Source organism: Monodelphis domestica, chromosome 2 (genome assembly GCF_027887165.1).
Source record: "Monodelphis domestica isolate mMonDom1 chromosome 2, mMonDom1.pri, whole genome shotgun sequence".
Taxonomy (NCBI): domain Eukaryota; kingdom Metazoa; phylum Chordata; class Mammalia; order Didelphimorphia; family Didelphidae; genus Monodelphis; species Monodelphis domestica.
Window position 1 is genome coordinate 488,038,412 of NC_077228.1, and position 72,089 is coordinate 488,110,500.

Genomic DNA, 72,089 nt, shown 5'->3' on the forward strand with positions numbered 1-72,089 from the left:
AGATATTCTTTTGTCGACCTTTGGGCATAGTTCCAAATTGCCCTCCAGACTGGTTGGATCAATTCACAACTCCACCAACAATGACTTAGTGTCCCTACTTTGCCACATCCCCTCCAGCATTCATTACTTTGCATAGCTGTCATGTTAGCCAATCTGCTAGGTGTGAGGTGATACCTCAGAGTTGTTTTGATTTGCATCTCTCTGATTATAAGAGATTTAGAACACTTTTTCATGTGCTTATTAATAGTTTTGATTTCTTTATCTGAAAACTGCCTATCCATGTCCCTTGCCCATTTATCAATTGGGGGATGGCTTGATTTTTTGTACACTTGATTTAGCTCTTTATAAATTTGAGTAATTAAACCTTTGTCAGAGGTTTTTATGAAGATTTTTTCCCAATTTGTTGTTTTCCTTGAGATTACAGATTCTTATAGAGAATATTGCATAATTACAATGTACAATTATACTGTGTTCCTCCCTAGTAACAAGAACATTGGACAATATATACAAGGACAATAACCAAAAAAACCTACATATATATAGAAATACATGAATATAATATATAACATAAAGTATTCTATATTATATAATAACCACAAAATAGTGTATAAATGGAGATTGTGCCTCCACATTTCAGGGAGGCACAGGAGAAATTAAAGGGAATTTTGGGAAATATGAAGGGATTTCTGGGGGATCAAGTTCATAGGTTCAAAATCCCCATTTATACAGTAGTCTATATAAAGTATCTGTTATGATTATTTTTCTTATATATATCAGATATAACACAGCTATATGATAGATACCTTATATATTATATATGTTATAGATATAGTACATATGATATGCTTATATATTCAATATTAGTTATAGATTTATATGTCTATTATATATAATATATCAAATGCCTATTTTATATGTATAATAGATATCTGACCCTTCCATAGGTATATATTATCTCAATTTTATGGATGAGAAAACTGAGATTCACAAGCTTAAACGGCAACTTCTCAGATACTTCCAAAGCAGCAGGATCCATACTCAAGCTTAAGTGTCCTGATTCTAAGTCCAAGGTTCTTGTTACTAGGGAGATAACTTGGTAAAGGAGAGTAAATTCTAGAATTGAAATTGGAAGGCCTGAGCTTGTGCCCCAGCTCTGATACAGAATCGGGAGCATACACTTAAAGATTGAGAGCTGGAAGAGACCACAGAGGTCATTTGCTCCAACACCTTCATTTTACAGATGAGGAAACTGAGATTCAGAGAGATCAAGAGTTGGGATGCCAACCTGGGTCCTCTGATTCCTCATCCAGCACTTTTTCTACCTCTCCATGCAAATTAATTAAGTTTTCTCAACTACAAAATGGAGATGCTAATATCTACTTCATAGAGTGGTTATGAGGCTATCTCCTTGTAAATCGCCAAGTGTTACAGAAAAACGTCATACATTAATACCCCATGGCGGCTCTCATACAACGAATCGATTAATTACAAATCCCTTAATGTTGGAAAGGCCAATGTTGGATCTATGCTCACTGGGTTTCTCTGGTTTCTCATTTACTTCCAAGTGCAATTCAGTTTCTTAATTTTCTTGATTCCATTGGTAAAGTTGTATATCAGTACTTTTGTCTTGAAAACTTTGCATCAGCAGCTTGTGACCTAAAGAGAGGGCCTCAGTCAGCAGGGTTGAGCAAAGTTAGATTGGAATCATAAATTGGAAGCCCTCCATTGTGGAGGATGCAAAATAATCCTTAACATTAAGCATGTTAGTAAGTCTTAGCTACTATATCCTTCCGTTTGCCTTCTTGAGAACCATTGATCTCTCCCACTAACACTCCAAGACCATGTCAGACATAAACAAAATAATAAAAGAAGAATCCAAGGTGGATGGGGAAAACGTTTGTTAAGTATTTACTATTTCTTAGGCACTGTGCTAAGCATTTTACTAATTTTATCTCATTTGATCTTCCCCCAAATCCTAAGGGTTAGATGCTATTGGGGTCCCCATTTTACAGTTGAGGAAAGTGAAGCAAACAGAGGTTAAGGGATTTTTCTAGAATCACACAGCTAGTAAATTTGAATCTAGGACTTCCAAGCCCTAGACCTGGGGTTCTATCCACTGCACCACCTAGCTGCCTATGTAAGAGAAGGGCAGAGAATAAATTCTAGAAAATCTAAGAAGGAAGAAGAGATTTTTTTTTTAGCAGAAAATAATGTTGGAGATTTGAGTCAGCCTGGCCATGAAGAAAGATGTCCATGGCTCAAGTACAAAACAGACTGTAGTCACTCTAAGGGAAAAGAAGAAGAAAAGAGATGAATAGAGTCAGTTCTGTGGCTGAGCCGTGAAGTAGGCACTAAACAAATGACTCTCCCATTAGTCTCCCAGGTGAGTATCACCTCTAGTATTATAGTTATAGCTCCTTGGAGCAGGGGCTATCTTTTACCTTCTTTTCATCTCCAACACTTAGTAAAGTCCCTGGCACATAGTAGGCACTTAATAAATGTGTATTGACTAACTGAATTTTTTTTTTGTAGTTGCATATATTTATCTGGCAAAGCTAATTATACCCATGATGCCTATTGCTCTGGAGGAATAGGTGGAACTATGTAAATGAGGTGAAATAATGCCTGATGATCTCTCTAGGAACTTAGTGGAGTGGGTCAGCTAGGTTGCTCAGTGGATAGAGAGCCAGGCCTGGAGATGGGAGGTCTTGGGTTCAAATCTAGCCTCACACACTTCCTAGTTGTGTGACTCTGGGTAAGTCACTTAACCCCAATTACCTAACCCTTACTGCTCTTCTGCCTTGGAATCCATACTTAATATCCATTCTAAAATAAGTTAAGGTTAACAAAAAAAAAAAAACAACAGTACAGGACTATTGGGAAGCAGAAGAGAACATTCAATCTGAGTTAAGTTTAAGGGAATGTATACATTGAATAGCCTAAAACTAAACCACCACCTCTTGCAAGCAATCATGACCAGGTTTTCCCAGAGATGTTAGACTAAGCCTGGATTGTTTACTGGCAACACAATGTGTAAGTTGTATATATAAGAAAGATGAGGGAGAAGAAGCAGTGGATAGAGAGCCAGATCTGGAGGTGGGAGCACCTGGGTTTAAATTTGACCTTAAATACTTTTTAGCTAAATGACCCTGGGCAAGTCACTTAACCCTGATTGCCAATCCCTTCCTACTCTTCTGTCTTAGAACTGATACTAAAGCAGAAGGTTGGATGTAATGGACTTTGCTACTAGCAGCAAAGAAACAAGTCAGGACACTCCTGAAGAACTTATGTGAAAGAATGCTAAACACATTGAGAGAAAGAACTATGGGAGTAGAAATGCAAAAGCAAAATGCATGACATCACTTATCACATGTATATATGGATTTGGGTTTTAGGCTTTAAAAAATCTCTCTATAGCAAAAATGAATAATATGGAAATAGGTATCAAGTGACAACATTGGTACAACCCAGTGGAATTGCTTGTGGGCTCTGGGAAGGGGGAGGGAAGAGGAGAGGGAAAGAAAATGAATCATGGAAACATGGAAAAATATTTTAAAATTAAAATAAATAAATAAAAATAAGACAGAGGGTTGGGGTGTGGGGTCGAGAAAGGGGGGGGGGGGGGAAAGGGAGAGGGAAAGGGAGAAGGAGACGGAGAGATCTTTGTTCTCTTGGATACATAACTTCAGTCCAAAAGCCAACTGGTATAGGACTGCTCCCTCTCCCTTGGGCATTGAATTGAACTCCACCAATAAGAAAAGGATCCCCTGGCAATGAGTTTTGGATATTGGGGTTCCAACAGGAGCACAGAGAAGTTCACCCCTAGTCCTCCAGAGTTGCTAAAGATGTCCTGATGGCTTCTTGAAGCTGCCAGGCAATTCCCACAGCTGAGATGCTAGCTTTTAGGGCTGGTTGACATGAATTTGCTTGACCTAAGTCATTAGGGAGGAGGGCTGGGGACATTCACAGTGTGAAGAGACAGTTTCCTGATCCCTCCTCACATGGTTAACCGTGGAGGTGAAGTTGAAAACAGGCAGTTTTCAGGACACTGAACATTTTCAAGTGATGTTCTCAGTAGGTGAGGCGAGTTATTTTGGAAATATGAGAACCAGTTAACAAGAGAAGAGAGAGGGAAAGGAGACAAAGCCTTTTCCAAGAAATTCATCTCTCTCCATCCATTCCTAGATTCTGTACATGCGGGCACCCACTGTGCAGAGATCAGTTGTGTAATGATTCACCAAAAGTTATCCAAGAAACCAATGGTTTTCAATGACCAGTTCTCTCCTCTAATTAGTGTTCTCTGGGAGAATGCTGGCCACCAGGAACACAAGGGTTTCCATTTTCCTTTGGGGAATGCAAAGATGTCCCTTTGCCTTCATTATGCCCATACATGGACTATGTCTTCATAAAGGTGATTCCAGAACGGGGAGCACACCCTTAATCAGCCCTCTATTCCAAGGGACATTTTGTTGTTGGCCATAAGACCACTAGTGTGTGTGTGTGTGTGTGTGTGTGTGTGTGTGTGTGTGTGCGCGCATGTCTATTGGATGCATTCCAAAGGGAAAATTTGGTGCTCATATAATAAGAATCATAACTTAACTTGCAATTTGTATGGCACAACAAAGCATCTTCCTCACAATAATTCAGCGAGGTAAGGTATGCAAGTATTATTATATCCCTTTTGTAGATGAAGAAATTGAGACTCCAAAAAGTGAAGTGAGTCATCCATGGCCATATAACTAGCAAGGGGAAGCCTATGACTTCTGGGGTTTCCATCATGACTGGAGCTGGGTTTCCTTATCTGTCCTTATCCTTATCCACATGACAAACAGCTGTTCCTGTTTGTAACACAAAACACACAACCCAGATTCATTAAGTGGAATGAGAAGCTGGGTAGAATGTTCCTTCTCAAGCGGAACCCAGGGCTGGCCTGTGGTTTCAGCTTCTTCTTCCATTGCATACTGGGTTACTGTCTTGCCCTATCACTTACCCATCTGCGTTTTACTATTATGGCAGACTCCACACAGATCATCTTGCCACAAGAGCTGCTTCTCCCAGATGCTACTACGTGACATTTGGCTAATTTGTCTAGATGCTGCTATAGTAAATTTGTATTCAGGTTTTTTTTTTTTAATTTTCCAAGGAGGAGAGTTTCTTAATTTTTTTCCCTTTCTGCATATCAGTTATTATACTGTTCTAAATTTTGTATGCCCCTTAATATAGGCCCAATGCCTAAAATGGCTTTTTCCAGATTAAGGAAAAATGTATATCTATGTGTGCATATGTGCGCACGTGCGTGTGTACTGAAAAAGAGAGAGCATTTCGCAAAATTAAGTCTCCACTCAAATACCAGTTCCTCCAGGAAATTTTCACAGATTCTCCCCAGCTTGGTAATGACTATTCCCAGAAGGATACACTATATAAAGAACTAAATTTGGAGTCAGAGAAATTGAGTTCAAATCCTGTCTCTGCTACTTACCTAAGTGAAATTGAGCAAGTCACTTAGTCTCTCTAGGCATCAACTTCCTCATCTATAATAAATAAATATAATAAATAATAAATAAATAAATGGACTACATGATCTCAGAGGTACCTTGCACCTCTAAATATACATGATTCTCTTTGGGGGAAAGATATGTTTTTTTAAACCTTTACCTTCTGTCTTAGAATCCATACCAAGTATTGATTCCAAGACAGAAGAGTGGTAAGGGGCAGGCAATTGAGGTTACATGGTTTGCCAAGGGTCACACAGCTAGGAAGTGTCTGAGGCCAGATTCAAATCAAAGACCTCCTGTCTCTAAGCTTTCTATCCACCGAACCACCTAGCTACCCTGAAAAGATGTTATTTCATCTAGGTCTTAAATGATGAGTAGGATGTCAACAGGTAAAGATGGATATCCTAGAAAGGCAAAAAGTATGGATGTAGAGGATATCTATGAGAAATGGTGATAGTTTGGTTGGAGAATAAGGTGGAAGAAGAAGGAAGGAAGGAAGGAAGGAAGGAAGGAAGGAAGGAAGGAAGGAAGGAAGGAAGGAAGGAAGGAAGGAAGGAAGGAAGGAAGGAAGGAAAGAAAAGAAAGAAAGCACTGAATGAATCATCCCACTTTTAAAATTTGTATTCCTATGGCTTAGGACGGTGATGGTGAATCTTTTGGAAACCGAGTGTCCAAAATGCAACCCTTATGCTACATGTGAGCCTTCCCCCCCACTCCAGACAGAGAAGGAGGAAGAGCTCCCATTAGACTCCTGGACAGAGAGGCAGGTAATAAGAGAAATGCCCTCAGGTGAGTGTGGAGAGGGGGAGGGGAGCAGCCCCTTCTGGCACATGTGCCATAGGTTCACCAACATGGGCTTAGGATGATGCTTGGCACACAGTAAGCATTTAATTAGTGCTCTTCTTTTTTTCTTCCTTCCTTCCTTCCTTCCTTCCTTCCTTCCTTCCTTCCTTCCTTCCTTCCTTCCTTCCTTCCTTCCTTCCTTCCTTCCTATGTTCCATTGGAAGGACCATTCTACTATCAGGACAACTCTAAGAATGTTGGTCCAAGAAGGGAGTTATGATCTGAAGGGTTGCAGAATGGTGAATAGATCCATAGAGCAATCAATTGATCAGCCTCTTCCAAAAGCAATGATAATCTTTACTTGATTTTGTGCCCTGAGCCAGGGTAGCCCTACAGGGCAAATGGATGGGCTGTGAAGCATATCTCATTTGCTGCTGACTAGAAGGGAGTAGGCAAATCTGCATTCATGTAAGAAAGTTCAAGCCCAGATTAAGAATTCCCAAGGTGGGTGAGTGGTTAGATTAACTTCCCCAGCAACTGGAGACATGGATTACAGAAAAGCAAATTGTATGAAATAAGACTGGGATAAGTACTTTCAAGCTAGGTATGTTTCCAATTTAATAACACAAAATAGCTTGACAATACCTCTGTGTGTGTTGAATGTACCTTAATAAGATTCCTAACAAATCCATTTATGTGGAACAGCTTATTCCCTGATGGTGTCAGATAAGTGAGGTGTTCCTGTCATCCTTTGATGTCCTTCCCAGCCCATGCCCACTCAGCACTGAATACAAAGCTGGACACACAGTAAGAACTCAATACATTTTTGCTGAATTGAATGAAGCTGAATCAAATTAGTCTATGTTCAATTAACAGGAAACAAAAGTATTTTTTCTTCTTCTTTAAACAGGTCTGAGTGGTTTTGTTATAGAAAGGCTCTGGGGAGGAAGGGGTCAGGGGTCCCAGAGCCTTGAAGATTTCCCTATTCCACATTTTGCTGATTGTTGGACTGGAAACCTTGGCTAGAGAATATGCTGATTTCCCTAGCATGTGTGGCAGGCCCCAGAGGAACAGCCAGGAATAGCAATGTTTCCAGATCAAATGAGATCAGACTGTAGAATCAGAGAATGTCAAAGCAGGAAGGGATTGCTGAGGTTATCCACTTCAATGCCTTAATTTTACAGGTGAAGAAATTGAGAACCACAGAAGGGAAGTGACTGGCCCAAACTAATAAAAGCTGCCCATATTTCTATAGCTCTTTCCTCTTACCCTCTGACATGGAAAGTAGAGTGGGCTTCTCCATTTTACAGAGGGAGAAACTGAAGCCCAGGGAAGGAAAGTAATTGGCTGAGATCATACAGCTGAGTAAGAGACAGGCATGCTTCAAACTCAGGTTTTGTGGTTGAAAATCTGGTGCTCCTTCTTCCACATACCTGTACCTCATTAGTGGTAGAGCTGGGAATAGACAGGATCCATTGCCCCTGGGCATCAGTCAATAAGTCTATCAGTCAGTCAACAGGGATTTAAATGTTAACTACATGCTAGGCAGGGTTTGGGATCATAAAGGAAGGGCAAAAATGTCTTGGGTCCTGCTCTCAAGAAGTTTACCTTCTTTTTTTATTGAAAAAATTTTATTTAAGTAATTTAGAATATTCTTCCATGTTTACATGATTTGTATTCTTTCCCAGGGTGTATGGGGTGCTCAGGGAGGGGTAGCATCTCTGGTATGGAGGGCTTGTCGTGCCCTCTTAGGGCAGTTCTCCAGCCTCTGACCCTCACCTGACACCCAGCTCTCACTTGTGGCTCCCAGTAGCTGCTAGCATGCGGCAGCGGCCACACCCCGGGCAATGGCCTCGACAGGCCGGCTACATCTTGTGAGGGTAGCCATCGGGTCGTCGACCCCTGGTGAACCAGGGCTTTGCTCACCCAGCATGTGAAGACTGTTTTGGCGGAACAGGGAAGAAACCAATAAGAAAGTTCAACGGCTGAGATGGCGACACAGCAAAGCACTGTGGAGTGCTTAGGGCGTGTTGGAGCACAAAAGACAACACGGCCATCCAATGCAGCTGAGGAAGTCTCCAGGTGTAATGATTTTTCATGCCATTGGACCCAGGCTTCCAATGCCAAGAGAGTGGGACTGTCTCTGTGCAATGATTTTTCCACTTAAATCTCCTTCATGCACAAGTATCTTTGTGCACACTCATCTATACACCATAGATGAAAACACACAAAGACAATCGTCATCCTCAGTTAACGAGAGACTACCACTATATACTATTCTTTCCCACCTCTCCTCCCTTCCCCCCACCCCCCATAGCCAAGAGCAATTCCACTGGGTTTTACATGTGTCATTGATCAAGACCTATTTCCATATTATTGATATTTGCACCAGGGTGATCCTTTACAGTCTATATCCCCAATCATATCCCCATCGACCCATGTGATCAAGCAGTTGGTTTTCTTCTGGGTTTTCTACTCCCACAGTTCTTCTTCTGAATGTGGATAGTGTTCTTTCTCATAAGTCCCTCAGAATTGTCCTGGATCATTGCATTGCCACTAATGGAGAAGTCCATTACGTTTGATTGTACCACAGTGTATCAGTCTCTGTATACAATGTTCTCCTGGTTCTGCTCCTCTCGCTCTGCATCACTTCCTGGAGGTTTTTCCAGTTCACATAGAATTCCTCCAGTTCATTATTCCTTTGAGCACAATAGTATTATTCCATCACCAACATATACCACAATTTGTTCAGCCATTACCCAATTAAAGGGCATCCCCTCATTTCCCAGTTTTTTTGCCATCACAAAGAGCTTGGCTATAAAACTTACATTGTAATAGGGAAGAGAATATTAAAAAAAAAAAAAAAGGTACTGGGGCAGCTAGGTGGCTCAGTAGATTGAATCCAGGCCCAGAGACAGTGGTCCTGGGTTCAAATTTGATCTCAGATACTTCCTAACTATGTGACCCTGGCCAAGTCACTTAACCATCATTGCCTAGCTCTTACTACTTTTCTACTCTTTTACCTTGGAACCAATACAGAGTAATGATTCTAAAATGGAAGGTAAAAGTTTTTAAAAATTGTATTATGAGTCATATTGCATTTATAAGATTGAAGGTCTGCTTCTATGAACTTTGCCACCATATGGCCATCTCACCCTGGAACATCTTTCCACCCTGTAGTGCCTTTCTCTCACTGGTGGCTTCTTCCTGGAACCTCCATTTTGAGGCAAAGCCTCAAGCTCGTTCCACCCTGCTGACTCTACTTCTAACTCTCTGGAGTCAGTCATGGTGCCACCATGCATTTATATTCCCTCTTGCCTCTTTTCAATTCCACCCAATTAGACTGGAAGATCCTTGAGGGCAGGAGCTGTATTTTTTTTTTTTTTTGCTTGTATCTATATCCCTAGCACTTAGCACGGTGTCTGACACATTGTTGGTCAGTTGTTTCCTTCATAATTGTCTCTTTGTGACCCCCTTGGGGTTTTCTTGGCAAAGATCCTGGAATGATTGGCCATCCCCTTCTCTGACTCATTTGAAAGATAAGGAAATGGAGGCTCTTAAGACCACATAGTTAATTCAACATTCGTTAACTGCCTAGAGGTAAATGGAAGAATCAGAGGGAAGAAGGGAAGGATGGAAAAGGATGGAAAGAGGGATTTGAGATGACATTGTAAGAAAGACATTGATAGCATCCAGAGCTGGACAACCAAGATGATTGGGTCTCAAGTGCAGGCAAATGAGGACCAGAACTGGGAATGGTTACCAAGAGGAAGCCATCAGTCCTATTAAACCTTATAAACTTTGAAACTGTAAAGAGCATGTCAACTACCTGGATGCAACTTTGTATAAGAAAAAAAAAAAGGATGGGATCTGACATCAGAGAACCAAGATGGAAACCCTGATCTTTGGGTCTTTTATGTGACTTTTCTGGGTCTCAGGTTTTCTTTTAAATGAGAGAGTTAACTGGATAACCTCTGATGACTTTTCTATTAAGAAAATGCCAGTGACTTCTATAGTGTTGAAATATCACCCAAAGGTTCCACCAGGGCAAGAAAAGCATGATGGGAAGAGAATATTCAATGACAGAATTAATTAATGAACAACTACAGAAATGAAAAAGCTCGACTGTGTGCCAAGTGCCATGGATACAAATACAAAAACAAATGGTTTCTGACCTCACATGGCTTATTTTCTAATAGAACAAAACCACATATATAAACATATATACATATATATGTACACATGGGACTGGTGGTCAAGGACTTGACCAAGAAAGTTACTAGGATACTGTGAAAGAGGCTGGCACTAGAGGACCGATGGAACACCTACTTCCCAAGGAGAATGGAATTTTCTACTTTAATTGCATGCATTAAAAAAACAAACAAAATCCCCCCCAAAACTCTTATCTTCTATCATGGAATTTATACTAAGTATGGATTCCAAGGCAGAAGAAGTGTAAGGGTTAGGTAATTGGGACTAAGTGACTTACCCAGGAGCATACAGCTAGGAAGTGTCTGAGTCCAGATTGGAACCTAAAGCATCTCCAGGCCTGGCTCTCTATCCATTGAGAAACTTAGCTGGCCCCCAAACTTTTATTTTTTAAAGGGGCAGCTAGGTGCCATAGTGAATAGAGTACCAGACCTGCAGTCAGGAAGACTTGAGTTTAAATCCAGTTTCAGACCTTACTAGCTGTGTGTCCCTAGGCAAGCCACTTAACTCTGTTTGCCTCAGTTTCCTCAACTGTCAAATGTCTTAGAAAAGGAAATGGTGAACCATTGCAATATCTTTGCCGAGAAAACCCCAAATGGTGCCATAGAGAGTCAGACATGACTGAAATGACTGAAAGACAACAGAAAGCTGACTTTGAGTCTCTGAGGACAATAAATCCTTCTGAATCGTGAATTATAACTGCACACATATGCAGCATCAAGGTAGAAATAGAATGTACCTAGAGTTCAGAGGTAGAAATGATCACATGGGGTTGGAAAATCAAGGAAGGCTTTAGGGGGAAGAGAGCAAGTATTTTTCTTAGTAAATGTGCCCAAGAAATTGTCACCTTAATATTTTCCATACCCCCCTCCAACTCCCAAATTGGTTTGGTTTTGTTTTTAAACTCTCACTTTGTGTCCCAGTTAGTAACAACTCTAGGCAGAAAGGCTCAAGAGCTAGGCAAATGGTATTAAGTGACTTGAGCAAGGTCACACAGCTAGGAAATCCCTGAGATCAGATTTGAACCAAGGTCCTTCCAACTCCAGGGTAGGCACTTTTATCTACTGTGCCACCTACCTGCCTCTAAATCTATAATTCTAAACATTCTAAAATAAAATTGTGTCAAAGGCACAATCCTCAGCTTCTATTCCTTTGTACCCAGCCTATGATATATTCTACTTCCATCCACATTCAGTCACTAGGGTAAGTACTGGATGTACAAATAGACTAATATAAAAATGGTTTTGCTCATATGTAAATTGATGGATAGGACCTGACTGAGTGGATAAAAATCTTGATTTGACACTTAAAAAATAATCATGTTAATTAAAAAGACTTTTTAATGAGCTCCAAAATGGTCAATTCAAACCCAATTAAGTTCATTTTAAAACCCTGCTTTGCATTAACAGATGGTGAGTTAAAAAGCAATGAAATTAATTTTTTAAGTTTTCATTGTGAAAATTGAAGTGCGGTTGTTTACCTTAATTGTAAAGGAACTTTTTCAAATCAGAAATTTTTTTAAATTCACTTATTCTCAATTAAGCAGTAATAATGAACAATTATCCATCAGCAGCTGCTCTGTACACTTTTCTTAACCAACGATTGCCCGCCACATTCCTTACTCCAGGATGAGCAGGTCCTGGGAACAGACAAGACAAATCATTTGTGCCACCTTGGCAAGGTTAGAAAGTATTGATCCGCCCCACCTCCACCCTTCTGGAGTTGTCCACCATAAGCCTTGGACCTTCACTAGCATGAGACTTGTCTTAACCCAAAATAAAAAGATGCTTTTCATGGAGAATGGAATTTTTTGTCTTAGTATGTGTTATTTCCTTTCTTTTTAAAAGAGTTTTGTTTTCCCATTCTGATCCTGACAAATGCCAAATAAGAATTGTATCTGAAACCTAGAAAATCTATCATGTACAATTTACTTTTCATCTTAAATATATTTTTAATCCCGTGTTTAGCTTTGTGAAGGGTTAAATTTGGGGGGACAAAGCTGTCCTGTGACATTTCTTGGCTTCTGTTCTGGTCATTAAAAACTGCTTTGATGATCTTTTTTCTTCTTCATTTTTGGCTAATCTATACCTACACCCCTTCTCCCTCCTATGCAGCCATTAGCTGGAAAAAAAGGACAAGGGTCTAGCATCAGGATCACTTAAAAGTCCTCTGCTTATTAATCTCCTACTTTCAAGCACCTGAATCAGGTTCTTAAGAGCCTTTTATGCCTGGACCTCTTAGATGTGAAAAAGCCTTTGTCCTGAACTCTTGCCTAGAAACAATAATTGAGTCACTTTTTGCTAGGTAACTCAGTGGATAGAATACTGGTCTTAGAGTCAAGAAGAACTGAGTTTGAATCTGGCCTCAGACATTTACTAGTTGTGCATCCCAGGCCAAGCCACTTAACTTCTGTCTGCCTCAATTTCTTCATCTATAAAATAGGGATGACACTAGCATCTCCTTTGCTAAAAACTGTCATGAGGATAATATTTGTAAAGCACTTTGCAAACCTTAAATATTATTGTACAGAGAATAGAAGACAGCTAGGTAGTTCAGTGGATAAAGAGCCAGGCCCAGAAATGGAAGGTCCTGAGTTCAAATGTGACCTCAGATACTTCCCAGCTGTGCAATATTGGTCAAGACTTGGGGGCAGCTGGGTAGCTCAGTAGATTGAGAGCCAGGACTAGAGACGGGAGGTCCTAGGTTCAAATCTGGCCTCAGCCACTTCCCAGCTGTGTGACCCTGGGCAAGTCACTTGACCCTCATTGCCTAAAAAAAAAAATATTGGTCAAGACTTTTAACCTCCATTGCCTAGTCCTTACCACTCTTCTGTCTTGGAACCAATACACAATATTAATTCCAAGGCAGAAGGTAAGGGTTTTAAAAAAATTTCCCATACTGAAAATTTTATTTAGAAATTAAATTTCACTAATTCAGCAAACACATTAACTCTCTATTGTAAAGAAAAGGAACAACATAGTCTCTACCCTAAAATAGTCTGCATTCTAATGAGAAAGAAGAAATGTTATTTAAATTAAAATTCCATGTATATAATTCTGAACATAAGCCATCCTTTATAAAATAAACTCTCTCCCCTAATATATATAATGTAATATAATAGAATATAGAATATAATATAATAAAGTATATAATATAATATAGTATTATATATAATAATATAATAAAGAAATTAACACTTTTGCTTAAAGTCTATGTTAAATCTATGTAAATCAGGTATATATAGGAATCAATAGAAAGTAAATCATAGAAAATATTGCCTTATTTTTATCTTTTCATGTTACCCATTTTCCTTATAGATATATATTTTTTGTTTATCTTATTTCCATTTTTCAGTTCACTCTTTGGAAGTAACATCATGGTGTATTCTTCAAGTATTAAATCTGAAGCTGTGTAGGATGTTCCCTTGTTTCTACTAATATTGCTGTTCACTAACATGTGTGGTTATAAGTTTTTTAAAAATTAGCCTGTTTATAATTTCTTAAAAAGTAAGGATTTTATCCACATCCAGAGGAAGAACTGTGGGAAAAGAAACTCAGAAGAAAAACAACTGCTTGATCACATTGGTTGATGGGGCTATGACTGGGAAAGTAGACTCTTAATGATCACCCTAGTGCAAATATTAATAATATGGAAATGGGTCTTTATCAATGACACATGTTAAACCCAGTGGAATTGTGCATCAGATATGAGAAGGGAGTGGGGCAGGGGCGGGGGGGGGGGGGGGAAGAACACGAGTCTTGTAACCATGGAAAAATATTCTAAATCATCTAATTAAATAAATTTTTTAAAAAGTAAGGGTTTACAAGCAAGAGCTAGAAAAAAATCACAAAATGTAAAATCAATAATTTTGATTACATCAAATTAAAAAGGTTTTGGACAAACAAAACTAATCCATCCAAAATTAGAAGAGAAGCAACAATTTGGGAAACAATTTTCATTACAAAAACCTCTGACAAAGGTCTAATTACTCAAATTTATAAAGAGCTAAACCAATTGTACAAAAAATCAAACCATTCTCCAATTGATAAATGGGCAAGGGACATGAATAGGCAATTTCTGTTAAAGAAATCAAAACTATTAAAAAGCACATGAAAAAGTGTTCTAAATATCTTATAATCAGGGAAATGCAAATCAAAACAACCCTGAGGTATCACCTCACACCTAGCAGATTGGCTAACATGACAGCAAAGGGAAGTAATGAATGCTGGAGGGGATGTGGCAAAGTTGGGACATTAATTCATTGCTGGTGGAGTTGTGAATTGATCCAACCATTCTGGAGAGTAATTTGGAACTATGCCCAAAGGGTGCTAAAAGACTGTCTGCCCTTTGATCCAGCCATAGCCCTGCTGGGTTTGTACCACAAAAAGATAATAAGGAAAAAGACTTGTACAAGAATATTCATAGCTGCACTCTTTGTGGTGGCAAAAAATTTGAAAATGAGGGGATGCCCTTCAATTGGGGAATGGCTGAACAAATTGTGGTACAAGTTGATGATGGAATACTATTGTGCTATGAGAAATGATAAGCAAGATGATTTCAGAAAAAGCTAAAAAGATCTGGAGTAACTGATGCAAAGTGAAATAAGCAGAACCACAAGAACATTGTAGATAGTAATAGCAATATGGTATGAAGATCAACTGTGAAAACTTGACTACTCTCAAGCAATGCAATGACCTGGGACAATCCTAAAAGGTTTGTGATGGGGAATACTATCCATCTCCAGAGAAAGAACTATAGGCTTCAGGTGGATATGGATCAAAGCATACTACTTTTCACATAACTTTTTAAATTTTGTTTTCATCCTTTTTAATTATTGTTTTATTTTGGAGTTTTGGTTTTGCATGAGTATGCTCTTACAACAGAGACCAATATGGAAATGTGTTTTGCATGATAATAAAAATAAAATAAAATCCCCCCTCAAAAGAAATAATAATTGAGCCCACAGATGCTGATAAGATTCCCCAAGTGAGTTATTATAAATACAGAATAAAAGGCTGCCTAGAATGGAACCTTAGAATATACCCATGGTCAGTGGGCATGATCTGAATGAAATCCAACAAAGGAGACTGAGAAGGGTTGCTCAGACAGCTATGAACAGAACAAAGACAAAATAGTATCATAAAAACTGAGAAAGGAAAGAATTTTAAGAAGAAAGTGATCAGGATGGGGATTTTGGAGTGACAAAGGCTATAGAGAAGTAAAAAAAGAATTATATTGAGAAAATACCATTGGATTTGAAATTAAGAGATTGATGGCAACTTTAGAGATGACAGTTCCAGTTGAATAATAAAGTCAGATGTCATATTGCAGAGGGTTTAAAATTGAGTGAGAAGAAATGAAGTGGCGGTATCTAGTGTAAACAAGGGCTTTAACCTGGCAGGGGAGAAGAGATATAGGATAATAATTACCAAGTATGGATCAAGTAAGGAAGGACTATTTTTTTTTTTGAGAATGGGAGATATAGGGGCAGCTAGGTAGTCCAGTGGATAGAGAGTCAGGCCTGGAGACAGGAGGTCCTGGGTTCAAATTTGACCTCAGATACTTCCTAGGTGTGTGACCCTGGACAAATAATTTAAACCCAAATTCCTAGCCCTTACTACTTTTTGGCTTTACAACTGATACCCAGTTTGGATTCTAAGGTAAGTGATTAGGGGAAAAAAAAGAATGGGAGATACATGGACATGTTTGTAGTGTGAGATTTAAAATGGTTTAGGTCTTAAACTGTAGTGATTAAAATGGTAGAAGATATAAATTGTGATAGATATAAGAGAGGGTGAGTAAATTTGACTGCAGAAAATATGTTTCACTACAGTGTCTTGGGTTTTTAAATCAAATATAAGGTGGTCGCCAGGGAAATATTCCCAATTATTCAAATACCCAAGTCAACTGGGTTTTATAGAGATTTTTAATTAATAATACAATGAGTAATCAAAGAAAGAGAGAGAGAGTAAGAAAGGAATAAGTATAAAGGGCCTCAAGCCAATATGGCCTAGACCTGAGTCTTAAGAGAGAAATCAGTCAGTTTTTTTTAACACTCACCAGGCCAGCTCCATCTCAGCTGACTTCACCAGAGAGCCTTCCAGCCAGATACTGTTCCAAAGGGCCTTTCTCCAGAGCCTCTCTCAAGAGATTCTTCCCAAGCGATCCTCATCAGAGATCCTCCAAAAGGATTTCTCCAAAAGGATATCTCTCTCCTTAAGAGATTCTGCCTTTTCTTATATAGGGATTTTTCTCCCATGTCACCTCCCCTAAGTCCCTACATCTATCAATCACTGTAGATGTTTTCCAAAAGACAGCCCATTTTGAATTCACAGCTGAGTAGATTAATCTCTTTAGTAAGTCAGAAAAAAATGCTGCTGTGTCGACTAATTTCATTAAGAGAAAACCTCTGAGTAAGTTTTCACTTTTTAGGTCTACTTAGTTTACAAGTTGCCCCACCTTTATAGGCACTTAACATCCCATTGTATCAATTCCAAAAACAGGCCTGGCTCAAAGAACTCCTTGCCCCACCATAAGCATGGATCCAAGTACTTTCTTTGTTTAGCAATGAGTTTTCTCCCCTAAAGCAGTCTTAAGTACGGGTAGAGTAGAGGTCCTCCCATTTCTGATCCTGGTGAGTTCTCACATCAAAATGGGGAATGTTTCTCAGTAGGGAATTTGTTCCAATTAAGAATTCCCTGATGGGGAAATTTTTAACATTCACAAGTCTGAGAGATTTCAAGATTTACAGTAGATACCACAGAAGGATCCAATAGATAAAGAAACATTGAAGATTAGAGAGAGAGTGGGGATGACAGTGGAGGTAATCTGCTGGAAAAGTCAAGAAAAAATCAGATCAGAGTAGTATGCAGAGATATTTGCCTTGTCAAGTAGAAGGCTCACCACTTAATGTGAGTCAGGCATATAGGCAGGGAAAGAATATGAGTGATGACAGATAAGAAGAAGGGAAAAGGAGAAAGTCTGGGTGAATATCTCAAGTTTTTCAGTGAGTTGAGGTCTTTAGCTGGAAAGGTAGAGAAAGTGCCTGCCACAGAAGGCTTTGGAAGACCTAGAGACACTTGAGAAGGTTTGGAATAGCCTCTGTGAAAGTCATGTTGTGAATTGATTAGGGAAGAATTAAAGTATTGCCTTGCTGCAGTGAGAGTCTAATTGTGATTATGTACAATAAATTTGTATTTGACTCTGTCAGCATGGGTTCATGATTCACTCCAACTCTCTTAAGCCACATATAAATAAGAAAATAGAAGGCAGTTGGTGCTTTCACAAAGTGTGATTCAAATAGGACAAAGAGGTAAGGGATTCAAAAATAGAGGATGGTGTATAGTTTAACCAGTTTGCCAGTGGTCATAACAGGGAAGTAAGGAGATTATAACTAGTATAAAGGGTGATGGCCTGGGAAAGACTAAAGTGGTGAGAGATTGGGTCAATGGGAGGGTGAAGAATAGTGTTGAGTCATAAAGCATAGGAAAAGTGAGAATGATGAAAATTTATGATCAAGTAAAGGAATTTTGGAGTACATGAACACAGAGTAGAATCATTTGTGGGTGCTGGCAAGAAAGGCATGACCAATCCTATGGATAGCTGAGATAGAATGAGGAGGAGGACATGGGAATTTAATAGATTGAGGAATTGGAAAGTTGAGGGATTTGAGGGAACATGGATATATTGAAATCTCTTAGTATGAGGGCAGGACTTGAGGTGAATAGAAAAATAAATATGAGCTAAAATGTTGAATTCAAAGGAAAGATTATGACTTGGCAATCAATGAGTAGTAGCTATCAGGATTTGAATTGGGTGATAAATTTGGATGGTGTGAATCTCAAAGGGATACTGGAGATAGAGGAAGAGACTAGAAGAGGCAATGGGAAAAAGAAATCTTCCAGTGCTCCCCACCATGATCCATGAACAGAAAGTATAATCAATAGTAGAAAGGGTATCCAGGGATGCAATGCTATCCAGAGAGATCCAAAAGTTAGTGAGAATTAAAAGACAAGGAATAAAAAAAATGAAACATGTTTTAAGATGAAAGCAAGTTTGTTCCTTATGAAGCAAGTCTTCCAGAGAACTAACTCTCCCTCCCTCCCTTCCCACCCCCTTTTCTCTTTCTCTATTTGTCTTTCTGTTGTATCTTTCTTTCTCTCTCTCTCTCTCTCTCTCTCTCTCTCTCTCTCTCTCTCTCTCTCTCTTTCTCTCTCTCTCTCTCTCTTTCTCTCTCTCTCTCTCTCTCTCTCTCTCTCTCTCTCTCTCTCTCTCTCTCTCTCTCTTTCTCTCTCTCTTTCTCTCTCTCTCTCTCTCTCTCTCTCTCTCTCTCTCTCTCACACACACACACACACACACACACACACACACATACACACACACACAGACCTATTCAGCTCACTATACAGGTTCTCTCATAGGACTGATTTGTGTTTGGAGATCAAAAAGAAAATTCAAACTACTCCTGTGAGAATCTGGACAATGAGTTGAATAGGTGTGTGCTTGTGTGTGTGTGTGAACTAGTCCTCTGAGCATCTGGCCTTGGAGCTATGTGTTTGGCTGGGGATGGAAGAGTAAGAGGACAGATTAAGGAAGAGGAAACATGACCCTTAATATGCCAACAAACATGAATCTCCAGTTTCCTATCATAAATCTTCTGTGGCTCTAGTGGCGAGACTCTGAAGTTGGTATATAACCAGATACCAAGTAGAGGGTAAGATGAGCAGGACAGTGTGAGAGGGAAGAGGGAACATGCTTTACTTGCACCAAAATATTACCTGGAAATTCTCTTATTTGATTAACTAAAGGTTTAAATAGAAAAAGTTGGGGCCTTATCTTGAGAATGCACCCAAGTCAGTTAGCTAGAGAGGGAGCTTCTAACATCTTCCATCAGTGTATTCTGAGTGTATTAGTTAGATTAGAAAGAAAATGTGCATTTATCCAAGCATCTGCTACTTTGATTCTCATAGTACCTTTATGAGGTAGGTGCTATTATGATTTCCAATTTACAGGGAAACTGAGGCAGACAGAGATCAAGTGCCTTGACCAGGATCACTCCCATTGCTAGCAAGTATCTGAGCCAATGAGCCAATAAATTCAGGTCCTTCTGATTCCAGGATCAATACTCTATCCACTGCTTTGCCCAACTGCCTCTTGATTATGTGATTAACTCCTTAGGTTCTATAGAAGAGGGATATAGAGGCAAGTTACAATGGAATATAAGGTAGCCCCAGGTATTTGGACCTCTGAAGAGGACTGGTAAATCAGAGCTTTTCTTGGAAAAGCTGTGGAAGAAAATTCAGCTCACCAAATCCTATGGATTCCTAGAGGTCTGTTTTCCAGGTCTACTCAAAATGTAGCATATTGGGAGGGAAAGATGCAAATTTTAGATTTGCTCCACCCTGCTTAGTCTTTAGAATTTTAGCAACCAGGAATGTAGGCACCTCCACTTAAGGATTAAGTGTGGGGGAGGAAGGTCTATGACTTGCGTTTGCTAGCAAGTGACAAATCAGAAACAACTGACTGACCCCCTGGGCAGTGCAAATCCAAGTTTAAGCCACCATTGGTACATGTGAGACACAGGAAGTGATGTAAATAATTGCCTTTATATTTCCTGTCACTTCCTGTGACAGGGACTTTGGTGGTAGAACTTGGCTTGGAGGGCTGGAGCATGGGACCTAAGATTGCTTCCCTGAGATGACCATGTGGTGAGTGTTAAGGCTGACTCCTTTTTTCCTTGGCTCTAGCCTCCAAGGAGGCCCCTCATCTTGGAGGAGGCCTCGTGGCTGAAAGCCAAGCTAGATTTAATCTTCTGGGAAGGCCCCTTGGCTGAGGCCTCTGAACTCCCCCTGGCTCAGACCAGGCCAGAGCAGATCTTCCCTTATCTCTCTCTCTCTCTCTCTCTCTCTCTCTCTCTGTCTCTGTCTCTGTCTCTCTATCTATCTGTCTCTCTCGTTCTGTCTCTCTGTCTCTCTCTGTCTCTCTGTCTTTCTGTCTCTCTGTCTTTCTGTCTCTGTCTCTCTGTCTCTCTGTCTCTCTCTGTCTTTCTGTCTCTCTGTCTCTCTCTCTCTGTCTCTCTGTCTTTCTGTCTTTCTGTCTCTCTGTCTCTCCTAATTTATTCCTTCTATTATAAATAAACCACCATAAAATTCCATCCTGACTTGCGTATTTCATTAGGATTTAGAATTTAAATCCCTGGTGACCACTAAAAATTATATTCAGCCTCAACCCTAAAATTTACCCTTAACAAAGAACACTGTATGAAATCCCAAGGTCCTGCTACCAATTAGCTGTGTGATCCTAGGCAAGTCACATAACTTTATTGGATTTCAGTATTATCCTGTGTAAAATGAAGAACGTAGAGTAATGAGACATTTATAAAGTGTTAACTTTGTGCAAAGCCCCATGCTAAGTCCAGGAGATACAAATAGAAAAGGAAGCCAGCCCCCACTCTCCAGGAGCTCACATTCTAAAGGGAAAGATAACATATGTGGAAGGTTTCAGCCACAAGTCAAATGGAAAGGTTCAATGGTCCTGGGGCACAGAGACAAAGCAGATGTAATGCCTCTTCTTTTTTTAAACCCTTACCTTCTGTCTTAGAATCAATATTGTGTATTAGTTCCAAGGCAGAAGAGTAGTAAGGGCTAGGCAAAGGGTTTAAGTGACTTGTCCAGGATCACACAGCTGGGAAGTGTCTGAGACCTGATTGAACCCCAGGACTTCTTGTCTCTATGCCTGGCTCTGAATCCACTGAGCCACCTGGCTGCCCGCTAATGCCTCTTCTTTAATGTTATTCACACTGGTCAAATCATATCAGTTTCTGATGTTGAACCATCTGACAGTGCCAAGGATGTAGGTGGCAAGAACTTTCCTTTCTGGGTCTTCAGTATCTGTGGTTGTATCACCCACAGGAGCAGTTGCCAGGCTGCAGCTCTACAGGGGTTGCTTCTGAGGATGGCCGCTGAGGGCACTGAGCGGGAAGCATTGCTGTTCCCAAGGGCTTTGGGTTCAGAGTTGTGGCTGCCTCCATCAGAGTCTGATGGGAGATGGTGGTCAAAGCGATTTAACATGCCTGATACATGCTGCCTCTTGCCAGTGTCCCCTGATGCTTCATCTAGGCTGACTTGCCTTCCCTGTATGTGGCATTTGGTTGGCAGTTGATTGGGAAAGCAGAATGATAAATGAATTAACAAATGAATGACTTTCTCCACTACTTCACTGAAGCCTTCTCAATCTGGAAATTCACTCCATCCCTAAATCTTTTGATTACCAATTGCTAGTTGCATGACCTTGGGCAAGTCACTTAACTCCAGTTGCCTAGCCCTTACCACTCTTCTGCCTGGGGACTCATTCTTAGTATCCATTCTAAGAGTGCGGTGGTGTTTTTTTGTTTTGTTTTGTTTAATTGCTAGTCAAGGCTCTTCTTTCAAAATGTAGCTAGTAAGCTTCTAACATCTTAGTGTGAATTCACTTAGCATGTGGCTCTCAAGACAAGAAAGATGACAGCACTTTAACTAGAGTCCCTCCTGAGCCATTATCAAATTTTCCCCAGTTTCTGAATTATTTGTGCACCTGTCTCATCTCTTCTATTAAACTGTAACTTCTCCTAAGGTAACAGCTGCCTTTTTATTTTTAACTTTTGCATCCCCTTAAGCCAGCACATTGCTTTATACATAGGACATACTCAAGAAATGAGGGGAGGAGGTGTATTAGACTAATTCTTTAATCTCAGTTTCCTCATCTGTAAAATGGGAATGATAACATTTAGAATCCATCACAGGATTGTTGTGAAGTCAGATGAACTAGTTAGTAGAGGCTTAAAAAGCTATGAATCTATCAGTTGTTCTGTTATTATTGAAAGAATCCTGAAGTTAGGTATCCTGGTCAGAAGTCATAGCTAAGCCTCTTTGGGTATCATTTAGACAGATTTTGTATATACTTTGTCTATCCTGGGGGCCTGGTTTCTTCCTTGTAAAAATAAAGGAATGGTTCTAAGGTCAAAGAGTCATTTATTTGTTTTTCTTTTCCAATTTATTTTGTATTCCCAGGGTGTTTTGGGACATAGCAAGTGCTTGTGGACTGACAGTGGGTAGAATTCCTTCTAACGCTGGATCTTATGAATTGAATTAAAAAAAAATAAAACTCTTATCTTTGGTCTAAGAAGCAATACTGTACTGGTTCCAAAGCAGAAGAGCAATAAGGGATAGGCAATGGGGGTTGTGACTTGCCCAGGGTCACACTGCCAGGAAGTATCTGAGGCTGAATTTGAACCCAGGACCTCTCATTCTAGGTCTTGCTCACAATTCACCAAGCTACTTAGCTGTCTTCTCCCCCCCCCCCCCCCCCCCTTGATTTTTATTGAAGACAAGCTTTTCAGGACAAGTCAGCCCTCTTCACAATGTTGCCTGTAGCTCCACCACCCTGTAACTTCGTGTTTGTTCAAAGCAAGCCCATCGGCTGGCCCAAGGGAGGAAAGTCACCCCCTGCAGCTGCTGGAGCCCCTGGCGACCCGGCAGGGCCTTTGGCTAATTGGTTATTTCTTGCTTGCTGGCCTGCAGCCCGCTGGCACTGACCAGGATCCTGCGGGGAAGGTTTTCTTGCCTGGTTTCCTAGCTATAGCTCTGGCCGGCCTGAGCAGGAGCAGCTGCAGCCACGAGCCACCAAGGAAAACTGCCTTGTTCCCTATGGCCCTGGGCCCTGCCCTGCGCCCGGCGTCCCGGCAGCCTTGGCTCCTCCATCGTCAGCCCTGTCCAGATGGCCCAGGATCAGAGCCCGCCTCGTGCACTGCGGAGAGCGAAAGAAAGGGCAGACAAGAGGCGACACTAAGAGAGGGCCAGGGCAGAAACCCGCGATTGAAATCCTAAACCCACCCCAGAGCCAAGTGGGCCGGGAGGCTGGCCGCACCCCGGGCTGCCGCTGCTCCTGCTGCCAAGAGTGCCGGGGCGGGGACGGGGTGGAGATGAAACTCCAGCCCCCGGCTCCCTGACGTGGGGGCTCAGAGGAAGAAGAGACGGAGGGAGGCCAAGGGGGAAGGGGAGCCTCAAACTGGGCAGTATTGTAATCGCCGAGGAGGAAACAAGGGCAGCTGATCCCTGTGGATCCATAGGACCCACGTGCGCACAGACCAGCCATTGTCTCCCCTGGGCAGACAACAGGCGGTATTCTTCCCCCACCCCAGGAAGAAAGTCCTTCAGGGGCCCTCCCCGGGAGTACATCTTAGAAGAATAAATCAGTTATGGATCAGAGGACATGCCATTCCCTCCGCTACCCCTCGCTTCACTCCCACTTCCCGCTGCCCCACCCCGGGCCAGCCTCCAGCTCCCCTAGCTGACCTTGTGCAATTAACAAGGGCCGCCCATTCCCCTGGGAGACACGGAAGCCTTGGGTGATTCTCTGTGCCAAAAACAGGGATATTGGTTCAATTTCCGGGGGCCCATCCATACCTGTCTGCCCACTCACTCTCCGCTAGTGTTGTGTGATGAATGCTTCCTACCCAGGTGCCCCCCACCCAATCCTAGGCTGAGTTTAAATAAACTCTGGCTCCAAAATAGACTCACTTGATGACTGGGATGCCACCCCACCCCCACTCCCACCTCTTGGTTTCCGTGGCTTCCTTTGGTTCTCAAGCCCAGTGCTCAGACCTCCCCATCCCCACTTTTCCTCTGAGATTATCTTCCATTGACACATCTTGTGTGTCCTTGGCAAGGACCATGCATTTGCCTTTCCCAGTATTCCCAGCATTTCACAATGTAATAGCATGTCTTTAATAAATGTTTATCAACTGACTGACAACTTCACAAGATGTAACTTGTCTATAGAATCCTAGATGTTGAACTTGAAGAGACTTTAGGGTGTTATTAGGTAGCTCAGTGAATAGAGAAGGCCTGAAGATAGGAGGTCCTGGATTCAAATTTGATCTCAGATACTTTCTAGTTATATGACCCTGGACAAGTCATTTAACCCCAAATGCCTAGTCCTTATTGTTCATCTGCTTTGAAATCAATACACAGTATTAATTCTAAAATGGAGGATTTTTTTTCAAAAAAGAGATCTCATAATAAGGAAAAAGACTTGTACAAAAATATTTATAGCCATGCTCTTTGTGGCTATAATTGGCAAAAAAATGGGAAATGAGGGGTTACCCTTCAATTGGGGAATGATTGAACAAATTGTTGTATCTATTGGTGATGGAATACTATTGTGTTCAAAGGAATAATGAACTGGAGGAATTCCATGTGAACTGGGATGACCTCTAGGAAGTGATACAGAGTGAAAGGAGCAGAACCAGGAGCACAATACACACAGAGATGGATACACTGTGGCACAATTGAATATAATAGACTCCTCTACTAGCACCAATGCAATGATCTAGGACAATTCTGAGGGACTTATGAGAAAGAATGTTATCCACATCCAAAGAAAGAACTGTGGTAGTAAAAATGCAGAAGAAAAAGAACTATTTGATCATATGGGTTGATGGGGATATGATTGAAGATGTAGACTAAATTCCTAGTGCAATTATCAATAGTATGGAAATGGGTCTTGATCAATGACACATAAAACCCAGTGGAATTTCATGTTGGCTATGGGAGGGGGGAGGGAAAGAACATGAATCATGTAACCATGAAAAAATATTCTAAATCAATTAATTAAATATTTTTTTTTCAAATCACTAAAAAAAAAAAGAGAAAGAGAGAGAGAGATCTCAGGTCATCTAATCCAAAAGCCTTATTTTACAAATGAAGAAGTGAGTAGGCTGAGAGAGGTTGTTACTTTCTCAAAAGAAATAGTACTTGTAAAATACTTAGCACAGTGCTTCATACATGTTTATTCCCTTCTCCTTCTCCTTTATAAGGTCACATAGGCAGTAAATGACAGGGACAGGATTTAAACCTAGTTCCTTGGAATCCAAATCCCTCTTTTTTTCTACAGTGCTACCTATTTCACAAGGGTGTTAAGAGAATAGTGCTTTGTAAACTTTAAAACTATCTGGAAATATAAGGGCAGCTAGGGAACTCAGCAGATAAACAGCAAAGCCTGGTGTTAGGAGGACCTAGGTTCAAATCTTGCCTCATACACTTCCTAGCTGTGTGACCCTGGGCAAGTCACTTAATCCCAATAGCCTAGCCCTTACAACTCTTCTGCCTTGGAACTGTAGGATTTAAATTAATGTATAACACTCCAAGTATTATATTTTATAAAGTTTATTAAAAATCACTAGAAGTAAAAGAATTAAAAAGTAATTATCTAACAAAATAAGACCACATGACTAAATTCTCCTGCCTGTTCAAAAAAAAAAAAATCCTGGCAGCCACTCCCTTTACAGGAAGAGAGCTCAAGAGGCGAGGCTACTCCAAATTTAAATCCTTCCTACCTCAACACATAAGGTGAGAAGGAACAGGGGATGCTGGGAATCTTAGTTTTTAGGGTAACGGAATCTAATTAAACAGATACTTAGAATTGCTTCTAAGACAGAAGGTAAAGGTTTGAATAAAAAAAACTATATGTAAATAAATATTTATTTTTGTAATATATAATAAATAGGAGTAGTTAAATAATTCGGTGAATAGAGGTCAAGGTCTAGAATTGGGAAGTCTGGGGTCCAAATCTGGCCTCAGACACTGCCTACCTATGTGACCCTGGTCAAGTCACTTAACCCAGATTGCCTAGCCCTTGTCATTCTTCTGTCTTAGCATGGATACTAAGCAGGAAGGTAAGGTTTAAAAACTAAGCATGATGTAGAAATGTGACCTAGTATGTGCTTTAGCAGGAAAGATGGAGAGTAATATTTGCATTTTTCAGATTAGGAAGGTAATTCCTAGAGGTAAGAGAGTTACCCAAAGTAATTAGTGGTAGATTCCAGAGGAGGCAGAAGAGAGAAAAAGGAACCTGAAAAAGAAAGATGATACTAAGTCAAAGCATTCTTGTCTGTGGTTGCTCCCAAAGCTGAGATACTTCTAGGAACACTAAAATGGTACATATTAAGTACTTCAAAATGCATGCTAATTGACTGATATAGTTTCAGAAAAGAATACAAGCATTAAGAACCAAAATGGTGGATTGGAGACAACTTAACTGAAATCTCATCATTCTCCTCCGAAAAACTTTAAAGTAACATCTCAGATCAAATTTTAGAGTGCCAGAACTAACAAAAGGTCAAGATGAGACATTTTTCCAGTCAGAAAAAAACTTAGGAGGTTTACAGGAGAAGTTTGTGAGACCGGGGTAGAAGCTTTCTGGAGGCCACACACTCAGTGGTAGCAACAGTAGCCACAGCAGCAGCTTCAGGAGTTCTCAGCCCAGAGATGGTGAGAGAGTTAGACACTGGTCATTTTACAGGGAGAGAGCTCAGGGAAGATGCCTCACCTAACCCATGCTACAGAGTTTCTCCCAGTCACTTCACCGGCAAGCTGCAAATGCCAAACCACCAAGATGCCAAGCACGCTGTCACCAGCTGAGAGAGAGAGAGAGAGAGAGAGAGAGAGAGAGAGAGAGAGAGAGAGAGAGAGAGATGTCTCTGTGAAAGAGAGTCTGAGAGAGGAAGTGGTACAAAATATGTAGACCGTTCTTTACATCACTTCCTGCATCTCACATGTACCAATGGTAGCTTAAGCTTCACTTAGTACAGCCCAGAGGGTCTGTCAGTTGTTTCTTATTTGTCACTTGCTAGCACATGCCTGTCATAGGCCATCCTCCTCAATGCTTAATCCTTAAGTAGGAGTGTATACATTCCTGGTTTCTAGGATTTTAATGACTAATCAGGGTGGAGAAAATCTAAAATTCACAGGTATCAGTTCAATGGCAGAAGAGCAATAAGTGCTAAGCAAATGGAATTAAGTGACTTACCCAAGGTCACTAAGATAGGAAGTATCTGGGGCCAGATTTTAATCCAGGATCTCCTTATCTCTAGGTCTGGTTCTCTATTTACTGAGCCATCTACCTGTTCTCTACCTGCTACAGTCTTGGATCCTGCCCTGTCCACAGCTTCAGGGGTCCTCGACTAGGTGTGGTGGTGAAGGTGAAAATGAGTGATGGGAGACAGTTGAGAGTATCAACCTGGGTCAAGCTTTGCACAGAACTGTTGCCTCACTAGGCCCAGGGTTGGCTTTATTTTTATACCCCAATGATTACATATTTTCTTGACACACAGCTATATCATTGAACATACACGTTCAGTGCAGATAATTGGATAAGTGATACATTAACTTTTAACAAATTGCTTGATTAACATTCTGTGATCCTTCTATATACTTATCTTGTTACTATTGATTCTGACAACCTACACAAAGCTTTTGCAAAAGATAAATAATTTTGTTACAGGCATTGTAGTTAGAGGACAGTTCTTTCATTAGCCTTTGAGGTACTTGGGCTTCTGGACAATCAAAGAAAATCATTTGTTACTTTTAATAAAATAGATAATCAATCAGAAGTTCTAGAAGACAAAAACAAAACAAAACACTGCTGCCAAGTTTTTTAATATGAGGCTAATTATTTTTCTAGTGTTTCATAAGGAGTGTCCAAGACAGATTTTAGTTGGTAAATCAAGCTACTGAGGCATGGTGTACCAGTCTCTCATTAGGATGATTGATATATTGGCTTAGGAGAACTTGTTCCTGGCCTGCACATTGGGATGGAGAATTTTGAGTACAGCTCTATTAGAAGTTAACCCATAAGAGTCTTTATATTTGATTTTGTAAGTATGATCTTTTGATGATATTCTAGGAAGATAGTGTAGAACATTAGTATTAATCCTGCAAGTATTTTGCTCTCATATTATTTTTATTATTTTCCTGAAACTATGGAGAGAACAATAATCATAGCAATTCCAATAGTAAGGGATGTTAGTGGGAGAATTTGAGTGGATGTCTCCATCCTTCCTGGGAGTCACTTTGCAACCTCTGGTTTCCATGAGTGACCATGTTAAAACATCGTGACTTGATGGCCCCTTAGACTTTCTTAAAGAAACTTCAATACTGGAAAGTATTTTTTTTGGACATTTATACTCAGTATTAATCACATGCTTTTGTTAGATGGGACCTACTTACTGCAAACTACAGTTGAGAGGAGGCAACTGAGGAAGAATTATCCCCAGAAGAGAGAACTAGATAGATCTAACATTGAAATGCTTTTGTCAGAAGTCCTGCTTCTAATTTGGGGGTTGGAGTTAACAAAATGATAAAGAAACTTATAGGTCCTTTGATAATAACTATCCAGAATGGAGAAGGGATGTTATACTCATCCCAGGGAGAAGTCTGTAGTAGAGTGCTAAGGAAATGGGAATTTTTGAGCAGCTCACTACACAGATAAAGTAAGCAAAAGGCAATTTAGTATCTTTGTTGTTTTTGTTCAGTCTGTTTTCTTGGCAAAAATAGTAGTTTGCCATTTCTTTCTCCATAGGATTAAGGCAAACTGTTATTTCCTTCTCCAGATCATTTGACAGATAAGGAAATTGGGGTTAAGTGACTTGGCCTGGGTAAGTGAACTCAAGTCTTCTTGACTCCAGGCCCATCAGTCTATCCACCAAGCAACCTACCTGCCTCCAAATTTGGGGTCAGGAGACCAGAAATAGCTTGAGTTAATCATTAATGGCCTAGTCCTAAAAGAAGATAGGGGTTCAAGAGCAGCAAGGAGGCAAGGATTGTGAAATGGGAGATTGTAGGTTAAAATCTGGCTTCTATATGTGTGACTTTAGACAAGTCACGTAATCCCCATTACTTACCTGTAGCCTCCCGGCCTGCGAGAGGCTGCAATGGGGGGAAAGAGAGGATAGAGATAGAGTAGAAGTTTTTATCCCGCGAAGGGCGTGAACGAGCCGACTTTAGAGATGTGGATAACCGAGTCAGTAGACGAATATTATTTGTATGAGCCACAGCTAAGCTCCGACCACTGGGTGTGATTATTCAGGCTGAAACCACCCAATGATCTCAATTTAACACCGTACTGGTCAGAGGATAAAGCTAGCTCAGATGGAAAGGAGATCAGAAACTACAGGAGGTAGATAATGCTAGGTAGCATTAGGAGAAAGAGAGGAAGTAAGGCAGGCCTGGCCTAAGGTCCAGGCCTTAGTGAGAAAGATAGAGAAGAGAGACAGAGACAGGGGAGAAGATGCTACTTGCCAAACCCGGGGATCCTGATCCAGTGGGCGGAGCTTAGTGGAGCGTGTTTATTTATAGTCTTGCCAGCTCAATACATATTGAACAGTTATATGATACCTCAATACATATGGATGAGTTATCTGGGGTACCCCTATTGGATAATACAACCTATGACAAGGTGAAGGTGGGGTTATACTCCTCAGGTGAGTGGGACAGAGGAAAGCAAGGTTTCGCGCCTAAACTTCAGCCATGCTGGCAATAAAATTCATTGCCATGCACAGAATGGCCATGTGCTCACTCACATTCCTTGTTTCCCCATAATGTCTATGGGCTGGGCTGCTACATTACCCATTACCGCTCTTCTGATTTGGAATCAATACACAGTATTAATTCTAAGACAGAAAGTGAGGTTTTGTTTTGTTTTGTTCTTTAAAGGAAGTTGGGAGTTCTAAAGTGAGAAGGTGCATTCTAATAATGGACAAAAACTTTTGTAAAACCTCCGAAAAAGATCGAATGATATGTCCAGGGAACATTAAAGAGGCTAGTTGGGTTGTGATATAGAGAGTAAAAAGGGAAATGTTTTAAAGTAAGACTGATGATAGGTTGGAGTTAGACTGTAAAAGGTTTTAAGTGTCGAACTGAAGAACTTATATTTGATTCCAGATGCAGCAAGGAGTCATTGGAACTTATTCAGCTGGGGAGTGTGACCTGGATAGAGCTGTGCTTTAGGGACATTGATTTGGCAGCTGAGTAGAAGATGGATTAGACAAGAAGAGACTTGAGATGGAGAAATCAATTTGGAAGCTCTTAAAAATAGTCCAAGCGGGAGGTGATGAGGGACTAACCTATGGAGGTGGTGTGGTAAGTAGAGAGGAGATGTGTGAAATGTGGAGATCAAATCTAGCATATGGGAGTGAAAGAGAGGTGAAGGGCTGTGAATGATTGGGATTGTGAATCTAGGTGCCTGGAAAGACTTTGATAGAAACAGAAAAGCTAGGGGGAGAAATGCAGAAAGAAATTAGTTTCTTGAGTAAATAATGAGTTTTGTTTGGAAGCTAGTGAATTTGAAGAACATTTGGATCATGTAGTGGGAGGTATCCTTTTCTCATGTATACATATAAACACACATATTCTATCTATTGATCTACATGTCTGTCCATCTATCTCTGCCTTGCTGTATCTGACATCTATCAGTAGGGGAGTTTGGTTTTCCTGATTCAGGACCTGCATTGTATCCACTGCACCACCAAACTCCCCTACTGATAGATGTCAGATACAGACAGACAGATGGTTGGATAGATAGATAGATAGATAGATAGATAGATAGATAGATAGATAGATAGATAGATAGATAGATAGATGATAGCAAGGCAGAGATAGATGGACAGACATGTAGATCAATAGATAGAATATGTGTGTTTATATGTATACATGAGAAAAGGAGAAAGCAACAAACATTTATTAAATGACTACTATGTGCTAGGCACTGTGCTAAGCACTTTACAAATATTATTTCTTTTGAGTCTCACAACAACACTAGGAGTGGGCACTGTTATTATACCAATTTCACAGTTGAGAAAACTGAGGTGGAGGTTATATGACTTGCCCAAGTGTCTGAGGTCATATTTGAACTCAGGCCTTCCTGACTGCATGTCCAGCATTCTACTTACTCTACCTCTTGTATTAGGGAATAGATTTGAGGGTTATGCTGATTAAAAGATCAGCTCAGCCAACTTCCTCCCTCTCCTTCCCCGCCTCCCTTCCTTCCTCTCTCCTCCCTTCCTCTGTCAGTTAGTTCTTCAGTTGGTGGCACTGAAATCAGCTCTGAGTGAGTATCTTGATATATCAGACAGATAACTCTCTCTTTGATTAGTTTAAATAAGGGGGTTTATTTAGGAGAAGGGGAAAGGTGGGGAAGTTGATGGGAGAGAGGATTTGGGTTTCCCTAATCCTAAAATACTCCTAAATTGAAAGCTAGTGGAATCGAGTCTTGAATTGGGAAGATGACTAACAAGGTTGAGGATGTTAGTCACTTGAGTCTTGTAGGGAGAAATCAGGGAGAGCAGGATCTTTTCATTCCTTACTCCTCCTTGTCTCAAGAGCAAGAGACCCCCTCTCTCAGCTTGGCTGTTTCTTTCTTCAACAGTCTTTCCCGGTCACCATTCCATTTCAGAATGCTTTCCTTGATTGACAGCTCTGTGGATCTTGTTCCTTCTGCTCTTTTCGGCTTTTTTCCAATTTTTCCAATTCTCTCATCCACACCCTTAGTTGCCTCGTATATTATTCACATATAGGTTATTAGGTATATGGGAGTTATTTTCCCCAAATTCATTGACAGCAAGATGAATAAGTTCATCAGAGTAGGTTATACATTGAGAAAGTCAACAATTGCTCTGAAATTTGCAGTTTTACAGAGTTGCTTGGGGCAATGAGAGGTCCTGCTCTCCTAGAATTTCTAGCTGAGGAAAATGAAGATATATAGATAAGTATGACTTCATTTTTGTCATTGTATTCCCAGTGCCTAGCACAGTGCTTGGTAAATAGTAGCTGCTTATTAACGCTTGCTGTATTGAAGTATAATCCTTTAATTCTACACATCTTACTTATTAGTACATAATAACTATCTGATTCCTGGAGAATTCCAAACCCATCCTTTCCTCTCCATCTCTGAAGCCTCAGACTAAATTATAATGGAAGCTTCCCATGATCATTTAATCTCCTCCCTAGTGCCATTTACCTTTTGTAGGCCCTCAATACCTAAAGTTGGAATCCTTCAATGATAAACCCTTGTATTTGTATAGAACTGTATCATTTTCCAAGTCCTTCCCCTCTGGATTTAGAGAAGGTGCCTGCTTCCCTTACTTAGTGGAAGGTTTTTTCCCATGGTTCCGCATCACATTCTAGACCAGACCCAACTTTTTGCTTCACTAGACTTCAGGTGAACTCAACCAGCTTTTATAAAGCTTCCTTCATTCCAGGTTCTGTGCTCATCCCCAGCCATACAAATAAAAACAGAAAAGACAGTCCCTTCTCTCAAGGAATTTACATTTTAATGGGGTAAGACAACAAAATAAAAAGGGACTGATTGGGAAAGGGGTGTAAAGAAGAAGAAGCAGAACCTAGAAAGGAACGGAAGATGGTAAACCTAGGTCCTTTCTCAAACTGAAGGTTCCAGGAAGAATTCACCTATAGGAAAAGGGGAACACAGAGGCAGAGGGATATTCTAATATGGAAAGTCTGAAATGGATAAGGTGGGAAGTCTAGGGCAGGAAGGCTACTCGCCCAAGGCACTGTAGTGAAGTCCAGGAGTTACTATGAATCACTAGAGTCCCATCTCATCTCCATTCATACCTTGTCTTATAGGCAATTTGCTCTGGGTCCTCTTCAATATTCCCCAATCATTCCATTTCTTCCTTTCTGAATTATCTTAAATATCACATACTCATTAATTTTCCTCCCTTTCATTCTTGTAGTTCCTGAAATCCTACCTTTCCCACAAACTTTTTTTCCAGTTAATACCTCCAAGGGTTGTTGTGAGGATCAAATGAGATATCTGTAAAGTCCTTATCACAGTGCCTAGTGGTGCTGTAGATAGAGCACTGGCCCTGATGTGGGGAAGTCTCATCTTCCTGAATTCCAATCTGGCCTCTGTCATCTGTAAAAGAAATGACAAATCTCTCCAGTACCTTTGGATAACCAAGAGTAGGACATGACTGAACAACAAAGCATCTACTAGATAAATAAATAGTGGATGTCATACAAATGTAACTACTATTATTATTCATAGACTTCAAACCAATTCAACATTTATTAAGCAGCTGAAATTGAAGAAAAGAAAAAGAAAAAATTGTCCTGGTTCTCAAGAAGCTTATGGATTGTTGGTAAGAGGGTGAAGGAGAGTGCTACGAAATCCATCTAGAAAGATAGGTTAGAGCTTGATTGTTTAAGATGCCAAATAGAAAATTTATATTTTTTTTATCCTTGAGGCAATAGGAATCCATCAAGGAATTTGAGGAGGGGAGTGACATGGCCATTCTTAATCCATGGGAAGATGGCGGTAAGCTATGTGGAGGATGTTGTTGCAGAGAGGACAATATGGAGACAACTCATTGTGATCTCCTCTACATTGTTTTCAGGGCTCCCCTACTAAAGAGAGCCAGTCCACAAAGTTCTCAGATTCTTTGCTTGTGCTCAGCAGTTCAGAATGTTCCAAGTAAATAAATAATGTTAATGCATTATTGATTCACTCTTGCATTCAATGTTTATGCTATTATCAACTCTTCCCTCTCCAACCATTCCACTGGCCATTAATCTCTAATCTCTATGTCATCTACCCCCCAGTTGCAGAAATGATGGTGTAAATGGGCCTGGACCAAGTTGTGACCATTGTGACTTCCTAGTTATCCCAAACTTCCTAATTGTGACTTCTAGAAACTGAAGAAATCAGAGATCACTTTGTTTTGACCTTTCATTATACTAAGTAGAAGAAGAAACCGTAATAGGTTAAGCAACTCAGATAGTCACATTAAGTAGTAGAAATGGAAATCAAAAGTAGTTTTCTAAACTCAAAATCATTATTACCCTTCCCATTATTCACATCACCTCATGTTGCCTTTTAAATTGGACAAGTGAGAAGAGGAGCCAGACCTTCCATCTCCTGCTATGTTTGTTCTCTCAGTGAAGGTGGCAATGAGCCAGGCCAGGCCACCTTCCATCTGTGCCTACATAGAGCAACTCAAATGTCCCAATGCCAGCCTGATCTCCCAAATGTGATGTGGAGACCCTTCTGTGCAAAGAGGAGCAATCTTCCCTTTGACCTCAGGCCTTCCATCTCCAGGCCTGGTTGTTCCTGGCCCTTGAGGGAAGAAGAAAAGAAAAAACCAGGACTTCCTTTTCCTGGTGGACTTCTAGCTGCGGCTGTGCAATTTTCTGCCTAATCTCCAGCTTTTAAATGGAAAAGGAGTAGTGAAATGGGGCCCTCCACATGACTTACTGACCATGTGCCTTTCATTTCATGTTGTATTTGTCTCTAGCACAAACTCCAGCCTCTTTTGAGAAGAGTGGTACCTTCCACTTAATGATAAACATTCTCACTTATGGTGATACCTTATATATCTCAGTGATTCTCAACCCCTAAAGGACATCATCCAAACCCCATTGTCCCTTTTTTATCCAATTCCTTATTCCCATCCTCAACTATCTCATCTCAAAGTTCTAATCAAACACCAATCAGTCCTTCCATTGTACTCTCTGGAATTCCTGTCCCGTAGGCAGCAAAGTTCCCTTTATCTTTTCCTCTTCCTTGGATCTTCTAGCTATCAGTGAAACCCAGCTCCCCACCTGCTGACACAGCCCACCTGGCCATCCTTTGCAGTACTTCCTGCATCTTCACTCATTCCCTTTCTTAACTCACTGGCTGAGATGAGAGAATTGAAATACCCCTTGCTCCCCGTTACCACTTCTATTTTTCTCTCTACTTCCATCACTCAGTAACCTCTCCTCCTTTGAGATTCATGTAATTCATCTCTACCACCCAATCAAAATTCTGGTAGCTGTTGTCTATAGACCTTTGGGTCATTTCCCTTCCTTCTTCAATGTGTTCAGTACATGGACCACAATTTTCTCTCCTCCCCAGTTCTTCCAAACCTTTTCAATCCTCATCAAATTTCTCATGGCTCCCTCTCTCCTCACCTGAGAACCTTACCTCATATTTTATAGAAAAATTTGAGACCATTTATCATGAACTATCTTTTCTCCCCTCCTTACCTCATATCACTCAGGTGCCTTTTCTACTATTTTCTCCTTCACTTCTGTCTCATGTGATGGGCTGGCCTCACTCCTTATCAAGACTAACCATTTACAATTATTCAAGTGACCTTATTCTATCTTATTTCCTCCAAAAGGTTTCCCCCTCTGTTATCCCCACTCTTTCACTTATTTTCATTCTTTCCCTTTCTATTGCTCATTTCCTATTGCTTTTCAAATGTGTCTATGTCTTCCTTCTCCTGAAAAAACTCTTGTTTAATCCCTCCATCCCCCGCCCCAATTCTCTTATATCTATTCTGCTCTTTGTAACTTAATTCTTTGAAAAGGTTATTTACAATGGATGCCTCTATTTTCACTCTCTTCTTAACTCCTTACCATCCTGTTCTGACTTCATCATTCCATTGAATTGCTCTCCCCAAAGTTGTAAATGATCTCTTAATTGCCAAATCCAATGTCCTTCTCTCAATCCTCTTTCTCCTGGACCTCTTGGCAGCCTTTGACACTGTTGATAACCATCTCTTCCTTAATATTGTCTTCTCCCTAGATTTTTGGGACATCAATCTCTCCTGGTTTTCCTTCTACATATCTGACCACTTCTTCTCAGTGTCATTTGCTGGATTCCCTTACAGATCCCACCCTTTAACCACAGGGTTAACCACAGGTTAACACACTGGGTTCTTCCTTGGGTCCTGTTCTTTTCTTTTTCTATACTCCTACTTTATTTGATGATCTCTTCAGCTCCCACAGATTTAATTATATCTCTGTGTTAGTGATTCCCAAATCTACGTAGCCTACCCTAACCTCTCTGTTGACCTTTCTCAGTGACCTATCTCCAATTGCCTTTCAGATATCTCAAATGGGATGTCCAGTAGACATTTTAAAACTCACCATTTCCAAAATTGAACTAATTATCTTTTCCCCTAAAACTTCCTCATCTCCTACTTTCCTTATCACTATAGAGAACAACACTATTCTCCCAGTCTCTCAGGTCCCCATCCTATGATCCTAAGTTTTTAAGCCACCTCCATAGCCAATCTATTGCTAAAGCCTATTAATTTCAGCTTTACAACATCTCTTGAATATCACATTCTTTCCTGTGGCAATGCCACCATGCTGGTATAGTCCCTTATCACTTCACACCAGGATTATTGCAAGAGACTGACTGCCCATCTTAAGTCTCTTTCCACTTCAATCCATCTCCCATTTAGCTACCAAAGGTCTGACTATGTTATCCCCAACTCAGTATACTCCAGAGGCTCCCTATCCTCTGCAAAATCAATTCATCATAATTGATGGACCGTGATGATACCCTTTGACACTTAAATGATTCAAAAAGGACCTTTGATGACTTACTGGGGCAGGGTTGAGAGTGCCCAGCACAAATATTAGCCTCTTAGAAAGTCACTTCAGAGGGGGTCAGCTGGGTAGTTCAATGGATAGAAATCCGGGCCTGGAAGCAAGATGTCTTGGGTTCAAATCTGGTCTCAGATACTTTATAGCTATGTGACTCTGAGTAACTCAGTTACCCCCATTGCCTAGTCCTTACTACTCTTCTGCCTTAGAATCAATACACAGCATAAATTCCAAGATGGAACATAAGAAAATTTTTTAAAATCCTTACCTTCTATCTTGGAATCACTACTGTGGATTGGTTCAAAGGCAGAAGAGTGGTAAGAGCTAGGCAATGGGGGTTAAGTGACTTGTCCAGGGTCATACAACTGGGAAGTATCTGAGGCCAGATTTGAACCTAGGACCTCTGTCTCTAGGCCTGGCTCTCAATGCACTGAGCTACCCAACTGCCCCTGAGAAAAATTTTTTTAAAGGCCCCTACAGGAATTGGAAGGGAGGATCATGTCAGACAGTGGCATAAGAAAAGATGTAAGAAAAACTGGATAAGACTAGAGGCATCGTATATCCCTGTGGTACAGTGACTAGAGGGCTATAGTCCCAAGTGGCCACATAGGAGAAATTAGAAGTTCCTTTTAAAAACACCAGGGTGCCTTAGACTAGAAGATTGACACAAGAAATCTCAGTTATGAAATTGTGGGGAAAATCAGTGCCCTTTATAATAATAATAAACACACTCAGGCTAGGGGCAAACCTCTTCACTGCTGAAAAGCTCATTTTCAAAGACATTGTGTTGAGGTAGAAAGAGCCTTAGACCTACACAGAAGAAGGAAGTGAGGGTAGGTAACAAAGAATCAATATTAAAGCATGGCCTGGCATTAGAAGAAGAATGTCAGAATCACTAAAGCTCAGGCTGACCTTTGGCTTGCCAAGGAAGCTTAGGACACCAAGAAAAGGATGACGAGAGAGAGTAAGAGAGACAGACAGATAGATGGAGGGAGGTGGAGACAAAGAGAGCGAGGTGGGGGAAGAGAGAGAGGGAGGAAGAGAGAGAAGGAGGAAGAGAGAGGGAGGAAGAGAGAGAGGGAAGGAGAGAGGGAGACAGAGAGGGAAGAAGAGAGAGAAAGAAAGAAAGAGGGTGAGAGAGGGGGAAGAAGAGAGAGGGGGAGGAAGGAAGAGAGTGAGAGAGAGAGAGAGAGAGAGAGAGAGAGAGAGAGAGAGGAGATTTTTTTTAAAAGGATAAGAAACAAGCATTTATTAAGGCTTTACTATGTTCCAGGCACTGGGATAAGTGCTAGAAATACAAACACAAACAAAAAGAAGTCCTTGCTGTCAAGCAGCTTATATTTGAAAGGGAAAATCCATAAAAGAGCTAGAAACAAGGAGTAGAAGAATGGGAAGGAGAGATCTACATGAGAAAATGATGCCCTAAATCCACAAATTCAGAAGCAGAATCAGTTGTCAGAAAGTCAGAAGCAGAAAAGTTGACTTGCTAGAATCCCTCTTCAAAATGGAGGTTCTAGTTGGAACTCACCAGTGGGAGAAAGGGGCTAGCATGATAGAAGAACTCTCAATAAGAAGACTTCAGGAGGAAAGGAAGATCTAGGGAGAGGAGGGGTGATTCCAAGATAAGATAACAACTGAGGCAGGATAGCAAAATCTAGAATGTCAGATACTAAGTTGGGAGAGGCAAGACCATTGCTCATGATGGGGGGGATGATGATTACTGACAACAGAGATAACGTATTGCTGATCAGTAATTGTTTTGTTTGTGCCCAGAGAAGAACTATTGCACTGGAAAGAATTGTTAGCAGAGAAAGTTATTATTTGTCCTTTGTTTTTGAAGAGGACTATTGACATCAGTAGTAATGTCTTGACTTGTTGGTGAATTGGATTTAAGTGAGACAGAATTGCACCATGTTGTCAAGCCTCATTTTCTCTTTCAAAGTCATTAAAGTCCAGTAGCAAGACAAATTTCAGGATGACTGATGATGACCCATAATGCAATGGATGACTTTGACATCTTTGATTTCTGACCAAACTCCAAGTTTAAAGTCTGCTTCGGTTGCCTTCATGGCTCTTAGAACAAATTGTTAATACCCTTTCTCCTGGAAGAAGTCTTTATATGCTTGAGGAAGACATTTCTCCAATGCCCTGATGGGTTTGTGGTCAATCAGTGCCCCTCAACCTGGTTTAGCACTTCTGCCAAGACAGTTTTACTGGAGTGTAGTTTACAACTTTTTATAGCCACAAGTGAGACTTGAGTGAAAGGTAGGCACCAAAGGTAAAGGAGCAGCTCTGAAAAGAGCTCAGCAAGCCCATACACCTCTTCCTCTCTAAATACCTTATGTACCCAAGAGAATAAGGAAATAGTAAGAGAGGACTTAGGCGCTCTTAACAATGATACTAATAATTATTATTATTATGCTGATATTATAATATAGAATAGTATTATTTGAACGATAATTTTTAAGTGGAAAGTGAATTCATTTGCCTAGAAGTCTGAAAGTTTGATCTCAATTTCCAACAAATTTCCAGAAGCCTTTACTAAAGGAATGTTTTGTGACTGCTTAGAAAGGGAAGCAATGATCATTATGAGTCAGCACAAGATAATCCAAAACAAATTGTACCAGCTGAACTTAATTTCTTTTGACAGAGTTACTGGGCTAATAAATCAGAGAAATGTCACAAATATAACTGGATTTTCTCAAGTCTTTTGACAAAGCCTGTCATGTTATCCTTATTGATAAGATAAAGAGATGTTAAAATAATTCCTAAGTGCTTGAATGACAGCACCCACAGGGTCAATATTAATGGTTCAATGAAGGGAAGTCTCATGTGGAGACTGATCAATTGTTCATTAATGACTTAGATGAAAGGTATGGATGGTAATATTTATCACATTTACAGATAACTTAAGTGACTTATCCAAAGTTGTTAAGTCAGAAGTGGAACTTGGGCCTTCAGGTCATCATACCTCCCAGGCCAGTTCTTCATCTACTATAACATACTTCCTCTCATAAGAAGATGATTAATGTTAAAAAGAATGATGATCCTCTACCTGTACCAAAATATATTTAGCAGCAATTTTTGTAGTGGCAAAGAATTAGAAACTGAGGGGCTTGGATAATGGCTGAAAAAGTTGTGATATGTGGTTGTAATGGAATACTATTGCACCAAAAGAAATGACTAACAGGATGAGTTCAGAAAAACCTGGAAAAGCTTACTTGAACTGATGCAGAGTGAAATGAACAGAACCATGACAACAAGGAATACAGTAACAGAACTATTATCTGATGATCAATTGTGAAGGAGATTTCCAAGATAACCACAAGGGACTCATGATGAAAATGCTATCCATGGTCAAAGAAGGAACTGTTGGAGTCAGATTGTAGATCAAAGCACGCCATCTTCCACTTTGTCTATTTGAGTTTTTTATTGTATGTGTGATAAATGTCTTCTATCACAACACAAACAATACAGCAATGTACATTACATGAAAGTACTGGCATAACTTATAAAATTATTTATTACCTAGGGGAAGGGGAAGGGAAGAGAGGGAGAGAGAACATCTGAATCAGATGTCAGAAGACAATTGTCAAAAATTATTTCTCCATGTAACTGAAAAAATAAATAATTTTTTGAAAAATAAAAAGAATGGTCCTTTTTACAGGAACAAAATTGTTGTCATTCATTCATTTTCAGTTGTGTCCAGTTCTTTGTGACCTCATTTGCCATTCTTGGCAAAAATCCTGGAGTAGTTTGCCATTTCTTTCTCTAGCTCATTTTACAAATAAGAAAACTGAGGCAAATGGGGTTAAGTGACTTGGCCAGGATCTCACAGCTGGTAAGTGTCTGAGGTCAGAGTTGAACTCAGGTCTTCTTACCTATAGCTCAAGAAACTAAGCCTCAAGGTCATAGGTAAGCAAGTGGCAGAGCTAGGACTTGATCTCACTTCTCAGTGTTCTTCCCACTATATAATGTTTCTCATGTAGTATTGCCATAGAATGAATTCTTTGTATAATAATTCAAAATGATTAGGCTGGTTGTAGCTTAATAACTTTATTAAATTAAAGTAGTAGTAGCAGGAAAAATAGGAGAGAGATAGAGAGGTACTTACCTTTCTAATCAGTGACTGCCATTATGCAGGGTCCTTTCTACACTCCACAGTGACTCCAATCTGCTCCTCCACAAGCCTGCCCAAGACCCAGACCTGCTCCTGGTCTGAACTTATAAGCTTTTTTCTCCACCCACTAACGTTCACACATCACATCTCAGGAACCAATCATAGTTTTTTTAATTTTCCTGGGCTGCATAGAGGGGCAGTGCCTGTGGAATCATTGTTTCCTGTTTTGTTCATTCTTTAATTTCCTTTTTTTTAGGCTTATCTATACCTGAATTTACTCAGTAGTATTTGACCTCTAGGTCTCTGAGAGATGACATAAAAAAAAATGGCACTGGAGAGAGAAAAATTCACTTCTGAGATTTGTTTGAAGGGGATGCCCCTGCAGAAGGTAAACATGCTACCTGTGAGAATCATACATTGATGATATTCTTAGTCTCTAAAAATATTTTAATATTCTCTTGATCAAAGATGATTTGTTGATGGTAGGACCATAGGATTTGGGGATCATAAGGAATTTGAGGAATCATTTCATCCAACTCTCTTTATTTTTAAAAACCTTACCTTCTGTCTTAGTCTTAGCTACTAAGTCTCGGTTCCAAGGTAAAAATTCAATAAGGGCTAGGCCCAGTGTCACACAACTGGGATGTATCTGAGGTCAGATTTGAACCCAGGACCTTGTATCTCTTGGCCTAGCTCTCAATCCACTGAGCCACCTAGCTGCCCCCAATTCTCTCATTTGGATAGAAGAGAAAACTGAGACCTATGGAAGTGAAAAGTCTTGCCCAAGGTCACACAGGTGCTAAGTGTCAAAGGCAAGATCTGAAGCAAGGTCCAAGAGCCAATCCTCATCCTACTGTACCATATCCAACTCCCTCATCTTTACATATAGGAAAACCAATGATCCAACAATGGGAGATTTCTTGCTAAAGGCCACACAGATAGTGTCAAAACCAGGATTCAAACCAGGTTACTAGATGTGCTCTGAGTAAAATAGACAAAACTATTTTGGTCAAGTAAGGGAAGATTTAAAACATAGGGTGCCAAATGAGGGATTGCAGTAGTCATTGGTTGGCATGACAACACTGAGGACATTCCCAGGGCAGGATGAAGGAAGGTGAATTACACTGAAAATACAGCCCATTATTTCACCCAGAGCCAGCTGTGGTAATGTGTTGTATGAAGCACAAACATTTTTCCCAGGTGAAATCAGGTAACAATAAACATCAAGGGAAGCAGCAGGGGAGAAGAGAGAGACATACAGACAGAGATAGAGACAGAGAAAGAGGGAGAGACAGAGAGAGAGGAAGAGAAAAAGAGAGAAGGAGAGAGAGGAGAGGGGAGGGTGAGAAAGAGAGAAAGAGAGAGAGAATGTGACTAAAGATAATCTAAGAGGGGAAGAATGTTGTTAGGAAGAAAGGGCTATTGTTGCCAGGCTGTCTTCAGAACTAGTTGACTATATATGTATAAATCTTCCATAGTAGTGTTACCTCCTCCTGATTCCTTTCCCCTGCCTCACTAAGGCACTGCCCAACACCACTGAGAACCTTTAAAGCATAGAAACTGTTGTCTCAATTTACCTACTCTTAGGATTCTTCTTCAAGGAGAAGAAAGACTAGGGACATTTTTGTAACATGATCCCATTTCAATCTCCATTTCCTCATCTCTCAGTTCTACCTGTTAGACCTTTCCAGCCATTGAGAGAGTTAAGGTGGATAGACTACGGCTGTTGAGAGAAACTAATGAGGATGGCATTGTGCCTGATGTATTTTCTGCAGGGTGCCAGAGAGGGGAAGAGAAGAACAGACAGTCTCCAGGGCACATTCTGAAAAAAAAATAAAAGCCTTTGCCCTTTTCCACAGAATGAGTTTGTCAGTTCTTCTGCTCATGCAAAGCAAAAAAGAAAAGACAACTCTGGGGAAAGGTTTCTGTGTTCCAAACATTCAATTGGTTTAAAAAGCAACAACAACAATAAAATAAAACAAACGACAAAATCCCCCCAAAGCCAGCCAGGCTGGTCAGCAGAGGCCACATAGGAATTTGGTTATTTATAGTACAACCTATAAATATCTTATCCAGTCCCCTCTAATAAAAAATGTGTAAATCGAATAACCCAGTGAGATGAACTGTGTCACCATCTGCACTTCTGCACCCACAACAAATGTTTCCCAGCTGCACAGCATCTGCTCTATTCCTGTTAGCATGCCCTGGTCGGGGGTGGTGTTCTGGAGTTTGGGCTGGGTCCAGTACTCATTTGGAATGGGGCCAGAGTGATTCTAAATGGCCTAGCACTTCCCATGTGCACCCTGCCCCCTGCTCCTACCCTCAACAAACTTAGGGTTCTGCTTTTATACCCATTGCCATTCCTGTTTCTGCCCCTAGATGCTAGAGCCTACCTCTCTACAAATTTCCTTGCATTTGTTTTGTATATACATGTACAATTCCACGTTGCCTCTTCTGGGCTCCTGGGAGAATTTAAATTCCCTGAAGGCAAGGACTGCTTCATTTTTTTTCCTCTTTGTCCTCAGTGCCTAGCAAATTGTATGCTCATTGTGATCAAATGAGATATTTGTAAAGCACTTAGCAGAGTGCTTTGCCACATAATAATCAATTAATAAATGCTTGTTTCCTTCCTCCCTTCATTCCCTCATTCCTTTGTTCCCTGCTTCCTTTCTTCCTTCCTTCCTTCCTTCCTTCCTTCCTTCCTTCCTTCCTTCTTTCCTTCCTTCCTTCCTTCCTTCCTTCCTTCCTTCCTTCCTTCCTTCCTTCCTTCCTTCCTTCCTTCCTTCTTTCCTTCCTTCCTTCCTTCCTTCCTTCCTTCCTTCCTTCCTTCCTTCCTTCCTTCCTTCCTTCCTTCCTTCTTTCCTTCCTTCTTTCCTTCCTTCCTTCCTTCCTTCCTTCCTTCCTTCCTTCCTTCCTTCCTTCCTTCCTTCCTTCCTTCCTTCCTTCTTTCCTTATTTCCTTCTTTCTTTCCTTCCTTCCTTCCTTCCTTCTTTCCTTATTTCCTTCCTTCTTTCCTTCTTTCCTTCCTTCCTTCCTTCCTTCCTTTTTTCCTTCCTTCCTTCCTTCCTTCCTTCCTTCCTTCCTTCCTTCCTTCCTTCCTTCCTTCCTCCTTCCTTTTTCCTTCTTCCTTCCTTCCTTCCTTCTTCCTTCCTTTTTTCCTTCCTTCCTTTTTTCCTTCCTTCCTTCCTTCCTTCCTTCCTTCCTTCCTTCCTTCCTTCCTTCCTTCCTTCCTTCCTTCCTTCCTTCCTTCCTTCCTTCTTTCTTTCCTTCCTTCCTAGCACATTCTTTTAATTGACTAGATATTCTTGACTGAGGGATGAGGAAGGAATACTCTCAATATGTCCTGGAGAGAGCCACATATATAATGCTCTCTCTCTGCCACTGGGGGGACCTGCCCTCGTGGGGTTCAGGGGTCCTTGGCTGGATGATGGCCTTGGTGAATGAAGAAAAGATGGGAGACAGTTAAAGTTTCACCTAGAGCCAGGCATCACAATAACTGCTTCGATCAGACTTGGGCTGACTTTATTTTTATATTTCAAGGAGTACACATCTACTTGGCACACAGTTTCATTTTCAACATATATGCTTCCTTACTAGTAATGAAATAGGTCATACATTAACTTTTACTAAATTGTTTGATTGACATTCTATAATTATCCTACATACTTTGGTTCCATAGATTCTGTAATATTTATTGGGAAAGATGGGGAGGATATGAAGAACAGGGGATAAGATTTATAGCAAAGTATGGAGGAGTTGAGGGGAGAGAGGGAATATTGCTCAGTGAGGCAAAGGAGAGAGATGCCTCCTGCCGAGAGGAAGCAGCAGGGATCCAATAAGGACTATTTGTTGTTGAATGTCTGAACTGATATTCAGCTCCCTCTATTCCCCAGAAAAGATAGTCCATTTATCTAACTGTGATATTCTAATAAGAGAAATTTTAATAACCAATTTAGATTGGAGAGGTGTCAGGGGAAAAGGGAAGAGGGAAGTACCTAAATAAGGTTGGAGTCTTCCTCAGCTTGGAGCTGAGGCCCAGCCTCACAGCTTGGTAGAGAGTTTCTCCCCTGTCTGTCTACTCTATATCTGTGTTAGCTTTGTCAAATTCAGAAACTTAGCAGTAGACAGCAAGCAACCAAGGAAAGTTCTAACTTTCAGAGCTGATTGGGCCTGTGTCTTCGGGCTGAACCAAGAAGAGGCCCTCCAAATCCAGACTGGGCTGAACAAGCTCCTCCCACCTCCATCACCAGGAAGGAAGTAAAGCCAGCAGGAAGGAAGTGCTAGTCACAAGACCCAACTGCCACTCCCAGTTGCCCCTTCCCCCACCAACTGTCAGTCTTGACAATTTCTTCTCTCTTGATATTCCCACTGTTGCTTGTTCCAACACAGTGGCAGAAAGTTCAGAACTTATTTCTAGTTTCCTTTCCATTATCATCCCCCCTTTTTTTTGTTGTGACCTTCCCAAGGTCACTTATTTATATTATAGTTACCAAATTTACTAAATCTACTCTAAGGAATTCTTAGCAGGAAAGTTTGGGTAAGGGTAGTTTTAGGGTTTTACAATAAATTCAGTACAATACATGTTTGATAAAACCATACAAGAAATTTGAATCTTAGTGCTAATACTACTTTTGCTAAGTTAACTAAAACAGTTTATATAAATTATTTACAATTCTAACAACAAATGTAAAGCTTTGCAGAAGATATATATGTTCTTGTCACAGGGTAGGCTCAACTAGAGGTCACTTTCTCAATAACCCTCGATGTACCAGACATGCAGTAAAGGTAAGAATAATTATTTGTTACACTAGTCAGTTCATGATCAATTAGACTTCTGAGGATACAATCCACACAAGATTGTTGCCTATTCTTCAGGGTTAAAGGGTATGATCAACAAAACCCATTTTAATATTATTCCAATATCAAGCTTTCATTCTCTAATGTTTTACAAAGGTATCCAAGACATATTGCCTAATCTGCAGCTAACAAAACAATCCAGTGAGGTGGAACATACCAGTCTTTCCATAAAAGGCAATTAATATACAGTACAGTTTTGTTGGGGACATATTCCTAAAAGGAGGTTCCATTTATGATCTTTTATCTAAATGGGTACATAGGAGTCCTTAGGTCTGATTTTGTAAGTAAAATCTCTTGACCATATTCTAAGGGGGAATTTCTGTATCATTACATATAAAGGTGGGGTTTTCTTGGAGCTGAGTGAGAATATTGCTTGTAACAATTTCGATGTTAGGGGGTGTTAATAAGAGAGAAATCACACAGGGGAGTCTGAGTGGGTGTTTCGATCCTTCCTGGGGGATGCTTTGCAATCCCCTGGATCTTACCTGTGACCATGTCAGACAGCATGGATTTGATGGCTCTCAGCATCTCTCTGAGAGAGACAGAGACAGAGACAGACAGACAGACAGACAGAGACAGGGACAGAGACAGAGAGAGAGATGGGTGGATGGATAGATAAATGGGTAGATTGAAAGAGAGATTTAGGTACATAGACAGACATATATGTCTCTCTCTCTCTCTCTTTATATATATATATATATATATATATATAATAGGGGTAGAAGGTGCAGACTATCCAAGCAGTATCTCTGACTGCTAACCATTTGCCCTACACTGTCCTTCCCAATCTGAGTAAAGTGGGTTCATTTTTTGAAAAATCCTTACCTTCTATCTTAGAATAAATACTTGAGCCTTGGTTCCAAAGCAGAAGAGTGGTAAGGGCTAAGCAATTGAAGTTGTATGATTTGCCCTGGGTCACACAACTAGGAATTAATTGTGTTCAGATTTGAATACAGGACTTCCCACCCTAGACTTGGCTCTAAATCTACTGAGCCACCTAGCTGCCCCTATGTGGGCTCCCTTTTGTGAAATTGAGTACATGAGTTCATAGTACATAAAATTTCCAACCTGATATTGAGGTAGGGTATATCCAGTTCTACTGGAAACCAACACAATTGAATTCTAGAATATCCATTTCTCCAACCTATGGATTGAAGAACATATCAGGGCAAATTCAGAAACTTTTGAATAGCTGTGTTTTAGGAGGATCATTAAAAAGCTGAAGAGTGTCCAAAAGAGAGTTAGAAGAATAATGAAAAGGCCTGAAGACCATGTAAAATGAGGATCGGTTGAAAGAATTAAGGATGCTCATATTGAAAAAGAGAAGACTTGGCAGAGAGGAGGGAGAAATGATAATGGTATTTGAAGGGTTGTCATATGGAAAAGGGATTCAATTTATTCTCCTTGAAAAGCTGTCCTCAATTTGGCTACTTCCTACTAAAATACTGATATAATTTAGGCCATACCTTGGATAGTGGAGATGAAATTGCAACAGTGCCTTTCTCCCTTTCCCAGACACTGAGAAAAGAGGAGAGAGAGAGAGATAACTGCTAATTATCTATACCTCATCTGGAAGGCCCAGTGGATAGAGGACTGGCCCTAGAGTCAGAAACATTGAGTTCAAACTAGGTCTTAGACACTAATTGTGTGGTTCTGGGCAAGTCTCTTAACTTCTGTCTGTCTCAATCTCCTAATCTTTAAAATGGGGGTAATAATAGCACCTACCTCTCAGGGTTGTTCTGTGAATAAAATGGGATAATATTTTAAACTTCTTCGGAAATATGTATAAATGCTTGCTATTATTCTAACCCACGCTTTCAGTAGAAGACTTAGTTCTGCCCTCAGTCTCCATCTACTATCTTCTCAGACCATGAAGAAAAAAGCAGTAAAATAATACAAGATGTCAATAAAAAGAAAAGGCTAGAAATCACCACAAACGGCTCTGCAAAAGCATCTGATGGTTATCATCCCCTCTGTCCAGTGGGATCTTGGCTGCTTTCTGAGAGAAGTGACTTGGATTTTGTACCCTGTCTCCATAGGAGTAATAAATCTTGGGCACAAAACATTGGTTATGTGATTTCTAGAAACTCTTAAGGTATTGAATTGATTTCTTTAAGCATGGATGAGCTAAGCAGTTGTTGGAAATAGGAACTGGCTCAGTGAATTGCTCTTCTTGGAACTGAAATAAAAAGCATTTTCTCTGGATACAGAAATAAGTCCCACCAATCAGACATCAATTCCTAATCTCCACCATTATCCTGTGATTCCAGATTTTAGTCCCAGAGAAGAAGAAGACCTTGAAGCAACCTGAGGATCTGAATGGATCTGGATTTTGGCATTAGGCTGGACAGAGGGGCCAGGTGATTGACTGGAGGAGAAAACTGGGAGGGGATGGTAGAAGAGATCATTGTGGAAGTGAGGAAAGAAAAATGTAGGAGATGTTCTTTCCGTGTTGAAGGAAAGGAAGAAAGAATCTTAGAAAATGTTTATCTCAGGCACCTCAAAAGGGAAAATACTCTTTTCCCTGCTGAGAAAAGTTATTGGGAAATCATGCTAAGTAATTTCATTCTTTAATTAACTTGTTCAACTGTAGTAATAACTCATATCTACATAGTACTTTAAAGTATACAAAGTGCTTTTCTAATAAGCAAGAAGAGTTGGGATAGATAGGTGGATGGATGGATGGATGGATAGATAGATAGATAGATAGATAGATAGATAGATAGATAGATAGATAAAGCAATCAAGTGAGCATCAAAGAGCTTACTGTGTTGGGCACTGTCTTGACCACCAGAGATACAGAAATAAGTAAACAATACAGTCCCTATCTTCAAGGAACTTACATTCAAATGGGAGAAGACAAAACATAAACTGCAAGGCAGGATGGTGAGACTAATAGGGAAATATTCTGGTACCTTGGGTCTCATTATGATAAGTCAAAAGCTCAGCCAGAAGATCCAGGGATTGAGTCCAAGTTTCCAGTAGGGTACAGATGGTCATGATGAAGATACACAGGAAGTACAAGTATTATTATTCCTCAGGCTCTCTGAAAATACTTGACAGCTAAGTCTTCACAATTCCAAATTTCATTGAAAAGCTGGAATTCTGAAACACTGTGCCTTCAGTATGAACTCCTTGGGGCCCCTTGGAGGATGAGGTCTGCCTAGGAAGGACTCTGACCTCTCCTTTTTGCATTGGATGAGAGGAAGAGAAACTGATAAAAGACAAACCCTAGAGAAGCTGAAACTGATTTGGAATTCTCCTAGCTGCTTCTATAAAACTGGGTGAGGAAAAACCTCAAGGAGGATGCCCTAAGGAACCCTAAGAACAGGCATCAAATCTAGTGAAGCTTCATTTGGCCCATTTCCAGATTCCAAGTCCCTAGGTAGGCTGAGTTGAAGGCTGCCTGTTTTGGGTCTCCAACCTCAACTCTGGGATGGATAGTCCCTCTCTGGTCAGCCTTCTGCCCCTGTCAGTATTCCACACTAGCTTTGAAAGGTCTCAGAAATATCTAGTTCCCAAACTGGCCTCAGTCCAAATGGTCAGACTCCTTCCACACATGGAATCAATGCTGCTTGAATGAATGGATAAATTTCAATTAAGCCTATTTAGGAAAGATACTTACTTAGCTTGGTAGGGATTAATTCAATTCAATGAGCATGTATGAAGCACCTAATATACATCAGACACTGTGTTAGGTGTTGCTGGGGATACGATGACAAAAATTAAATTAGTCCTTGTCCTCAAGAAGATTCTACTGGGGGGAGGAGGAAGTGGGGAATAACAAATATTGGTAAGTAAATACAGAATATAAACAAAGGAATTTCCATGGAGGGAAGTTAAGGATCTAAGAACTCTGGACAGAGTCCAGGAGGCTGCATTTGAGCTAAAACTTGAATGGATCCCAGGATTACAAGAGGAAGACGTGAGGAGGCTTAGCTATGAAAAGTTCTGGAAAAGGGAAAAAGAGTGTGGCGGTGCAATAAGTGGCCAGTTTGCCTGGAATGTAGAGTGTGCATTTATTAGGCATAGCAGCTAGGTGGCCCAGTCCATAGAGTGCTAAGCCTTGAATCAGGAGGACCTGCGTTCAAATTCAGTCTCAGATACTTACTAGCTGTGAAACCCTGGGCAAGTAATTTCATTCTGTTTGCCTCAGTTTCCTCATCTGTCAAATGAACTGGAAAAGGAAAAGGCAAACCACTCTAGTATCTTTGTCAATAAAACCCCAAATAGGGCACAACTGAACAACAAAAGATAACCTGAAAGAATGGAAGCCAAGTTGTTAATGATTTTAAATGCCCTAAAGAAGGATCCAGAGGCACTGCAAGTCCTCAACAATTTTGCAGAGAAATTCAGAATTATTCATTTAACCTCTATCTTTGAGCATAGTTTCCAAGACAGTCATTTTAATCTCAATATAATAGCTGTGAGGATTTATTTTTTTATATACTGTATTAATTCCTATATGTAGTTCCTGGATTAGAGAGATTCTAATCAGTATGTTGACTTCCATATTTCCTTGGTTCTTAGGAACTCCAAGGTATGTTTTCCCCCATAAAATCTGATTCATAGTAAGGTTCTTTCTGCTAGTGACATGACTGCTCACCTTTCCCTATGGGGATGGGAAGGAGGTGAGAGTCTTGACAGATTACCTCTTCATTAACCGTTCACCAATCAGAGCTGCCTTGGGATAGCCAAGGGAAGGACTAAATGATGAGCTACCAAATTGTAGTTATATACGAGCATGAAAGAGTGTCCTTGTCTTTGATGATCAATATGATCACTGACCTATTCATTTTTTGGTTAAATGCAAGCCCAATCAATAAATTGATATTATCACCCCAAAACCAGTCTCTCTAATACATATTTTTTTAAAAAATAACCTTTATCTTCTGTCTTAGAATCATTACTGTGCATTGGTGTAATAGCGAGGGGGTCTTAAAAAAGGAAGGGACCAGTGAACAGCTATTTGGGGACTGAGTTCTATGTGACACTTCCTCTTTCTTCCACTAAGTTGAGCAGCTTTAATGGAGTCAGTCAGTCAGACCAGACAGTAAGTCTACTCCCCACAGCTTCCTTTTGATGGATTGAAATTCCCCTCCTATTACATAGACTCTGAATCAATTTCTGTTGTGACTCAACGTATCTAATTTATTTGATATAAGGTTATAGAAGGAATGAGGAAATGGAAGGAAAAGGAAAAAAGGGACAGAGGGGGAAAGGAAGGTCCCTACTACTACTACTACAACTTTTGAGGGTTTGACCAAAGAAATCTCTCCACGAAGTAGGCTCTGAGTTCCCCTAAGGGAAAAAATAGAGTCTCTATTCCAAATGTTGGCTTCAGATGGGCACTGAAATCTTCATTCAGTTCAAACAGAAGGATTTGAAGATGAGTGCTTTCTTCCACCCAGCTCCCCACAGAGTCCCAGATAAGAAGAAGAGATTGTTCTGACTCTAACAGTTTTTTGAGTCTTTATGGAACTCTCCCATCCACCTGAAGGTCCTGAAGGTTCCATTTGCTCCTTTTTCTGAGGCATCCCTTCAAACTTCAGATTTCTCTTGCTCTTGGCCATTCCCTTATTCACACTGGTTCCATGGCAGAAGAGTGGTAAGGGCTAAGCAAAGGGTGGTTAAATGACTTGCCCCGGATCAGATAGCAAGGAAGTGTCTGAGGCTAGATTTCAACCCAGGAACCTTCCATCTCTAACCCTGATCCTCAATCTACTGAGTCACTTCTCTGTTCCCCTCAAATATTTTTAATTATAATATAACTCAGTTCCAAGTATCCCCCTCTAATATTTTCTTGAATATATCAGTTGTCCCTAATTCCTTGGGTGGGTCCACTGTGAAATGATTTCTGTTTCATTGAGCTTGTGTTTTAAGCATATGGTACTTAAATTCCTAAAATACATTATTTTTTAACTGATCCAATTCAGCCATCCTATTACATGAAAAAGGAATTGTGGTGATATAAAGCTAAAGATTGTTTTTAAATAGACACTATCCCTAAGGAGCAAACAGTCTACTATATGTAACATGTAAACAAATAGGAAACAGCAAGAAAATAGAAAAGAGAAGGCAACAGCCTCTAGTGAGATAAACAAAGACTTCCTGTAGGAAATGACAGCAGAACTAAAGGAAAATTAGGACTTGTAATAGTTGAAAATTTGGTTTGACAAAAATAATAATGGTTAAAAAAGAATTGTTGTGGTCACCATTTATAAAAATTAATGTTAAACTATGAGTCATAGGCTGGTAGTAGCTTTATTTACAGAAAGGTAGAGATATTAAAGTGGAAAATATAGGAAGGAGGTAGAAAATATCACCTAGCTAAAAATACCATAAGTTCTAATCCTAGTGCCTCCAGACCAAGAATGTTAATCCGAATTTGAATCTTACCAGAATCCAAAGTCCAGATCAGGATGCCTAAATCCAAAGAGCCAAAGATGCTGAAAAACTACCAAGAACCTTCAGTGCACATGAGACTAAGGCTACCAAGAATCATCAAGAATGAAGAGTATATCAGTAATGAAGAGAGAAAATCTCTCTCTGGAGTCTGTGAGCAGTGTTAGTGGCTTGTTAGGGCATGAATTTTCTTTGTTAGTGACTTACTAAGTGTTAAGTAGGCATACTTTAAGTTCTTGATTGATTAACTTAAAATAGACAAAGGGTATAAGAAATTCCCTTTCACAGACTCTAAGAGGTAGAAGTGAATAGAGAATGCATTCTATCTACAATACCAAGATGGGAAATGGAATTTCAAACTCAGGTGACAGAAAAAAAGACCATTTGGAAGAGAAAAAAGGATACATAATATGGAAGATTATGAAATCTGGAAGGGCTGCCTGGAGACAAATCACAAAGGACTTTAAATGCCAAGTGGAGGAGTTGATATTTGACCCTACAGAGAATGAGGATTTTTGAGCAGGGGAAGGACATCACCAGATCTATATTCTTGAAATACTATTTCAGAAGTCATGTACTATGGACTAGAGTTTGGGATTGCCAAAGGAGGTCCACAGGACCAACTGTCAGGCCAAGCAGAAAGAAGACATACTCTTGGTTGTAAAGATTATTAAATCTCTCCCCTGATTATGAAGATTAAATTAACTCCCCTGCCCATTTTTAGATTTAATCACCAAAGGTGTAAACACCCCATTCACACGTTAGTGGGGAGGGTCTGTGACCCAAGTGCACAATAGTAAGTGATGAATTAGAATTGATTGACTGTCCCCTGGGCAGTCCTAGGAAAATCTTTAGACTATGATTTGTCCACATAAAAAGTGGAGGAAGACACAGGAAGTGATGCAAAAGAAAGTGTCTTTAAGAGGGAATTACAACTTCCTGTAGGAGATCTTCATCTGAGATCTTCCGAGAGGACTTTGACATCTTCTGGAGTTCTGAGTTCAAGTTGGAGGTTGGTGAAGAATCTGCTGACTGGACTTGAGACCCTGTGCATGGTGAGACTGTCCTTGAATCTCTCCCTTTTGGACTGACACGTGGTGAGTGAAAAAGGCTGACTCCTTTCCTGGATTTTCTGAAGAGACTAGCCTCAGGAGAGACCTATCATCTTGAGAGAGGCTCCCTGCATCCCCAGATCCTTGACTACAAGGGCTGAGGCCTCTCTTGTTAAGGACTAAACTCCCCTGCTCATTTTTGAGCCAGGGGTTGGAGCAAAATACTTAGTGCTTAGGCTAGATATCTTACCCTATTCTCTCTGATTTTTGTTTTTAATAAACCCTTACCTTCCATCTTGGAGTCAATACTGTGTATTGGCTCCAAGGCAGAAGAGTGGTAAGGGATAGGCAATGGGGGTCAAGTGACTTGCCCAGGGTCACACAGCTGGGAAGTGTCTGAGGCCACATTTGAACCTAGGACCTCCCATCTTTAGGCCTGACTCTCAATCCACTGAGCCACCCAGCTGCCCTGTCTCTGATTTTCTAACTTCACTCTTTCTCTATTTTGTAAATAAATCATAAATAAATCTCTTTGGAATTAATTAAATTCCAGGTAACCCTAATTTTGAATAATTCATCCCAACCTTTTTGTATAAACCTCTTTTTCCCCTTACATGGTATAAGAGATGGTTGGAGGACACCATTTTGGCATTTCTCAACCCAGAGGCATTCCTGATAGACCCATCTTTTGTTAATAAATCATATGCTCTATTAATAAACAATATTTTACTGGAGGGAAAAAGAGAGTGGGGGAAGCTAGGTGGCTCAGTGGATAGAATGTGAAGACTAGAGACCTGAAGTACAAGATTCAAAACTGATTTTAAACACTTCTTAGCTGTGTGACCCTGAGCAAATCACTTAACCTTGATTGCCTGCCCCTTACCATTCTTTGGCCTTGAAATCAGTTAGTATCAATTCTAAGATAGAAGGTAAGGTTTTAGGGGTTTTTTTAAGTCCATGTAAGAGGTGATGAGGGATTGAACTAGAGCATAAAAAGCACTGGATTTAGAATCAGAGGATCTGGGTTCAAATTTCAATTCTACCCCTGTGAGCTTAGGCCATTCCCTTAACCTCTCTAGTCTTCAATTTCATTACTGGAAAATATACAAAGTCAATTCCATGATCTATAACTTCATATCTATCTGTAAATTTGTTAACCTCTTGTACAATGGTGGGTAGGTGATTCTCTTGATTCCTTTTGGGAAAGAGATGGACCTTCTCAGTGTCTCCCTGTCTGCATCTTCTCCCTCCCCCCCACTTCCTAGCTCACATTCTTGAGCCTAGAGACAATTAAAAACAGTATCTAGCTCATCTTTAGCCTAAGTGCAACACAAGGAATCTCAAATCAATTTGTTTCCTTTCTCTGCCATTTTATAGACTATATTTCAGATGAAAATTATTAGTATAATATTTATATAATAAAAGTAATTAATGTAATAATTCCTCAGAGCCCCCAGGTGAGAAAATTCCTCAAATTCAGATAGAGGATTGTTTCTTTGCCCTTATTTAAATGTTTGTGTTTCTCCACACTAATTCCTGACCTTCTTCTATTTGAGGTAAAATCAATATATAGGAAATATTTATGTAAAAGAAGTAAGCAGAGTATATTACAATTTCTGTTATTGGATAAACATTGGGAAGGGAAGTTGGAGAGAGAGCAGACAAAGGTCTGGGATTCCCCTCAATCCTTGAAGAGGAAGTACAATGTGCAGCTTCAGAGGATCTAATGAGGTAGAAGCCTGGGTGACAGCCTAAGAGAATGGGGGTGGGGGTGGGGAGGAAGGACCTAGAGATCATTATAAGGACAAAGTTAGTATGTAAAAGAAATAAGACAGGAAGAAGATGAAGGATACAAGGTTCTAATAAAAGAGGAATTTCATGGAAGTCAAAGCTATGAGTGTCAATGAGTTCAAACCTATAAGCATCCTTGTAAGCAGCTGAAGAGGAATGAAGGTTTAAGTCAAGGGAAGAGGCTAACACATAGTAAAGTCAAAGTTTGTGATTGTTCTTGAGTCACTGCAGTTAGTCCAACTTTTTATGACCTGATTTTTGAATTTTCTTGGCAAAGATACTGCAGTAGTTTGCCATTCCTTCTCCAGCTCATTTTACAGATGAGGAAACTGAGGTTTAAGTGACTTGTCCAGGTTTACACAGCTAGTAAGAGTCTGAGGTCAGATTTGAACTCATAAAGATGAATTTTCCTGATTTCAAGCTCAGGGCTCCATACACTGTGCCACCTAGCTGCTCCTTTGTGAGGGGATGCCACCATGTATATTGAAGCCCTCAAGTCTGAGGTCTGTTAGATTTTAAAATAAGATCCTGAATTCTTTGATAAAGAAGAGAGAATGAACTGAGGGTGATAGGGTTGATAAAGAGCTGCAACCAGAATCTAAATAGCATCACCTAGATGGTCAGAGAGAACCTCAGAGAAGAGCAACTCTTCAATGATAGTTATTTAGTCATTTGAAGGAATGGTGAATAGTAAGGAATATTTTTTTCTCCTCCTCCTCCTCCTCTTCTATTTTTTATTCCTATGTCAGCATATTAGTGGAGAATTTAACAATCGGCTCTCCTCAGCCGATTTAAGATAAAACTGATTAGGGAGCGCTGATTGTGAAATGTTTTAGTGTGAACATTTATACCTCAGAAATCAGAAACTGCTACAACTCTGGAATGGGCTTATTGTTTTGTTAATTTTCTAGACCTAAGAAAGTGATGGAGAAAATGTTAATAATGCAGATTAATTTTAAAAAATGTGTCCTGTACATCTTTTTCCCCCTCAAAGAGCTAGTTGTTAAACATTTACTAAAGGCAGCTAGGTGACTCAGTGGATTGAGAACCAGATCTAGAAATGGAAGGTCCTAGGTTCAAACAAATCACTTCTAGCTTTGTGATCCTGAGCAAGTCATTTAACTCCCAGTGCCTAGCCTTTACTGCTCTTCTTCCTTAGAACCAATATGCCATATTGATTCTAAGACAAAAGGTAATGGTTAAAAAAATTTATCAACATATCCTGACATGGAACATCAGATTGGGCTTTTGGATCACTAAGTGATTGACTTGGGGAACTCAATCACCCAGGTGATATACCAGGGCCATATTCCTAGCACTAGCTTCTTTGTCTCATTCCAAGATGCCAAGAAATAGATAGTGCTGTATTGATTTAGAATCTTGAACTCTAGAGACTACATTTCCCACAATCCCCTTTTCCTTTTCCTGTTTGTGCATCTCCTTATGTAGGGGGAGTTTTGAGTTTCTGTTTTCCACCCATGTGGGCTCTCTGGTTCAATGGTGGAAGAGGGAGGAGCTGCTTTTGGTTTTTGCTAGCCTTACTCCCTTATACTTCAAGATAAATGTTTAATAAATATTATTAAATATAATACTTAGAGTATTGGATATTAATTTTAATCTTTACATTTCTGGCAGACTACAAAGAGATTTTAGAACTTGGCTTTTCTTTTTCCTTTTCTTTAAAGCTGGCAGCCCGGTTATAGCCGAGCAACCATGGTGATTTAAAACTGCTACTGGTTTGGAACCAAAGGTGCTTTTTCTACTCCTAGTGTATACACACACACACACACAACTAGAGCTAAGAAAAGGTTAATATTAAAAGAAATGGGAAAAGAAACTGAAGGGGGTAAATTTATGTCATAAAGAAGCTCATGGTGGGAGGGGGGAGAACATCAACACACCAGAAGGATAAAGAGGTTGGAGATAGGAAATACTCAACTCTTACATGCATTGAAATTGACTCAAAGAGAGAAGAACAATCCAATCCATTGGGGCATAGAATTTATTTGCAAAAAATGCAAAGGAAGGAGGCCCTGCAGGCCCAGATCTCAAACTATACTCTAAAGCAGTGGTCATCAAAACAATTTGGTATTGGCTAAGAGACAGAAAGGAGGATCAGTGGAACAGACTTGGGGTAAGTGACCTCAGCAAGACAATCTATGACAAGCCCAAAGATCCCAGTTTTGGGGACCAAAACCCACTATTTGATTAAAAACTGCTGGGAAAATTGGAAGATAGTATGGGAGAGATTAGATTTGGATCAACATCTCACACCCTACACCAAGATAAACTCAGAATGGATGAATGACTTGAATATAAAGAAGGAAACTATAAGCAAATTAGGTGAACACAGAATAGTATACATGTCAGATCTTTGGGAAAGGAAAGACTTTAAAACCAAGCAAGAGCTAGAAAAAATCACAAAATGTAAAATCAATCATTTTGATTACATCAAATTAAAAAGGTTTTATACAAACAAAATGAATGCAACCAAAATTAGAAGGGAAGCAACAAACTGGGAAACAATCTTCATAACAAAAACCTCTAACAAAGTTCTAATTGCTCAAATTTATAAAGAGCTAAAACAATTGTACAAAAAATCAAGTCATTCTCCAATTGAGAAATGGATAAGGGACATGAATAGGTAATTTTCAATTAAAGAAATCAAAACTATTAATAAGCACATGAAAAAGTGTTCTAAATCTCTTATAATCAGAGAAATGCAAATCAAAACAACTCTGAGGTATCACCTCACACCTAGCAGACTGGCTAACATGACAGTAATGGAAAGTAATGAATGCTGGAGGGGATGTGGCAAAGTCAGGATATTAATGCATTGCTGGTGGAGTTGTGAATTAATACAACCATTTTGGAGGACAATTTGGAACAGAGACTGATACACTGTGGTACAATCAAATGTAATGGACTTCTCCATTAGTGGCAATGCAGTGATCCTGGACAACTTGGAGGGATCTATGAGAAAAAAACATTATTCACATTCAGAGGAAACACTGTGGAGTAGAAACACCGAAGAAAAACAACTGTTTGAGTACATGGGTCGAGGGGATATGGCTGGGGATGTAAACTCTAAATGAACATCCTAATGCAAACAGCAACCGCATGGAAATAGGTACTGATCAAGGACACATGTAATAACCAAAGAAACTGTGCATCAGCTGCGGGAAGGGGAGGGAGGGAAATAATGTGAATTTTGTAACCAAGGAATGATGTTCTAAATTGACTAAATAAATAAATTTTTTAAAAAATTGAAAGGCTTAGACAATCAGATAATGAGACACCCTCACAATTCATGGATAAGCTCATTGAGCTTGGGGGTTGATATCTAGACCTTGATATTTCTAAAGACAAAGATATTAAGCAAATAAGGAGACATTTTGTCAACAACTCTTACAGGGTGATTATTTTAAGATACATTGTCCACGGTGGCCTCAGATGGACCTTAAAGAGTTGCAAAACACTGCTTCTTATGTCTTTAAAAGCCAAAAGGAAAAAACAGGAAGAGTTTAATAATGTCATAGAAACCTTGAGAAAGCACATCAAAATTTTGGAGGAAATGATTGATAAACAAAACAAAGGACATGATGATCAACCAATGGCATTAGTTCCTCTTCAAGAACCCAAGTATCAGTCTCTTACCTGCCAATTCTGTCATAAGAAGAGCCACATAATGATGAATTGTAGGATTTTTTCCCAGGTAATGATGAATTATACCAACCGGAGAAATTCTGATAGGAACAGTTACAGGAATGATAATTATAATGGTGATTTCAAGAATCGTAATTTTAGGACTGATAATAATCCTAGGCATAATAATAAATCAGGCACTGACAACTCATATCAAACGACTGCACAGCAGTATATTTTGAGTGGAGCTCACCCCCAAACCACCCAGGGAGCTACTGCCCTTCAGGGGGGGCCTAAGGTACTACCCAAAGATTATGAAGGTGTATGGGGGCAGGGGGGGGGTTGGGGCACAAGAATCAGAGGATACAACCTTTGATTTTTCAGACCCTGACATCTTACTGCCCATTGTCCCTTTCCACTGCCCCCCCCCATGCCAATGAGCCCCATGTAACATTAAAGGTTGGTAACACCTATTATGATTTCCTTTGGACACTGGAGCTTTCTGGTCTGTATTGAAGAGTACACTTGATTCATGTTGCGGTTCCATTGGCTCAGTTAATGTCAGGGGAGTATAAGGGTATCAGGGACACTCCTAGAGGTTCCCAATCTTTCCCCTATAATAGTGTCTGTATGACTCCTTAGTGTGGAACACTCTTTCCTCTTAATGCCTGGCTCCCCTTTAAATTTGCTGGGGATAGAACTTTTGTGCAAGCTTAGGGCCACAATAACTTGCTCTCCAGATGTCTCTATGACACTGGAACTGCCTGAGGAATCCTTAATTTTACTTCCTGTACTTCTTTCAGAAACTCATGAAACGAAGAAGACTCTCATTTTTGAGATCCCAACTGATATACCTGAGTCTCTCTGGGCCACATCATCTTCTGATGTTGGCCTACTTAAATCAGCTGTCCCTGTCCAAATTCAAACAAAATCTAGACCACCTTCTTCCATTCCTTAGTATCCTCTTTCGAAGGAGTCAATTGATGGCATTACACCAGTAATAAATTCCCTAATTGACCAAGGCATCATAATTCCCTGTAAATATGAATACAATACACCCATCCTTCCTCTTAAAAAGCCAAAACTGAGGCCAAATGGCAAGCATCTGTATCGCTTTGTCCAGGATGGACAATCATGTTATAAAGAGACATCCTATAGTTTCCAACATAAATACATACATAGCTACATACTTTACAGTAGTAGACTTGTGCTCGCTTTTTTCTCAATACCCATATATGAGAACTCCAGTTATATCTTAACTATCCCCTGGAAGGGCTCACAGTAGACCTCGGCTCATCTGCTCCAAGGTTTCATGGACAGCCCTACTCTGTTCACACAATTCTTAATTGCTGATACAGATGCCATAAAATTTAAATACAGTTGTTTAATTTGGTATATTGATGATTTACTCTTGGCCTCACCAAATGCTGAAGCATGCCAAGTATATAGCAAATACCTCCTCTTAGAGCTACATAAGAGAGGCCACAAGGTCTACAAGGACAAAGTTCAGTGGTGGCTCCCCAAGGTACAATATTTAGGCTTTATTTTAACTGCTGGGTCCTGTTTAATTTCTTCCAAGCATATTGAAAATATCCAAAAGATAAGTGCCCCTACCACTAAAAAGCAATTGAGAGCTATTCTTGGAGCAACAGGATTTTGTTGGCAGTGAGTCCCTTGCAATGGGGAAATCACTAAGCCCCTTGTAGCAATCACAAAAAAATTTGGTCCCTGAACTACTTAAATTGGAAACAGAACACCTAAACCTCTTTCAAATTTAAAACAAGCTATTCTGTCTGCCTCTGCTCTGGGCATACTAAATTATGATAAGCCATTTACCTTATATGTCCAAGAACAAAAAGGGGTAGCTTCAGGTGTTCTAACTCAACTTTTGAGACCTGCTCAATGCCCAGTAGCCTATTATTCAGTCCAAATTGACCCAGTAGCTGCCAGAGCACCACCATGCCTTAGAGGAGTAGCTGCCATAGCTTTACTGGTAATCAAATCTCCTGATCTGGTATTGGGATGCCCTCTGACCATAATGTGCCCACACAAAGTTGAGGCATTATTATTAAGACATAGGACACAGACATTTACTGACCAAAGGATTACTAGGTATGAGATAACCCTATTAAATAATGAACATATAACACTAAAATGCTGTGGAGTTCTTAATCCTGCAACCTTGCTCCCTGATTTGCCAATTTCCAGAGAACCTTTACACAATTGTACATTTTTAGTGTCCACTGTTGATTAACCTTGTAATGATTTATTGGACACTCTTTTGAATTATTCGGGTTTAATATTATTTACAGATGGGTATTCATTTATGAGGGATGGTGTGTGCTATGCAGGAACTGTGGTAGTTATTTAATTTGATACTCTGTGGTCAGCTTCTTTGTCCTCAAATATAAGTGCACAGGGTGCAGAACTCACAGATTTGAAAGAGGCCTATATTACTGCAAAGGATAAAAGAGTCACAATTTGCACAGGCTCCTACTATGCCTTTGACATATGTCACACTGTTGGTGTGCTATGGCTTGATAGGGGATTCTTAACATCAGCTGTAAAATGTATTGCCAATGCAAACCTTATTACTGAACTTCTTTCTGTCATCCAGCTCCCCAAAGCTATAGGTGTCATTCACTGCTCTGCACATACAGGTGGCACTGACCCTGTTCCAGGGGAAATAACCAAGCAGATATCGCAGGAAAACTAATAGCCTTATAAGGCCCTAAATTAATTATGCCACTAACAATTACTGATGATTTTGGATCTATCCCTTTCTTATAATGACAAGGAAGTGTAAAAATGGAAGGAGAAATTTAAAGCAAAACAGATTAATGGAGTATGGGTATCATCAGATGGCAAACCCTTACTCTCTAGAGCTTTCTATAACCAGATTTGTCACTCTATTCAAGAAGCATGGTCATTTTGGCAAAGAATTGTAGACTCTGTTAAAAAAGTATGGATAGCACCTGGGATAACTACAATCACCTCCAAAGTATGTATAGCTTGTCCTACCCAGGCCTTTAATCAACACACCTTTCAAGGAAAAGCCTTTGGTGGATGTCCTCTTGCTTACACACCATTTGAGCATCTATAAATTGACTTTATCTCTATGCCAAAAGCTGGAATTATAAATTTTTTCTGGTCATAGTTGATCAACTGACCAGTGAAGCATTTCCTACTGCTCATGCCACAGCAACTTTTGTTGCTAAAATCCTTTTGAAAGAAATTATTCCTAGTTTTGACCTGACAGCATGGATTGATTTGTTTAAGGAACTCATTTTTACCAATTTGGCATTATCTCAAATTTATTCGTGTCTGGGGATAACTCCTAAATTTCATACACCATATCATCCCCAGAGCTCTGACCAAGTTGAATGAATAAAGAACTTAAAATGATGATTGGTAAATTATGCATGGAGACTCATTTAAAGTGACCTGAAATTCTACCTCTGGCCCTATTTTATCTCAGAAGAAGACCCAAAGGCAATTTACACATCTCACCATTTGAGATGCTATTTGGACATCCACCTATTCAGGCACAACCATTTGCCTTTACATATACCTCACTGTTAGGAGGTGATTCAACCATTGCTACATAAATCAGAGAATTACAAACAAAATTGAAAGAACTCCATGACTCTAGAGCTGCTGTTCAAGCAGGCCCCATTGATTTCTCCCTTCATAATTTAAACCCAGGTGATAGTGTGTACATAAAGAATTTCAAACATATTGGGTCAACTGAACCTGCTTATGATGGACTATTCCAGGTCTTATGAACTACACCAACAGCTATAAAAATTGGAGAGAGGGACTCTCCGTTGTAGCCATGTAAAATGAGTACCTTCTGTTGCTGGTGAATAATTGATTGCACTGATTGTATTTGACAATTGATTGTGATTGAACTTCTTTATTGCTGGATTTGTACTATATTGTTACACTTTATTTGATTGATCCTTGTATTTGCACAAATTGCCTTGTAGGGCAATACATGTACTACCTCATAGAAGAAAAATCTATATTAGTGACCTACACTGACCTGATGTGCCTTTTGTAACACTTTGTGCCTTTACTAACTTTTTTTTTGTTTTTGTATTTTCTTGAATGTATTTTTGCTTTGTCTACCTCATTTGCACTCACATCATTTTATCTGCCTTACTTGTACTCACACTGTGGATAATGGTAAGCCAAAGAGGAAATGAATCTTATTTTTTGAAAACTAATCCCTATACTTTACCTCTGTAATTGTGAAATATATGCAATTTTAACATTTTATTTTATTCCTATATGTGTCATACACTATTTGATTTTTTCCTTTTTTTTCTCTCTCTTTTTTTTGCTTTTGACAGGCATCACTAGTATTGAAAACATTTTTTAACTATTTTTACTTTTTGCAATAGCATAAGCTAAGATATTTGTTTACCTACCATATAAAACACATATCCAAAAAGCTTTGGACTATGGCAACCTGCCACTAGTTATTTAACCATTATGAGACTTTTTCTCAATGACTATTTCTAATCCAAGATCAAATGGACAACAAAGGAGCACAGAACTTGACTTGCAAAGTTCCAAATGAGCACAAAAATGTGAAGGAAACCAAACCAATCCTACAGGAATTGATGACATTCTGCACAAAAAGCACAGTGACTTGATCATGTGTGAGACTTGAGGTTGTGGCTATTTAACATGTGTTAAATGCAGGACTTCCTTGTACGACACTCTATATCAAGCATATAACATCATTTGCTCTGGCTCCATTATCTTGAAAAACAAACAAACAAACAAACAAATTAAGAAAAGGGTTGAATGAGGAAATTCTATTTCCCATTTATCTCAAGATCTAGTCTATTTTTCTATTTTCTCTCATGATGTGACAACTTACTGTAGTCCAGACATCTAAACTGGGTTAGTGACTAATTGTTGTTGTACACTTATGGGACATGGATCACTACAAGAACCTGTTGTGAGTTGTGATTTTTTTTCCTTCTTCCCAGAATTTTTTTCTTTTTCTTCAAGTTTTCTTTTTATATTTTTTATCTGACTCAGAAGTTATTTTTATAATTTTAATTTCTTTCATTCCTTGATGGTTTTTTTGATACCCGATTCATATGCCTTATGACTCAACCATGTATCCCTGTGTAATTCCTACATGCATCCCTGTATCCTCCTTAGGTGGGGAATGTATTATTATTTTCCTCGGGGTGGGGGGGAATATATTATTGTTGTGAACTTTGACTTGAATTTGACCCAAATTTAGAACAAGAGACTACCTCCTAGAATCTAGAAGGTACTGTGAAGATGCCTGCAGAGACCTCACGCTGTATCAGAAGATCCAGAGTGAACTTTGAGATATGGTGAATTTGAACTTGGGTGGGGGGTGAAATGCTTTTGTTTTGAATGTACACTCTTATGCCAAAGGGTACTGTCCCCTACTTGGCTTTTTATCAATGCACCTATTATTGGTTTTGTTCCTTTTCCCTTTTATTTTCCTCTTATCCCCAAATTATTGTTATTTCCCTTTAAAAACCATAACATTCATATATACCTCTAATTAAAGTTATGTTAGTTATGTTTTCATGATCCATTGGGGAGACTGGTCTCCCAAAGGATCACAGGGGAATATGTATTGATTTTAGAATCTTGAACCTTAGAGACTACATTTCCCACAATCCCCTTTTCCTTTTCCTGTTTTTGCCTCTCCTCATGTGGGGGGAGTTTTGAGTTTCTGTTTTCCTTCCACCTGGGCTCTCTGGTTCCATGGTGGAAGAGGGAGGAGCTGCTTTTGATTTTTGCTAGCCTTACTTCCTTATACTTCAAGATAAATATTTAATAAATATTATTAAATATAATACTTAGAGTTCTGGATATTAATTTTAATTTTTACAGTGCCTAATCAGAAGACATCCAGTACTTGGAGTCTGTACTTGTCTCCTGGTCAGGACTAAAATCTGAGACCTTATTTCTAGGTGAGATCCTATTAGCAAAGAGATCTGCTGTCTGAGTCTGTGGTCCCAGGCAGGGTCTTAGTGGTAAGAGAACAAGGATTTGGGTGCTGGGTGGATGCAAAAGGTTGAGTCTTTAATGCTCTTCCCATATGGATTAGTATGTAAGTATTTAGGGAGAGTGGGGAAGTAGAGAGGAAAGATGCATTCTTGTGATGGTATAGCCCCCAGAAGAGCAAGGAGGCTTTTCAATCCTGTCTCTGGCAGGTAGTGGAGTTATAACCCCACTCTCCCTAGATCAATGTTAAGTGCTAGGACAGGAATTTATTGGTAATGGAAGGTTCTATATATTAAAGTGCCTTGTGGTAACTGGAGGGCAGTAGATTCTGGGGCAGTAGGATTTCCAAATTGGTCTCTTGGTTGAAGCTGAAACTTTTTTTTTTTGTATTTCTAACTTTAGTCACCATGAAATATCAACTACTTATCATTATGCCTATACAAAATCGTGCCCAAGGTACCTGAGAAAGAATTGAGGGCATCCTTGATGAGCATATTACTATGGAACAGGTAGGTTTTCACAAGCCACATTCAGTGATGGACCATATCTTTACCATTTATACAGGGTATTCCTGAACCTTTAGTGAATTTTTGAGTTGTACTAAGATTTTGGGGACACCCATGTTGTTTCTCATGATAGAATATAAGCATCTTAAGAGGATTTATATCCCTAGCACCTAGCATCCTCATGCATAGTGGTTGTTGTGTCCAAATCTCTGTGGCCCATTTGGAAAAGATACTAGAGTGGTTTGGTATTTCCTTCTCCAACTCATCTGATAGATGAGGAAACTGGGACAAATAGGATTAACTGACTTGCCTAATGTCACACATCTAGTGGCTAAAGCTAGATTTGAACTTAGGAAGATGTCTTCCTGACTCTAGTCCCAGCATTTTATTCACTATGTCTCCTGTCTAGTAGCCCTATATTTTATTTTATTTTTACATTTTATTTATTTATTTAGAATATTTTCCCATGGCTGCCTAATTTATGATCTTTCCCACACCTCTTTTCTCCCCCCTCCTGGAGCTGACAAGCAATTCCACTGGCTTATAAATGTGTCTTTGTTCAAAATCTATTTCCATATTATTCATATTTGCAATAGAGTGATTCTTTTACATCCAAACCCCAATCATACACCCATCAAACCATGTGATCAGTCCTACATTTTTCTTCTGCATTTCTAACTCCAACAGCTCTCTGTCTGGATATAAATAGTGTTCTTTCTCCTATGACCCTCAGGACTGTCCTGGATTGCTATTTGTAGAAAAGTCTGTTACATTTGATTGTGCCATAGTTTTCAGTTTCTGTGTATATTATGTTCTCCTGGTTCTAATCATTTTGCTCTACATCAATTCCTGAAGGTCTTCCCAGTTCATATAGAAATCCTCTAGTTCATCATTCCTTTCAGCACAATAGTATTCCATCATCATCATATACCATAATTTGTTCAGCCGTTCCCCAATCGAGGGATATCCCTTTATTTTCCAATTTTTTGACACAATATAAAGTTCAACTATAAATATTTTTGAACACATATTTTTCCTTATTATTTCTTTGGAGTACAAACTCAGCAGTGGTATGGCAGGATCAAAGGGCAGGCAGTCTTTTAAAGCCCTTTCGGCATAGTTTCAAATTGCCTTCCAGAATGGTTGGATCAATTCACAACTCCACCAGCAATGTATCAGTGTCCTAATTTTGCCACATCCCCTCCAACATTTATTATTTTCCTTTGCTGTTATAGACAATTTTCTGGATGTGAGGTGGTACCTCAGAGTTGTTTTAATTTGAATTTCTCTAATCAGAAGGGACTTAGAACACTTTCTCATGTGATTATTGATAGTTTTGATTTCTTCATCTGAAAAATGCCTATTCATATCCCTTGACCATTTGTCAATTGGGGAATGGCTTGATTTTTTGTAAATTTTACTTAGTTCATAATATATTTGAGAGATTAAATCTGTCAGAGAGTTTTGTAATAAAATTTTTCCCAGTTTGTTTCTTTCCTTCTAATTTTGGTTGCATTGGTTTTGTTTGTACAAAACCTTTTTAATTTAGTATAATCAAAATCATCTATTTTACATTTTGTAATGTTCTCTATCTCTTGCTTGGCCTTAAATTCCTTCCTTTCTCAAGAATCTGACAAGTATACTATTCTATGTTCACCTAATTTATTTATGATTTCACTTTTTATATTTGTCATTTACCCATTTTGAATTTATCTTAGTATAAGGTGCAAGACGTTGATCTAAACCTAATTTTTTCCATACTGTTTTCCAATTTTCCCAACAGTTTGGATTGTATGGGCAAGCTATTAGTGTTAAGGATAATATGTTCCACCATGAGTTTTTGTTTTGTAGAGAAAGAGGTTATTACATTTTTCTCTTTCTTAATATACATAATGTCATTTTGAACTAAACTTCCTGTATGGAATAAATAGGCAATTATACCTATCCTCAAAGGAATTGATTGCTGGTTTTGATAATGCAAGGAACAAAAAGATTTGATAATATTACATAGGAAGAATCAATAATGGTTGGTACCTTGCTATATTTAGATAAAGAGAAACAATGATATATCAAATGCTTTAAGTCTGGAAAATGAGGAGGGTGAGTTGCCCAGGGTCACACAGCTAGAAAGTGTCTGAAGTCAGATTTAAACCCAGAACCTCTCATCTCCAGGTCTGGCTCTCTACCCACTACACCTGCTAGCTGTCCTCCTCATCTAGATTTAGAAAGAGTGATACTGGGTCTGAATCCCCAACATTATTCTTTGCTACCTGGGCAATCCCAGGCAAGTCATTCTTCTTGGGAGCTTAGCTTCTTGCATGATAAAAAGAAAGTCTTGAAGAAAATCTCTAAGGTCTTTCCAAGTCTAAAGCCTCTAGTTTCCCCAACCCCAGCCTTTTTACTGGGCAATTAGAAGTATTACTGCATAAATTTTGGAGCTAATTCTTGTGCCTATCCTGTCAGGTTCTTGACCCTCTGCCATTCTATCATTTGTTTTTCTATAAGAATTTTTCAATAAAAAAGGGGCCACACTGAAGCTGCCTCTCTTCTGGGCTGATATTTAACTTGGCTAGAAAACCAATATTAGTGGCATTAAGGAAGAACACTAAAAGCGAGGCATAGTAGACAAAGTAAATAGTGAATTATTTTATGCACAGATGATCCTTTGCCATTTACTGTCATGCTGCAAATAAATATCCTGAGACTACTGACTAGGTGACCAATTTTGTGAAATGTCTAATTAGATGAACTGAAATTGCTTTGAAGGACAATTATGATATAGGGAAAGAATGCTAGATTTGGATTTAGAGGGCTCGTATTTGATTCCTGGCTGAATGATTCTATTTATTTATTTTTTCAAAACTCTTGCTTTCATCTTAGTAACAGTTCTAAGGCAGAAGGGCAAGTGGCCTGGGCATTGTACCCCCAGAAACTCAGGCACACTATTATCAAGGAAATTCCTTTGCTTTCAACCCAAAACATCTGATCTTAGGGATTACCCTTCTTTGATTGTCCCATTGATTTGAGTTGGACAAAGAGACACACCTCATCCATCTATCCTCCAAATCTAGAGAACCACCCATGCCTTCTGGCAAACCTCCTCCCCACAACCCCTTGCTCCAGAGTCATTTACTCACTGTTGTAAAGAGTATAAAATTCCCAGAATTGATGTCCTGTGGGGGACAGCTTTTCCATCCATGTTGTTTCACCTAGGAGGCAGGCTTCCACCTATGCTGTCCTCCTGGCCAGATTCAACATTACCTTCCAAATTAATAAAGTTCTCTTTTTATTTTAAGCTAAGTTTAGGAGTCTTGAATTTTTGCAAAAGGTACCCTTCCCAAACCCCAGGGGTTCACCTCTGAACCCCACAACACAAGGATTAGGCAAAAGGGTTTAAGTGGCTTATCCAGAGTTATATAGCTAGGAAGTAACTGAAGCCAAATTTGAATGCAGGTTCTCCCAACTCCATGCCTGGTGCTCCATCCACTGTGCCACCAAGGTACCCCTGGCTGTATGACTTTAGAAAAGCTGGAACCACTCCCTAGGCCTCAGTTTCTTTATTTGTACAAAAGGAGTTGATCAGTCAGGTATATACAAACAATTTTGTGATTGTACATCATGGTGAGTCTTTGGGACTTTGATGGCAGTTCCCCATTGGAGGTAGGGGCATGTCCATTGACATTGAGAAAGTGTACAACATCTACCAACATTTTCTCTTTCCTTGAGAATAAGTAATGGATCTCTCAATGACTAGAGATCATTTGTATCATGGAATCATAGATTTATAAATAGAAGTAGCCTTGGAAGTTAATAAATCAAACCTCATTTTGCAGATGAATAAACCATCCCAGAAAGGTTTAGTAACTTACAATGACACCATAGAAGTAGAATTCAAAACCACGTCTTCCTGAGTAGTTCCCACACCCTGTCTACACAGACTCTTGGCTAGTTAAGGATATTGGTTAATGGATTTACCTCTTTCTTCTGGGTTTCTACAAGACAACTGTAATTGAAGACTTGATCTTTTTTCTTTTCCAAAAAAAGATAGAGCTAAACCCAGGTCAGAGGTTGATCAGCAGTTAGTCAATCAATAAACATTCATTAGGTGTCTACTACCTGCTAAGCCACAGTGATACCAAGAAATTCAAAAGACAATCTGTGCCCTCTAAATGCTTATATCTAATGGGGGAGACAAGATGAATACAATTATGTACAAATAAACTAAACAAGATAATCAATAGAGAGGTACTAAACTGAAGAGGGATCAGGAAGGGCTTCCTTTAGAAGGTGAGATTTTCCCCAGAACTTGAAGAAAGCAAAGAAAATCAGAGACCTGAAAGTGAAATTTGGTCCCTAGGGCACATCTGCATATTGGGATAGTCCTTGAAGGATCAACTGCCATCAAATCAACAAGAATTTAGTGTATCTCCTGTGGACCTGGCAATTGGGCTAAGTGAAAAAGAACAAAAACTTCTGCTTTCAAGGAGTTCCAGTCCAGTGGATCAGACAACATACAAACAATGATGTATAAACAAGATATCCATATCTACAGATAGAGATATATGATAAAGTAGAGCTAATCTCAAGGGGAAAGGCACCAGCATTGAGGGGGATTCGAAAAGCTCCTTGAAGAGGTGGGATTCTAGTTGACTGTTAACTGGGGAAAAAAACACAGACTATGAAATAGCTAGGAAAACCACTTTTTATTAAGGAATGGGGTACAGTGCTGAATTAGGCCTCCACGCAGAGATTAAAACTCTGGATGCTCTGGACACTGACCTCTGGGAGAGCCAACTGTGCTAGACTGACAACTCCAAGGAACAAAAGAATTTGAGGAACCTATATACCATTTGGAGAGGTCCTGGGGCATGGAAAGATGATTGACATCACCATACCTACAGTGTTTCAAGCTATACAGACAGGATACAATCAAAGCAATCATAGTCAGAGGCTAGGGTGTAAGGGAAGAGGCTGCTTACAATGGAAACTAAAAGGCTGGTCCTGGCCCAGGTGTGGATCTTCTTGGGAAAAGATCTCTGATACAACATGGAAGACTACCTAAAACAACTAATACTTAGCATATGCTTAGCCCCACTTAACTGGGATTATCATTTACCTTGGGGTACATTATTCAATCTGAAACTGCTAGCCTGAGATTCCCTTCAGGGTGGATTCTCATAGGAACAGGGAACAAGGACAAGCTTTGGGGTCTCCAATTTACAAGCTAGTCCTAAAACTTGGGGTTCATCAGATCTTACTAGGCTACAAATTTGGGGGCTTCTAGATTCAACACTGACATGGCCTACTGGCGAAGTATGAAATCGAAGCATAGTCTTAACAAATATAAAAACAGAAAAAGAAGCAAATCCTTGGAAATAGGAGGAAAAAAACAGATGAAACTCCATAAGAGTAAATCACTATGATTTAGGGATGTCAGAGGGATGAGCACCAAAGGAGAAGGAAAACTGGATTTTTAAAAATACTGTAAAGAAAAAGTAAATTATTATGTAAAGGCTACATCTTCAAGAACACACAAGCTTGTTGAAGTGGTAAAATGTCACAAAACTGACTACCATTGTAGGTTTAATTGGAGCCACTGAAAATTGTTGTGAAAATTTAGCGGGAGTAAAATTAATTTTAGCTGGGATTATCTAGTTCGGGGATTTTTATTCCAAGGGTCATAAAATTAAAAAAAAATACTTTGATAACTACATCTTAAACTTTTTTGTTTCATTTGAAATTCTATGTATTTAAAAATATCATTTTGAGAAGGTATAGGTTTCACTGACAAAAGAGATCTATTATACAAAGAATTCCTAATCTAGTTAAACAACCTCATTTTAGAGATAAGGAAACTTAGGCCCCAAGAAGTGAAGGGACTTGTCTAGAATCACTCAACTCAAGTCCTGAAATTCTAGAACCAGTGTGATCTTTAGTCATTCCAGTTAACCTTTTTCTAATGAAATATTTTCAATTCCATTGACTGGATGTTTGTTGGGTTTTTTTCTTGTGGGAAATGGCAACCGCATTTTCTGATACCCCTAAATGACCCTTGTTTCTGACAACCTGGTCATCTGGAAACTCTCAGACAGACCCTTTGATCCAGACTGAACGATAAACTCTGAAGCCTCTTTTCAATCACCCAAGCCAGATACTTAGCTAAAGGCAACCAAACCATAAGCACTTTTCAATTACCCAAGTCTAAAACCATGGTAAGTTTTTTTAATCCTTTAGCTAGTGCTTGTGTAAACCTTAAAATTTCTCAGGCTTATGAATGTTAGGGGTTTCCCCCATTGGGGAATCTTCTACTTAAAAAAATTCCCTAAAGATGGCGGCTTAGAGAAAGCTAAAGCTCAGATCTCCGGAAAACCCTTCCCGACCAATCTCAAACGATAAGCTCCTAAGGCGCCGAAATTCAAAACGATCAACAGCACAGACCCTGGGAACCCTCCTCCTGGACCTGGACCCGGTTCAAAAGGTACGGCTCCCCTTAAAAGCCAGAACCCGAGATCACTCGGACCTCAGGGGTAGGAGCGCAGAGTCCAAGGCTCCCGGAAGCGGCAGCCGTGCCGGGCTCAGAGAGCAGGGTCTGAGGAACAACAACCCTCAGGGCCTTCTACAGTCCCGGTGAAAGTTACTGCCTGGGGCTTCCGCTGCAGAGAGCTGGTCAAAACAACAGCAACCCTCAGGGCGGGCAAGACAGCCTCACGGGCTGGATCCTGCTATCCAAGTCTCAGTGAAAGTCTGTGCTCTCGGAGCTTGGGGAAGCGGCAGCCCATCCCCCCGCAGGCCTGCGAAACAGCCTCACGGCCAGCGATTCTGAAGGCAACTTCCGGAAAGCGAGCCGGGGGGAGAGTGTGGCCACGTGGTCCGACCCTTCCATTCCAGTTCCAGTGAGGCATATTCAGTTTAACCCAGGGAAAGCCCATAGAACTATCTGCCCAGGACTGCCTCTGAACACCAGAAAGAGACAAGAAAAACTAATCCTCCACATTCAGAGATGA

At 39.9% G+C, this 72,089-nt stretch overlaps 2 long non-coding RNA genes across 3 annotated transcripts; both read left to right on the top strand.

Moving 5' to 3' along the window:
- The first annotated feature begins 20,098 nt into the window (after positions 1 to 20,098).
- Positions 20,099 to 33,816, top strand: LOC103096519 (uncharacterized). Of its 2 annotated transcripts, none has more exons than XR_463347.2 (3): positions 20,099 to 20,194; positions 30,245 to 30,442; positions 33,568 to 33,816. It is a non-coding gene; the product is annotated as an uncharacterized LOC103096519 (long non-coding RNA). The 2 variants fall into 2 exon arrangements; XR_463346.2 differs by having other exon boundaries at positions 33,575 to 33,816.
- A 7,265-nt stretch (positions 33,817 to 41,081) lies between these two features.
- On the top strand, positions 41,082 to 47,730 carry LOC130457018 (uncharacterized). The gene is made up of 3 exons (XR_008915954.1): positions 41,082 to 41,208; positions 45,545 to 45,605; positions 47,499 to 47,730. It is a non-coding gene; the product is annotated as an uncharacterized LOC130457018 (long non-coding RNA).
- The last annotated feature ends 24,359 nt before the right edge of the window (positions 47,731 to 72,089 follow it).